Raw genomic sequence first — 72,089 nt, forward strand, 5'->3', positions numbered from 1 at the left:
ATATGAATTTTGTTGTTATTTTTTTCTAGGTCATTAAAACAGTTTCTTGGGAGTCTGATTGGTATAGCACTAAATAAATAGATTAGTTTAGGGAGTATTGTCATCTTTATTATTTCACTTGGCCTATCCAAGAACGCTTAATATTTTTCCAATTATTTAAATCTGACTTTGTGTGGAAAGTGTTTTGTAATTTTGCTCATATAATTCCTGACTTTCCTTTGGTAGATAGATTCCCAAATATTTTATGCTATCCACAGTTATTTTGAATGGAATTTCTCTTTGTATCTCTTACTATTGGATTTCATTGGTGATGTATAAAAATACTGAGGCTTTATGTGGTTTTATTTTGTATCCTGAAACTTTGCTAAAGTTGTGAATTATTTCTAGTAGCTTTTTAGTAGAATCTCTGAGGTTCTCTAAGTATACCATCATATCATCTGCAAAGAGTGATAATTTGATTTCCTCATTACCTACTCTAATTTTTTTAATCTCTTTCTCAACTCTTATTGCTGAGGCTAGCATTTTTAATACAATATTGAATGATAATGGTGATAGTGGGCAACCTTGTTTCACTCCTGATCTTACTGGGAATGATTCTAGTTCATCCCCATTACATATGATGCTTGCTGACAATTTTAAATATATGCTCCTGACTATTTTAAGGAAAAGTCCATTTATTCCTATACTCTCAAGTGTTTTTAGTAGGAATGGATGTTGGATTTTATCAAATGCTTTTTCTGCATCTATTGAGATGATCATATGGTTTTTGTTAATTTGGTTATTGATATAGTCAATTATGCTAATAGTGTTCCTAATATTGAACCAGCCCTGAATTCCTGATATAAATCCTACTTGGTCATAGTGTATTATCCTGGGGATGATTTTCTGTAATCTTTTTGCTAATATTTATTTAAGATTTTAGCATCAATATTCATTAGGGAGATTGGTCTATAATTTTCTTTCTCTGTTTTCAACCTACCTGGTTTAGGTATCAGTACCATGTCTGGGTCATAAAAGGAATTTGTAGGACTCTTTCAATTCCTATTTTTATAAATAGTTTATATATCATTGGAGTTAATTGTTCTTTAAATGTTTGGTAGAATTCACATGTAAATCTATCTGGTCCTGGTGATTTTTTCTTAGGGAGTTGATTAATAGCTTCTTCTATTTCTTTTTCTAAGATGGGACTGTTTAACCAATTTACTTTTTCCTCTGTTAACCTGGGCAAGCTATATTTTTGAAGGTATTCTTCCATTTCATTTAAGTCATAAAATTTATTGGCACAAAGTTGGGCAAAGTAACTCCTAATTATTGCTCTAATTTCCTCTTCATTAGTGCCGAGTTCTCCCTTTTCATTTTTAAGACTAACAATTCGATTTTCCTCTTTCCTTTTTTTAATCAGATTTACTAAGGGTTTATCTATTTCTTTGGCTTTTTCATAGAACCAACTCTTATTTTTATTAATTAATTCAATAGTTTTTTTACTTGCAATTTTATTAATCTCTCCTTTTATTTTTAGAATTTCAAGTTTAGTGTTGGACTGGGGGGTTTTATTTTGTTCCTTTTCTAACATTTTTAGTTGCAAGCCCAATTCATTGACTTTCTCTTTTTCTATTTTATGTAAGTAGGCCTCTAGAGATATAAAATTTCCCCTTATTACCTCTTTGGCTGCATCCTACACATTTTGGTATGACGTCTCATTATTGTCATTTTCTTGGGTGAAGTTATCAATTATGTCTATTATTTGCTGTTTCACCCAATCATTCTTTAGTATGAGATTATTTAGTTTCCAATTATTTTTTGGTCTATTTTCCCCTGGCTTTTTTTTAAATGTAATTTTCATTGCATTGTGGTCTGAAAAGGATGCATTTACTATTTCTGTCTTACTGCATTTGAATTTGAGGTTTTTATGTCATAATATATGGCCAGTTTTTGTATAGGTTCCATAAACTGCTGAGAAGAAAGTGTACTCCTTTCTGTCTCCATTCAGTTTTCTCCAAAGAACTATCATATCTAACTTTTCTAGTATTCTATTTACCTCTTTGACTTCTTTCTTATTTATTTGGTGGTTTGATTTATCTAATTCTGAGAGTGCAAGGTTGAAATCTCCCACTATTATAGTTTTTCTGTCTATTTCTTCTTGCAGCTCTCTTAATTTGTCTTTTAAGAATTTAGATGCCACACCACTTGGTGCATATATGTTTAATACTGATATTGCTTCATTATCTACGCTACCTTTTAGCAAGATTTAGTGCCCTTCCTTATCTCTTTTAATTAGATCAATTTTTGCTTTTGCTTGATCTGAGATCAGGATGGCTACCCCTGCTTTTTTTTTTTTATTTCACCTGAAGAATAGTAGATTCTGCTCCAACCATTTACCTGTACTCTGAATATATCATCCTGCTTCAAGTGTGTTTCCTCTTTTCCTCACAATTTCTGTATTCCCTTGCACTTAGCTTACTCCTTCGCTTTTCACTTTTCCCCTCACACTTTTCAATGAGGTGGGAGAAGTTTCACTATAAATCAAATATGTCTAATATTTTTCTTTTTGAGCCAATTCTGATAACAGTAAGATATACACTGTGTTCATCCCCTCCCTTCTTTCTCTCAGATGTAATAAGTTTCCTTTGCCTTTTTGTGAAATGCAGTACCCCCACTTTACCCTTTTTCTGGTACAATTTCATTTCCACCTCTAATTTTTAGAACAAATTATACATGTGTTCTTTATAGATCTTTATAATAGAAATATAGTTTCCAAGATTTCTTGTTACCTTTTTAGATTTCTCTTGAGTCTTATATTTGGAGATCAAACTTTTTGTTTAGTTTTGGTTTTTTCATCAGAAATAGATGAAATTCACTTCTTTCATTGAATGTCCATCTTCTTCCCAAGAAAAAAATGCTCATTTTGGCTGTGTAAGTTATTCTTGACTGCATACTAAGTTCCTTAGCCTTTCAGAATATCAGATTCCAGGCCCTTTAATCCTTTAATGTGGATGCTGCTAGATCCTGTGTAATCCTTATTGTGGTTCCATTATATTTGAATTGTTTTTTTCTAGCTGCTTGTAGTATTTTTTTCTTGGTCTGATAGTTCTGGAATTTAGCCACAATATTTCCTAGAGTTTTGATTTTAGGGTACCTTTCAGTAGGTGATTGATGAATTCTTTCAATGTCTATTTTACCCTCTGTTTCTGAAACATCTAGACAGTTTTCTTTGATAATTTCCTGAAAAATAGTGTTCAGGCTCTTTTTTTTCATCATATTTTTCAGGAAGTCCAATAATTCTCAGATTGTCTCTCCTGGATCTATTTTCCAGGTCTTTTGTTTTCCTAAGAAGGTATTTGAAACTTTTTTCCATTATTTAATTTTTTTGGTTTTGCTTAACTGATTCTTGGTGTCTCCTCAAGTCATTCAATTCCATTTGTTCAATTATGATTTTTAATGAATTATTTTCTTCACTTGCTTTTTTATATCTGTTTCTAATTATCCAATCGACTTTTTAAGTGAGTTATTTTGTTCTATGGAATTTTTTTCCATTTTGCCAATTTTATTTTTTAGAGAGCTATTTTCTTTTTCCAATTCACTAATTCTGTTTTTCAAGGATTTGATTTCTTTATCCACTCTATCTTTAAATGAGTGGGATGACTTCTCCAGACTCTCTTACCAAGCTTCCCTTTCCTTTTCCCATTTTTCTTCTAGCTCTCTTGTGAGAGCCTTTTTGATTTCTTCTATGAGAGTCTTGTGTGTTGAGGACCAGTTCATATCCCCCTTTGGGATTCATCTGGAGAGTCTGTTTTTAGTCTCCTCAGGGTTTAAAGTCTGCTCTCTATCCATATAGAAGTTATCAGTAGTTAGAGTCCGTTTTGATTTTTTGCTTATTTTGTCAAAGAAGAGTCAAAGAAAACAAACTAACAAAAAAAACCAAATGCAGTCTGCTTTTATTTAGGGGGGGTGGATGCTGGATGGTGTTACCAGGCTTTCCCTACAGACTGCAGGGAGCAGCAGTGAGGCACTAGCAGGACAGCAATGGTTGTGCTGCATCTGCACTCTGACACTCTGAGAATGTGCTGAGTCACTCTGGATGGGTGTGGCCAGGTCCCGACAGACCCTAGCTTTTCAGGGTTATAGTCTTTACCCCCTGTGTTTAGCTTCTCTGCTGATCTACTGGCTTGCTGCCAGGGCAAAGTAGCCACATTGTGGTAAAGTTCTCCCCACAGAAATGCCTGAGATCACACCCCACCCCTCTCAGGTCTGCTCAGTGTGAACTGCCTTCCATACTCTCACTGCCTGCTGTGCTGCCACTGCCTGCCTTCAGTCTATGCCCTATCTAACCGTCCCCATCCACACACCTTTTTTGGTGAATTTCGAGGATGTCTTCTCTTGGTAATTATTTGTGGGTTTTTTCAGTCAAGCACTAATTCTGGGGTCTTGTCATGAAATAAAGTATTCAGGGGAAGCTAGGTAGCATAGTGGATAGAGCACCAGCCTTGAATTCAGGAGGACCTGAGTTCAAATCTGATCTCAGACACTTAATATTTCCTAGCTGTGTGACCCTGGGCAAGTCACTTAACCCCAGCCTCAAAAAAGAAAAAAGAAAAAAAAATGAAATAAAGTATTCTGAGAGCAAAGACAGAGCTTAAATAGAGGTGTGTATCCTCTCCACCATCTTGGCCGGAAGTGTGAGATATCAGCTCCCCATTTTTCAAACCCAGCTTGACTTCTATCTTCTCCTCCATGGAATCTTTCTTCCTGACCTGTCTATTGTGACTTTTCTATTGTTTGAACTCTTCCCCTTCATTAAATGTACCACTCATTCAACAATCATCATAGATTAACTTACATGACAGCTCCTGTATAATTTTCTTTTTTATTTAACACTTTATGTGCTTATTATAAGTCTTAATTATGTCTTGTTCATATAAACACACACACAAGTTCCTTGAAATTAGGAATCATGTGGTATACTTAGAGAATCAACTAAAAACCATTAGAAACAATTAAAAACTTTAGCAAAATTGCAGGACACAAAATAATTTTGTATAAATCATCAGCATTCCTAAATGTTACCAACGAAGTCCAGCAGCAAGAAATACAAAGAGAAATTTTATCTAAAATAACTGTAGATAAGAAAAAATATTTGGGAGTCTATCTGCCAAGACAAGATCAGGAACTATATGAACACAATTACAAAACACTTTCCACTCAAATAAAGTCAGATCTAAACAATTGGAAGAATATCAAGTGCTCATGGGTAGGCTAAGCTAATATAATAAAAATGATAATTTTACCCAAATTAATCTACTTATTCAGTGACATACCAATCAAACTGCCAAGAAATTACTTTGCAGAGCTAGAAAAAAAATAATAACAAAGTTCATCTGGAAGAACAAAGGGTCAAGAATTTCAAGGGAACTAATGAAAAAATGCAAATGAAGGTATCCTAGCTATACCAGACCTAAAATTATATTATAAAGCAGTGGTCATCAAAAACCATTTGGTACTGCCTCAGAAATAGAATAGTTGATTAATGGAATAGCTTAGATTCACAAGACACAATAGTCAATGACAATATTAAACTTGTGTTTGATAAACTCAAAGATTCTACCTTCTAGGATAAGAACTCACTATTTGATAAAAATTGCTGGGAAAATTGGAAAATAGTATGGCAGAAACTAAGCACTGACCAATACCTAACACTGCATACCAAGATAAGATCAAAATAGGTTCATGATTTAGACATAAAGGATAATATTATAACCAAATTAGTTGAACAAGGGATTGCCTATCTGTAAGATCTGTGGAGAAGAAAGGAATTTATGGCCAAAAAAGAACTAGGGAACATTATGAAAAGCAAAATGGATATTTTGGGTTATATTAAATTAAAAAGATTTTGTAAAAACAAAATCAATGAAGCCAAGATTAGAAGGGAAGCAGAAAACTGGGGAGGGGGAGATTTACACCTAAGTATTCTGATAAAGACCTTATTTCTAAAATATAGAGAGAATTGACTCAAAATTATAAGAATATAAGCCATTATCCAAGTGATAAGTGGTCAAAGAAAAACAAATAGACAATTTTCAGATAAAGAAATTAAGATCATTTCTGTTCATATGAAAAAATGCTCTAAATCATTATTGATTGGAGAAATGCAAATTAAACACATCTCAGATTGACTAAGATGACAGGAAAAGATAATGATGAATGTTGGAAGGGATGTGGGAAAACTGGGACACATACATTGTTAGTGGAGTTGTGAATTGATTTAACCATTCTGTAGAATAATTTGGAAATATGCTCTAAAAGGCATACTCTTTGATCCAGCAGTGTCTCTACTGGGCCTGCATCTCAAAGAGATAATTAAAAAAAGGAAAAGGATCCACATGTGCAAAAATATTTGTGGCAGCTGTTTTTGTAATGCCAAGAAATTGAGTGGAGGCTCATCAGTTGAAGAATGTCTGAACAAGTTATGGTATATGAATGTTATGGAATATTATTGTTCTATAAGAAATGATCATCAAGTTGATTTCAGAAAGACCTGGAGAGACTTATATCAACTGATGCTGAGTAAAGTGAGTAGAACCAGGAGATCATTATACACAGCAAACAAGAAGATTATGCAATGATCAGTTTTGATGGATGTGTCTCTTTTCAACAATGAGGTGATTCAGACCAATTCCAATAGACTTGTGATAGAGAGAGCCATCTACATCCAGAAAGAGGACTATGGTGACTGAATGTGGATCACAGTATAATATTTTCACCATTTTTGTTGTTGTTTGCTTGTTTTTTTCCTTCTTCCATATTTTTTTCTTTTTTTGATCTGATTTTTCTTGTGTAGCATGATAATTGTGGAAATATGTATAAAAGAATTGCACATTTTTAACATAGATTACTTATTCCTCTAGGTGAGAGGAAGGGAGGAAGAAAAATTTGGAACACAAAATTTTGTAAGGGTGAATGTTGAAAAAAACTGTCTTTGCCTGTATTTTGAAAACAAAAAAGCTGTCATTAAAAAAATAAATTGTCCCTCTATTTTTGCCCACCTGAATTTTTATTTCCTTCACAGGCTAATTGTACACTATTTCAAAGTCTTATTCTTTTTGTACATATATTGTATTTAGTTTATACTTTAACATATTTAACATGTATTGGTCAACCTGCTATCCCTGGGAGGGGGTGGGGAGAAGGAGGGGAAAAATTGGAACAAAAGGTTTGGCAATTGTCAATGCTGTAAAATTAGCCATGCATATATTTGATAAATAAAAAGCCATATAAACATAAATAGATAGATAGATAGATAGATAGATAGATAGATAGATAGATAGACAGACAAATAAATAAATAAATAAATAAATAAATAGATTGTAATGTTCTGGTTAGCTTTCTGGAGGCCTTTGGACCAGCCTTTGTTTCCGCTGAATAATCACCACAAGAATAGCCAGGGATAAAGTCCAAATTATTTATTATCTTCTTCACAGTTTGTCTTCTTCACGTGGGGCCTGGCTAGCTTTCTGGAGGGTCTTCAAACCACCAGGAGCCTGATTAAAGAAGGAATGTCTCCTTTGTCCAGTCCTTGTTGGCTCTTATATACTCTATTATAATTACATCATCATAGGTATCAATCTTGTAGAATAGGTGTAGAATCTTGTAGAGTTTACAGAACTAAATAAGTACTAAGTACATGTACGGAACTAGAAAACTATTAATCACCATGCTAAACTAGATAACCATTGTCTCATCAATTCCATTGAGTTAACACCTTGTAAGAATCCTTGTTTCAAGTACAGAGTTCTGTCCCATTATAATAAATAAAAGGTATCATGAACAAAAAGAAAATTAGGAATCATGTTTTCTACCCTTTGGGTTCCCTCCCCTTTTGGTTCCCTTTTGTATGCCTTAACACCATGTCTCTCATATGCTCAAAACCTGTTTGTTGATTATTTGATTTTTGACATAGCCCTCTGCTTCCTCTCCAACCTATATAGAGGACATTCCTCACTAACACTAACTAAATAGTCAACTTTTAAACTATATATAAACTCCTTAGTGTACCTAGGGGGCACAGTGCTCCAGGCCTAATCTGGCCTCAGACACTTAACTAGCTATGTGACTCTGGGCAAGTCACTTCACCCTGTTTGCCTCAGTTTCCTCATTTATGAAGTAAGCTGGAGAAAGAAATGGCAAGTACCCTAGTCACTTTGCCAAGAAAACCCCAAAAGAGGTCCTGTAAAGTCAGAATGACTGAAGTATCTGAACAACAACAACATAAGTTCCTTGAGATCTTAAACTTTAATTTTTGTCTTTTTATCCGCAATGCCTAGAACAATATCTGGTACATAATAGGTACCAACATATTTATTGATTCATGAACTGGCATATAGCAGCATCTTTCAATGATACAGATGATATTAAAATAATTTTAATATGTTCCAGGAATGTGTAATGTTATTTGGTTCACAATAAATTTTCTCTTGTAATTACTTTTTGCTTCAGCTAATTTTAAAATTAATTTGCATTTCCTAAGTATACAAATGTGACATATGAAAGAAGTCCAGAAGTATCAGGAGTTATAAGAAAAAGCCACTAGGGAATTGTTCCTATTATATCAATTTAATTCAATTGGGCATTCATTTATTAAATTCCTTGCTAGTACAAGGTGTAACGTGCCCTCCTGGCAGTTACAATTACTAGTCTGTCCTAGACCCACCAGAGTACCTTTGACCACTGTCCTCTGCAGTGTGAACTCTACCCGGCTCGCCTCCTCTGAGGCCTTCAAAGGTCTCTGGCCACAATCTATTGAATCTATAGCTTAATAACCGGTAGCGCACTCAAGAACAACCACGTGTAATCTTAAAAGCCTTTATTATACCTAGTCACATAATGCCCTGACTGATGCCCTGACTTGTTGGTTCCCTAGTGAACACCTGGTCAGAAAACCCACGTGTTCACTACCAAAACCCTTACCTCTTTTGGCTATCCATCTTGGCTTGGCCACCCAGGCTAGGAAGCCAGGGTGAAGAGCGTCAGATTAAAGAGGGCGGTTGCTGCCTGCAGTGGGCTTACATAGGGCCTGTGAGGTCACACACACAGCCAACCAGCGAAAGAGTCACCCATTACGAAGCTATCTCAATATGGCCAGGATCCCGCCCAAGGGCAGTCCTAATATCCACAGAAATTACTTCCGGGCCTCAATCTCCCGATGCACTGTGGCGCCGCCCATTTAAAGGCCCCTTACAACAAGGCACTTGGTTACCTATAATTAATACAAAGATATAAAGAGATATGTACTAAATGAATTTATACAATAGTAGAGTATATATAAATGTTTATAAGAAAGGTAAAATAGAGCTGTTTCAGAGATTCAAAAAGGATAATTTCTAGTTGACAGTAGGAGAGAAGGTGTCATAAAGGAAGTATTCTCTTTATTATTAAAGCTTTTTATTTACAAAACATATGCATGGGTTATTGTTCAACATTGACTCTTGCAAAACCTTCTGTTCCAAATTTTCCCCTCCTACTTACTCCCCATCCCTTCCCCTAGATGGCAAGTAGTCCAAATATGTTAAAATCTATATTAAATCCAATATATAGGTGTACATATTTATACAGTTATCTTGCTGCACAAGAAAAATCAGATCAAAAAGAGAAACAAAATACAAGCAATAAACAAGAGAAAGAGTAAAAATGCTATGTTGTGGTCCACACTCAGTACCCACGGGCCCCTCTCTGAGTGTATATGGCTCTCTTCATCACTGAACAATTGGTTTGAATCATCTCATTGTTGATGAGAGCCATCCGACAGAATTGGTCACTGTATAGTCTTGTTGTTACAGTGTATAATGATCTCCTGGTTCTGCTCATTTCACTGAGCATCAGTTCATGTAAGTTTCTCCAGGCCTCGGAAATCATCCTGTTGGTCGTTTCTTATAGAACAATAATATTCCATAACATTCATATGCCGTAGTTTATTCAGCCATTCTTCAATTGATGGCCATCCATTCAGTTTCCAGTTTCTGGCCACTACAAAAAGGGCTGCCACAAACATTGTTGCACATGTGGGTCCCTTTCCCTCCTTTATGATCTTTTTAGGATATAAGCTCAATAGAAACACTGCTGGGTCAAAGGGTATGCACAGTTTGATAACTTTTTGAGCATAGTTCCAAATTGCTCTCCAGAATGATTGGATCTATTCACAGTTCCACCAAAAATGTATCAGTGTCCCAGTTTTCCCACATCCCCTCCAACATTTGTCATTATCTGTCATCTTAACTGACAGGTGTGTCAGAGTTGTCTTAATTTGTATTTCTCTCATCAATGGTGATTTAGAGTATCTTTTCAAGTGACTAAAATAGTTTCAATTTCATCATCTAAAAATTGTCTGTTCATATCCTTTGACCACTTATCAAATGGAGAATGGCTTGATTTCTTATAAGTTTGAGTTCTCTTTATATTTTAGAAATAAAGCCTTTATCAGAAGCTTGAATGTAAAAATGCTTTCCCTGTTTATTGCTTCCCTTCTTATTGTCTACATTAGTTTTATTTATAGTTGTGTTTTGTCTACATGTAGTTTTGTTTAAGTTTTTAACTTAATATAATCAAAATTATTTATTTTGTGATCAATAATGATCTCTAGTTCTTTGTTCACAAATTCCTTCCTCTTCCACAGATCTGAGAGGTAAACTATCCTATGTTCTTCTAATTTGTTTATAATATTATTTATGCCTAGATCATGAATCCATTTCAACCTTATCTTGGTATACAGTGTTATGTATACCAAGTTATGGTATTCATGCCAATGCCTAGTTTCTGGCATACGAGTTTCCAATTTTCTCAGCAGTTTTTGTCAAATAGTAAATTCTTATCCCAAAAGCTAGGGTCTTTGGGTTTGTCAAACACTCAATTGCTATAGTTATTTACTATTTTGTCCTGTGAACCTAATCTATTCCACTGATGCATTACTCTATTTCTTAGCCAAAACCAAATGGTTTTGACCACTGCTTTATAATATACTTTTAGATCTGATACAGCTAGGCCACCTTAGATTTTTTTTTTTTTTTCATTAGTTCCCTTGAAATTCTTGACCTGTTGTTCTTCCAGATGAATTTTGTTGTTATTTTTTTCTTGGGAGTTTGATTGGTATAGCACTAAATAAATAGATTAGTTTAGGTAGTATTGTCATCTTTATTATATTCGCTCGACCTATCCAAGAGCACTTAATATTTTTCCAATTGTTTAAATTTGACTTTATTTATGTGGAAAGTGTTTTATAGTTTTGCTCATATGGTTCCTGACTTTCCCTTGGCAGATAGATTCCAAATATCTTTTAAATGAAATTTCTCTTTGTATCTCTTGCTGTTGGATTTTGTTTGTGATGTATAAAAATGTTGAGGATTTATGTGGATTTATTTTGTATCCTGCAACTTTGTTAAAGTTGTGGATTATTTCTAATAGTTTTTTAGTAGAATCTCTGAGGTTCTCTAAGTATACCATCATATCATCTGCAAAGAGTAATAATTTGGTTTCCTCCTTATCTGCTCTAATTCCTTTAATCTCTTTTTCTTTTCTTGTTGCCAAAATAAGCATTTCTAATACAATATTGAATAATAATGGTGATAGTGGGCAATGTTGTTTCACCCCTGATCTTACTGGGAATGGTTCCAGTTTATCCCATTACATATGATGCTTGCTGATGGTTTAAAATAGATTCTACTATTTTAAGTAAAAGTTCATTTATTCCTATACTGTCTAGTGTTTCTAATAGGAATGGATGTTGGATTTTATCAAATGCTTTTTCTGTTTATATTGAGATAATCACATGGGTTTTGTTAATTTGGTTATTGATATAGCCAATTATGCTAATAGTTTTCCTAATATTGGACCAGCCCTGCATTCCTGGTATAAATCCTACTTGGTCATGGTGTATTATCTGGCAGATGATTTTCTGTAATCTCTTTACTAACATTTTATTTAAGATTTTTGCATCAATATTCAATAGGGAGATTGGTCTATAATTTTCTTTCTCTGTTTTTGTTTTACCTGGTTTAGATTTCAGTACTATATCTGTGTCACAAAAGGAATTCCCTATTTTTTAGTTTATATAATATTGGAGTTAATTGTTCTTTAAATGTTTGATAGAATTCACGTGTAAATTCATCTCATCCTGGGAATTTTTTCTTAGGGAGTAGATTAATTGCTTATTCTATTTCTTTTTATAAGATTAGACTATTTAAGTAATTTATTTCCATTTTAATCTGGGCAATCTATATTTTTGTAGGTATTCCTCCATTTCACTTAGGTTACCAAATTTATTGGCATAAAGTTGAGCAAAGTAACTCCTAATTATTAGTCTAATTTCCTCTTCATTGGTGGAAGGTCTCCCTTTTCATATTTGAGACTAACAATTTGATTTTCTTCTTTCCTTTTTCTAATCAAATTCACTAAATGTTTATCTACCTTGTTGTTTTTTCATAAAAGCAACTCTTAATTTTGTTTATTAATTCAATAGTTTTTTGTTTTTTGTTTTTTTTTTACTTTCAATTTTATTGGTCTCTTCTATTTTTAGAATTTCAAGTTTGGTTTTTGATTGAGGGGGGTTAATTTGCTCTTTTTTTAGCTTTTTAAATTGTAGGCTCAATTCACTGATTTTCTCTTTCTCTATTTTATGCAAGTAAGCATCTAGAGATATGAAATATCCCCTTATTACCGCCTTGGCTGTATCCCATGAACTTTGATATGTTGTGTCATTATTGTCGTTCTCTTGGATGATATTATTGATTGTGTCTATGATTTGCTGTTTCACCCATTCGTTCTTTAGGATGAGATTATTTAGTTTCCAATTACTTTTTGGTCTATTTTACCCTAGCCTTTTATTGAATATGATTTTTATTGCATTGTGATCTGCAAAAAATGCATTTATTATTTCTGCCTTTCTGCATTTGATTTTAAGGTCCTAATATATGGTCAATTTTTCTATAGGTTCCATGAACTGCCAAGAAGAAAGTGTATTTCTTTATGTTTCCATTCAATTTTCCCCAAAGACCTATCATACCTAACTTTTCTAGAATTCTATTGACTTCTTTAACTTCTTTCTTATTTATTTTGTGGTTTGATTTATCTAGTTCTGAGAGAGCAACGTTGAGATCTCTCAGTATTATAGTTTTGCTGCTATTTCTTCTTGTAGTTCTCTTAACTTCTCCTTTAGGAATTTCCATGCTATACTACTTGGTGCATAAATGTTTAGTATTGATATTGCTTCATTATCTATGGTACCCTTTAGCAAGATATAGTTTCCTTCCTTATCTCTTTTTAATTAGATCAATTTTTGCTTTTGTTTTGATCTGAGATCAGGATGGCTACCCCTGCTTTTTTTAAACTTCACCTGAAGCATAATAGATTCTTCTCCCGCCTTTTACCTTTACTCTGTATGTATCTCCCTGCTTTAAATGTGTTTCTTGTAAACAACATATTGTAGGATTCTAGCTTTTAATCCAGCCTGCTATCTCCTTATGCTTTATGGGAGAATTTATCCCATTCACATTTATGGTTAAAACTACTAATTCTGTATTTCCTGCCATCTTTTTAATCCCAAATTATACTTTTCTCTTTCCTTTTCCCCTTTCCCTCCTCCCCAGTTTTTTACTTATGAGCACCACTTGCCTCAAGCAGTCCTCCCCCTTTAGAGTCCCTTCCTCTTTCTTATATCTTTCCCCTACTATTTCTGTTTTCCAAGGAGGTACCTTCTTAAAGGAGAAGGTTTTAAAAAAAGATATTGAGGAGTAAAGAAAGAGTCTAATCCAGGTAGATGGTATGAGGTATCAATGTATAGAGGAAAAAGATTTCAGAATGAGATCAGGAGGAAAGTGAATAGTATAGTTTTCTGGCATTTAGAACATACATTAGAGTTATCATGAAATACATCTGGAAAGATGATTGGGACAAGACCATAGAGAGCTTTAACTATGAGAATAAAAATATACTTTTACTTGATAGGAAGTGGTGAGCCACAGAAGACTTTTGAGCAGGTGAATATAATATGGCAAGATGTGGACAATTGGAAGATGACTTTTGTGATGGGACAAAGAAAGGAATGGGATTTGGAAAAATTAGGAACAAGGAGACCAAATAGGAGGTAAGAGGTGATGGAGACCTAACCAGAATTGTGGAGGAGGAGGAGGAGGAGAAGAAGAAGAAGAAGAAGAAGAAGAAGAAGAAGAAGAAGAAGAAGAAGAAGAAGAAGAAGAAGAAGAAGGAGGAGGAGGAGGAGGAGGAGGAGGAGGAGGAGGAGGAGGAGGAGGAGGAGGAGGAGGAGGAGGAGGAGGAGGAGGAGGAGGAGGAGGAGGAGGAGGAGGAGGAGGAGGAGGAGGAGGAGGAGGGAGGAGGAGGAGGAGGAGGAGGAGGAGGAGGAGGAGGAGGAGGAGGAGGAGGAGGAGGAGGAGGAGAAGAAGAAGAAGAAGAAGAAGAAGAAGAAGAAGAAGAAGAAGAAGAAGAAGAAAGAAGAAGAAGAAGAAGAAGAAGAAGAAGAAGAAGAGAAGAAGAAGAAGAAGAAGAAGAAGAAGAAGAAGAAGAAGAAGAAGAAGAAGAAGAAGAAGAAGAAGAAGAAGAAGAAAGAAGAAGAAGAAGAAGAAGAAGAAGAAGAAGAAGAAGAAGAAGAAGAAAGAAGAAGAAGAAGAAGAAGGCAGAAGAAAGAAGAAGAAAGAAGAAGGCAGAAGAAAGAAGAAGAAAGAAGAAGAAGGAAAAGGAAGAAGAGGAAGAAAGAAGACAAGGAAACTTGATTTGAGAAACAGAAAGTAGAATTGGTAAGACTGGGTAACTGGGAAATGGTGGTGCCTGAAACATAATAAGTACTATATAAATTTTCTCTTTCTTTTGCTTTCCTTGGCTAACCTAGTTCAAACCAGCTCAAGAGAACTAATTGTTAAGTTTTCTCTGTGGGAATTTATGTTTTATAGAGTATCAAGATTTTAAAAAGTGATTCAGTTACTTAAATTTTCTATTTCTTCTTCAGTTTATCTGGGCCTCTTATATTTATACATATCCATCTATTTAATCTAAATTGTTAGTTTAATTGACATATAGTTTTCCAACAGAATTTTTAATAATTTTTTTTACTTTTGTTTGTCATGAATGCTCTCATTTCATAATAGCTTATTTTGTTTTTCTCCTCAAAATTAAACCCTTAGTTTATTTATTAATAACATATATATGTATATATATATATATATATTAATTTCAATTTCATTCATCTTTTTTTATCTTCAGAATTTCTATTTAGATATTTAATTGTGTTTTTTTTAATTTGTTATTTTGTAGTTTTTTCAGTTACATGCCCACTTCATTATTATGAATTTCATTTTGTTGATGAATGTATTTAGAGGTATAACTTTTCTATAAATAACTTCCTTGACCATATTCCAAATATCTTGGTAGGTTGTCTCATTGTCATTATTTTTAATAAAATTATCTGTTGTTTTTATGATTTGTTCTTTAGCTTCAATAATTTAGAATTAAATTGTTTTGTCAACAGTTAATTTTTAATCTTTCCTGACTGTATATTGCATAAATGTTATTGTGTTAGGGTCTGTAATGGCTGTTTTCATTATATATGTTTTTCCATATTTGTTTCTGCAGTTTTTATGCCCAATTTTTGTAGAAGGGCCATGTAGAGTGAGATTTTTGTATACTTCTTTTTTTTTTTTTTTTTTTTTTTTTTGAGGCTGGAGTTAAGTGACTTGCCCAGAGTCACACAGCTAGGAAGTATTAAGTATCTGAGACCAGATTTGAACTTGGGTCCTCCTGAATTCAGGGCTGGTGCTCTATCCACTGCGCCACCTAGCTGCCCCCCAGATTTTTGTATACTTCTTGCTATAACCATTCATGTCTTCCTTTTTTTCATTTTTAAAATTAGATTTTTTTCCCCTACTTTTGAAAGGTGTACATTGAGGTCCCCTATTATGGTTTTACTGTCTTTTTCTTTGCAATCTGTTTAAATTTCCCTTTAAAATTTTAGATGTATGGAATTTGGTGCATTTATGTTAAGTATTGATACTAATTCTTTGCCTCTGGTGCCTTTCAACAGATTATGATTTATCCATTTAATTCCTTTTATTCGAATCTATTTTTGCAATTGTTTTGCCTGAAATTATGATTGCTCTCTGCCATTTTTGTTTTAGCTGAACTATTATAGATTTTGCTCTTTTATTTTATTTTGACTCTATCTTAATGTTTCAAATGTGATTTTGCAGACAATATATTGTTGGATTCTGCTTTTTATTACATTTGGTCTCTGCTGTTTTATACTCTAAATGGTCTCTGAGATCCCTTTTAGCTCTAAATCTGTGGTACTATAATTCTAATGTGAAGCTTTCAGCACAAGAATTGTAAACACTGAAGATGGCTTCTTGTTTTGGTAAGATTTCTTTATATTCATGGATATGATTATTAAATGTATATTTCCCTCTATCCTTTTTAAAAATACTTTTTCTTCTCTTTGATCCTTTACAAAAAAGAAGAAAGTGATGAAAAAGAAGTAGTGTATTTTGAATAAATCGTGTAGGTATAAGTCTGCTCCCTACTCTCTTCTCTTTCCTTCATCCAGACTTATCACAGTTTATAAACTTCTTTTCACTTAGAGACAAAATCTTGTTTTGTTTATTACTATCACTTAGAGACAAAATCTTGTTTTGTTTATTACTAATTCTTCCTTAAATCAACCTCCCCTCTTATTTCCACCTTCTCTATTCTGTCTTACTTTTCTGTTGGGTTGAATTTATTTCTACACCAAAGTCTCCAGTAGATGCCTTTGAGGTCCCTTATCATTTCTCTTTGTTTGACTAATATTCTACACCCTGATTATGTGAGATAAGTTCCCCTATCCCCCCCACCCCTTTATTCTCTAGTTTATTCTTTTCTCCTTTTTTCTTTTTCTTCAAGATCATCAAAATATAACAAAATCACTCTCAAACTTTTTGACTCATTTAACTCTCTCTAGAACCTCTGACCTTTATATTTAGACACTTGAGATTTTCCCCTATTAGAATATAAACACTTCATCTTTTTTTTTTTTCCCCTGAGGCTGGGGTTAAGTGACTTGCCCAGGGTCACACAGCTAGGAAGTATTAAGTGTCTGAGACCAGATTTAAACTCGGGTCCTCCTGAATTCAGGGCTGGTGCTCTACCCACTGTGCCACCTAGCTGCCCCCACATTTCATCTTTTTATAGACCTTTCTATTTTTCCTGATTTCTGTGTTTGCATTTCAAAGTTTCTATTCAACTTTATTATTTTTATCAGAAATACTTGGAAGGTTTTTATTTTATTAAAGGTGTATATTTTTTTCTTTCTATAGGATCACACACAATTTTGCTAGGGAAGTTACTTTTGATTGTAAAGTTTTATCCTTTGCTTTGTGCAATGCTGCATTCCAAGTTTTCTGCTAATTTTAGGGTGGTAAATTCTGAATCTTGTGTGATTCTGATCCCTTAATCCTTAAACTTTTTTTTTTTTCTTTGCCCTGAAAGTTCTGGATTTTGACCATGACATTTTTTTTTTTTTCATTTGGGGATTTCTTTTAGGAAATAACTGATGGATTCTTTTTAATCTCACCTTTCACTCTAAGAGATCTGGAAAGTTTTGGGTTTGTTTTTTTGTTGTTTTTTTTTACAATTCCTTGAAATATAAAATTTAAGCTCTTTTATTTTATTTATTATTATCTTTAAGTTATGATTTTCTAATGATCCTTAAATTATCTCTTCATAATTTGTTGTCTGGACCAATTTTTAATGATTCTTTTGTCTTTATTTTTTTTTCTCATTGTTTTATGAAGTCATTACCTTTTGTATGGTTTGTTTTAATATTCAAAAAATCCATTATTTTGATGCTTCTTGTGAAAAAACTTATCATTTACAAAGCTTTTCTCTAACTCTCTCATTTCTTTTCTAATTCTTTTGTCTAGTTCCTTCATTTCATTTGTACTATTATTTTAACTCTTTAAAAAATCACTTTACTTCTCATAGGAACTCTAGTTAACTTTGTAGCCAAGCCATGTGTTTCTTCAAAGCTTTGCTTGTAGAGACTTTTTTTTTTCTTTCTTTTCAGCCAGTATCTTGGGCATTCTTGCCCCCTGGTTAAGTCTTTATTTTGGGATTTTTTTTTAATTGTTTATTCTTTCAGCTTTACTTTCTTAACTAGAACTTTATACTAGGGTCAGGCTCTGTGCGCTTCTAGAGGAAATGTCAGGTCCTTGTTTCATTCTGATTTGTATTCTCTGAAGTCTTGCTTCTGCTTTCTTTGGGTATTGAATACTGTGTTCAAGAATGTTAGAGATAGCTCTGACCAGAGACTAGCCAGCTTTCCCTGTTCTAAATGTAATGCTGGAGAAACTGAGCAAGATAGAGATTAGAGAGTATTCAATACAGAATTTATTAAATGGAGAAATTTACTGGGACTAAATGGATCCATGGTTTGGTCCAAGGGCTGAACGAGATTATCATCTCAAAGAATCCAGCCCTGAACGTCGGATACAAAATTCTTTAATAAGGTAATAAGAATAATGACATAACGGGGGAGGTACCTGGATAGGGATGACCTAATGGGGGGAGGAACCTAGGATGACATAATGGGAGGTACTGGAGAAGCTTCTGATATTCTAATGATGTCTAAAATGGATAAAGACCTTTATCCCATCAAACATTAAGAGGGAATAAGTATAGCCTAAGGTCTAAGATATAAGATCTTTATCCTAACATTAAAAGGGAATGGTTTTAACCTGAGGCAGAGTAACTGAATAGGACAATTAGGGAAACTGGGTCAGGACATTAAAAGAGAATTGTGGCACAACATAAGTATAGTGTTAAAAAGGCACCAAAATATTATACTGTAACTATGGTTAACCAACTCCTTCCTGTTCTTATTGCATGAAACCTTTTTTGCAAAATATGTCTTTCATTAAACATGTCTATATGGACTTACTACAGGACTTAAAGGATAAAAAAAAAAAAAAAAAACATATTCTGAACATGGTTATTTTATTAACTATTCATTTTTATCACATGCAGCTAGATGACACAATGGATAGAATTCTGGATCTGGACTCAGGAAGAATCTTTTTTTGCAAATTCAAATCTGACCTCAGATATTTACTACTTGTATAACTCTAAGAAAGTCATAATCCTGTCTACTTCAGTTTCCTTGTCTATAAAACAAACTAGAAAAGGAAATGGCAAACCATTCCAATATCTTTGCCAAGAATATCCCAAATGACAATACAAAAAAGAACAATTTTTATCATAAGAATTAGACTTTAAAATGAGTGATGGAACTAGGCCATAATGGGTTGCTACTACTACAACTGAACAATATGATGAGGTTTGTATTATTAAGGTCCAAAGTACATAGAGGTAAATATAGTATCATGATGTTGAATCACTGTGGAATGTTTCTCCTAAGGCAACTTGACAAAACAGGAGATCCCTTTAAAAAAAATTATGTCCAGAGCTATTCAGCACCATTGTTTCATCTAAATCTCCTGAAGACATACCAGGGCCACAAATTCAGAAAAGTGACTTCCTAGCCTACTTCAGTGGAATCACATGGAATTTCTTTATTCATTAATTGGACCCAAAACAGTCTTCTGAAAAGGTGCTGCTCCCTTATTGGTTAAAAGATTGTGCTTTCTCAAGGACAAGAAAGCAAAAGGCTTGATTTTATGGCTATATGACCCAGAACTAGTCATCTTTCAATGCCCCATGCAACCCTCTGAGAACATATTGTACAAAATTGGCCAATCAGCAACAATATATGGAGTTTCCTCATTAACAGATGGACAAAGGTCTGGATAAATATAAAGATACACACCTTATATGTCTTTCTATCTAAACTTTGCATCTATCTACCTCTCTCTCTCTCTTTACTTATATATATACACACACCTATCTCTATAGATAGATGATAGCTAGCTAGCTAGATATAAAGTTTTAGAGATAGAAATAAATATATTTACAAAATAGAGATCAGAGATGACTAGAGTACACACACACACACACACACACACACACACACACACACACACACACACATATATATATATATATATATACACACATATAAATATACCTATATAACATCTAGGGCATTCCTCACCTATGGACCCCCAGAACATTACTCTAGATTCAAGGAATTTTGTAGATCAATACCTATTCAAAACCATAGTTCATGAAAACCCACTAATGTATTTATCATTACCAGCCATCCAAAAGGTACCAGAAGAAAATCTATTTAATTAAATTGCATGGTGAAGTAAGATAATAAGAAAAAAATCTTCTTGTAAGTTATCATTATGTTATCATTTGTCTTCTTTCAAAACAAAGGACAAACAACAAGCAGAATATAAGTTCAGAGTGATTCAAAAATGTAAAAAGATGAAGGCTGAAGTGAGTGCAGTTTCCTCTTGCCTTTTTAAATCTCACAGAAGACTGATCAATCCTGGTGACATCCTGGCAACACATATGGGAGAGACATTCTTGCCAGACTAGTTTTCATATAGCAGACAGTTAATTTATGGGCCCAAACTTAACATTTATACTGCCAGCATAACCTTCATGAATTCAAGGTCACAATGAGGCACTGGAGAAGGACTTTTGTAGATATACTAAAGGGTACAGCATATTCTGTACCTTTGGTCAAGATTTGGCTCAAACCAAAGCATCTTACAAGGACCACATAGTAGAGATATTACAGATCTCATTCAGAAGGAGCTCACAAGGGGAGAAGCTACTATAGTTTCTAATAAACAGAACCTTGGGAGAGATAATGCATTGCTGTTGTATTCTGCCCACTATTTTTGCTGTGTTAGCCATAAGTTCTCCTCTCATTATTCTCTTGAGCCACTCAAGAACAAAATATTGTGACTCTCTGTTCTTACATTCCCTAGGGATCTCTAAAAAAGTACCAGATCATTTTCCTTTGGTTTGTAGTATTTATTCGTAGATATTGAACTAATTTACTAGATTAAAAAGCTGTATTAACTTCTGTTGTTAATGTTTTCCCTGCTGATCTCTTATGTATATTTAAGGTGTTTCAGTTTTCCTCTTCCTGAGATTGTTGGTAACTCCATTCTTTTTTTTTTTTTTTCTTTTCTGATTTTCCTTTATTCACTGATTTTATCTCTTCTGATGATAATTTCCTTAGTTGGTGAATCTCAAAGCCTCTAAATCTCCAAACTGAGCAAATAGGTCTTTGCACCAAATCAGAACTGGCCATAGCTACATGCTGTGCTCTTTCCCTCGCTAGCTTAATGGAGTACTGCATAGTCACTTCTACCCTGCTAGTTGGAAATATCAGGCAATCATTAGAGAGAGACAGAGACAGGACACAGAGAGACAGAGAAAGAGAAGAGACAGAGACAGAGAGAAAGAGAGAGAGACAGAGAAAGAGACAGAGACAGAGAGAGAGAGAGAAAAGGAGGGAGAGGGAGAGAGGGAAGAGAAGAAGCGAGAGAGAGAGAGAGAGAGAGAGAGAGAGAGAGAGAGAGAGAGAGAGAGAGAGAGAGAGAGAGAGAGAGAGAGAGAGAGAGAGAGAGAGAGGAAGGGAAAGGAAGGAGAAACAGAGACAGAAATAGAGGAAGGAGAGGGAGAGACAGACAAACAGAGACAAAGAGAGGAAGGAAAGAAAGAGAGATTAGGATTGATAATACTGATTAGGAAATGATTAGAGGAGAGTTATGAAAATAGGGAGTATGCAGAGAAATAAAAACTCAGCGTTATGAGTGAGGAATGTCTGCCGAAAGAAAAGCAGAATAAATTACCACCGTTGAGGGGCAAGAGTGGGGCAGGAAAATGAAAGATTCCAGAAAAGGAGATGGGAGATTGTTTCATCTGAAAAATGAGGGAGTGAAACTCCATTGCCTCTAAAATCCCTTCTAATATACCTCCTAGGAGGATCTCAGAGGCTATAGTATTTAAAAGTTTTTAGAAGAAAGGTCAGTATTAAATGTAAAAAAAAAGACCAAGCAATCAGTGAACTAAGAAAAAGCCACAGAATCTGGTGATTAAAAGTTCCTTAAGGTCATTTGAGAGAACATTTTCAGAAGAAAGAAGCCGGAAGGAGAAACTATCAAGTAAGGGATTAAGGAGTTAAAGTAGGCAATAAGGAAATGCAGGTAGTTGGGAGTAGGTCCAAGTTGAAATTTGGCAGTGATTAGAAGGAACTTGAGAGTTTATAAAGATTTGTTTATTTTTTTATTTATTCATTTGCCCTGGGAAGATATAAACAAAGAAAACAAAAGATTGAATATTTCCCTTGGCTGAAAAGCTGACCTTCTCTTAGCAAATAAATGCAAACTCTAGGCTTCTAAATCCTTTTGGGTCTGGTTTGGAGCCCGGTACCCAGATTAGATTAAAAGTCAGATATATGCCCTGAAGGTTTGCTCATAGGAACCCATCAGTAAAAAAAAAAAGTATAATTTTTTGAAAAACAGGTGACTTCTTTCTTGCTGAGTATTTGAAAATGGTTATCACTATTGAAGTAGGTCAGAACTTCCCAGAAGGGATATAAGTCCTTATATATACAAGGTTCAGAACTTGTATATGTATAAGAAAACTTACATTACAAATCTTCTTAAAGAGTACTTTCTACTGAAACAGCCCCAGCTGAGTGAGTTGTCTCATGAAATTGCTAACCATCTTGGACCAACACACTAGTCTTTCTCTGACCTCCCACACACATCCAGTTCACTCTTACTCCATGGTCCTGTCTGCTTATGTTTGCGGTGCTGGTCTGTGATCCCTATTGAAGAAAGAGAAGAGTGATAGGGTTTAGAACTCACACATGCTACTCAGTGATGAGGTCTCCGGAGATCATGGGAAAGTACTGTTACAAAATCAGACTTCAAAACTCCCATTACCGTTTCTAGAGAGAACTGGTTTGTGATAGTAAATTGGGGGCAGTTCTAGGTACAATGAAGTAAATATGTGCATTATAATTGGGGTGAGAGAAATGACTTTTCCAATCTGTTTTGCTCCAAACCTACTTAATATGAATTGACAAGATCACCATGATAGTGTTACACCATCAAATGTTAGGGAGAAGATGTTAGAGACCCCAAAAGCATATTGGGGTGACTGAATGGCATTGTGAAATATCTCAAAAGAACTTGTAGGCTCCAACTTTCTCCAATATAAAGAACAAAGATTTTATTATGCTGCTAAACTTGGAGTAAGTCCATAAGGGTTTTCAGCAAGGAAAAGGGTTATTGCTATTGTTGTTGTTATTTGCAAGGGGAAAGTGAAACTCCCTAGTGGAATTCACCATTAACCAGAGGGAAGACATCATTCAGAAAGAAGATGCTGTTAAAATGTGGTAACTTCCTAATGAATCCTAGACTCCATAAGGCAGACTAATTGTAAAAAGGATTCAGGGAGTTAGCAATAAAAGGGATATAGGTGTTAGATGGTGCTGGTCTTAAAACGGAGTTAGGATCCTAGTAGACATTAATGACCTAGTAAGGTACATTTAGTTTCTTTTATAGGGAGATGGGGGAGGGGCATGGAGGTAGTTGTTATTATATTTTGGCTTTCTTTTTTTTTCTTTTTTTTTTAATTTATAATTTTTTTCCACAGTATATACGCATGAGTAATTTTTTTTTTTAATAATATTATCCCTTGTATTCATTTATCCCTTCCCTCCCTCTACTCCCTCCCCTTGATGACAGGCAATCCCATACATTTTACATGTGTTACAATATAACCTAGATACAATATATGTGTGTAAATCCCATTTTCTTGTTGCACGTTAAGTATTAGATTCCGAAGGTGTAAGTAACCTGGGTAGGTAGACAGTAGTGCTAATATTTTACATTCACTTCCCAGTGTTCCTTCTCTGGGTGTAGTTGTTTCTGTCCATCATTGATCAACTGGAAGTGAGTTGGATTTTCTTTATGTTGAAGATATCCACTTCCATCAGAATACATCTTCATATAGCATTGAAGAGTGCAGCGATCTTCTGGTTCTGCTCATTTCACTCAGCATCAGTTGATGTAAGTCTCTCCAAGCCTCTCTGTATTCCTCCTGCTGGTCATTTCTTACAGAGCAATAATATTCCATAACCTTCATATACCATAATTTACCCAACCATTCTCCAATTGATGGGCATCCATTCATCTTCCAGTTTCTAGCCACTACAAAAAGAGCTGCCACAAACATTTTGGCACATACAGGTCCCTTTCCACTCTTTGGGATTATTTCTTTGGGATATAAACCCAATAGCAGCACTGCTGGATCAAAGGGTATGCACAGTTTGATAACTTTTTGGGCATAGTTCCAAATTGCTCTCCAGAATGGATGGATTCTTTCACAACTCCACCAACAATGTATTAGTGTCCCAGTTTTCCCATATCCCTTCCAGCATTCATCATTACTTGTTCCTGTCATCTTAGCCAATCTGACAAGTGTGTGGTGGTATCTCAGAGTTGTCTTAATTTGCATTTCTCTGATCAGTAGTGATTTGGAACACTCTTTCATATGAGTGGAAATAATTTCAATATCATCATCTGAGAATTGTCTGTTCATATCCTTTGACCATTTATCAATTGGAGAATGGTTTGATTTCTTATAAATTAGGGTCAGTTCTCTATATATTTTGGAAATGAGACCTTTGTTAGAACCTTTAACTTTAAAAATATTTTCCCAATTTGTTACTTCCCTTCTAATCTTGTTTGCATTAGTATTGTTTGTACAGAAACTTTTTAGTTTGATGTAATCAAACTCTTCTATTTTGTGATCAATAATGATCTCTAGTTCTCCTCTGGTCATAAATTCCTTCCTCCTCCACAGGTCTGAGAGGTAGACTATCCTCTGTTCCTCTAATCTATTTATTATCTCCCTCTTTATGCCTAAATCATGGACCCATTTTGATCTTATCTTGGTATATGGTGTTAAGTGTGGATCCATATCTAATTTCTGCCATACTAATTTCCAGTTTTCCCAACAGTTTTTTCCAAATAATGAATTTTTATCCCTAATGTTGGTATCTTTGGGTTTGTCAAAGATTAGGTTGCTATAGATGTATCCTTTTTTGTCCTTTGTATCTAATCTGTTCCACTGATCTACCGGTCTATTTCTTAGCCAATACCAAATGGTTTTGGTGACTGCTGCTATATAATATAGCTTTAGATCAAGTACACCTAAACCACCTTCCTCTGACTTTTTTTTCATTAGTTCCCTTGCAATTCTCGACCTTTTATTCTACCATATGAACGTTGTTGTTATTTTTTCTAGATCATTAAAATAGTTTCTTGGGAGTCTGATTGGTATAGCACTAAATAAATAGATTAGCTTGGGGAGTATTGTCATCTTTATTATATTTGCTCGGCCTATCCATGAGCACCGAATGTCTTTCCAATTATTTAAATCTGACTTTATTTTTGTGGCAAGTGTTTTGTAATTTTTCTCATATAATTCCTGACTATTCTTTGGTAGATGGATTCCCAAATACTTTATACTCTCAACATTTGTTTGGAATGGAATTTCTCTTTGTATCTCTTGCTGTTGCATTTTGTTGGTGATATATAAGAATGCTGAGGACTTATGTGGATTTATTTTGTATCCTGCCACTTTGCTAAAATTCTGAATTATTTCTAATAGCTTTTTAGCAGAGTCTTTGGGGTTCTCTAAGTATACCATCATGTCATCATATCTTGGCTTTCTGATTGAATACAGTAACTATGGATTTCTGATGACTTTGTCAAGGCAAAGAATTAAGCTATGAATTCTACCGGAATACACAAAAATAATATAGTCAATGACTATAATAATTTACTTTTGATAAACCCAAAAATTCCAGTTTCCGGGGTAAGAACTTGCTTTTTGACAAAAATTGCTAGGAATATTGGAAGAGTACAGTGGAAGCTATGCAAAAACCAACATCTCACACCCCCTACCATGATAAGGTAGAAATAAGTATGTGATTTAGGCATAGAGGGTGATACTACAAGCAAATTAGGAGAGCAAGAGATAGTTTACCTGTCAGATCTTTGGAGAAAGGTAGAATTCATGACTAAATAAGAGATAGAGAACATTATGAAATGCAAAATGAATAATTTGATTACATTAAAGAAATTTTACATAAATAAAACCAATTCCACCATGATTAGAAAGGAAGCAGAAAGCTAGGAAGCAATTTTTACAGCCTATGTGAATGAAAAGGCTTCACTTCTAAAATATATGAAGAACTGAGTCAAATTCAGAAGAATACATCAATCTGAATTGATAAATAGTCAAAGGATTTGAATAGCCAATTTTCAGATGAAGAAATTAAAACTATCTATAGTCATATGAAAAAATGCCCCAAATCAGTATTGATTAAAGAAATACAAATTAAAATAACTCTGAGCTACCACCTTAAAGCTATCAGATTGATTAAGATGACAGGAAAAGATGATGATAAATGTTGGAAGGGATGTGAGAAAACTGGGACACTTATGCTTTATTGGTGGAGTTGTGAATTGATTTAGCCATTGTGAAGAGCAAATTGGAACTATGCTCAAAGTGCTATAATACTACTGGATTTTTATCCCAAAGAGATCATAAAAGAGGGAAAAGAACCCACATATGCAAAAAATATTTGTAGCAGTTCTTTTTGGTGGTGGCAAAGAATTGTAAAATGAAGGACTGCCCATCCAGTGGGGAATGGCTGAATATATTATGGTGTATTGATGTGATGGAATATTATTATACTATGATAAATAATAAAAAGGCTAATTTCAGAAAAGCCTGGAAAGATTCACATATTGTGCCACAGTTCCCTTTTAATGTCCTTATCCAGTCTCCCTAATTGTCCTATTCAGTTCCTCTGCCTCAGGTTATAATCATTTTTTCTTAATGTTTGATGGAATAAAGGTCTTATATCTTAGACATCATTAGAATATCAGGAGCCTCTCTGGTACCTCCCTCCATTATGTCATCCTAGGTGCATCCCCCCAATAGATCATCTCCATCCAGGTACCTCCCCCATTATGTCACTGTTTTTGTTACCCTATAAAAGAATCTTGTATATGACATTAAGTGCTGGATTCTTGGAGACGATAGTATCATTCAGCCTTCAGAGCAAACCATAGATCCATTTGGTCCCAGTAAATCTCTCCTTTTCAAATAAAATATTAATCTCAATTCTCTAATCTCTATCCTGCCTCTGTTTCTCCAGCATTACACACATGAGCTAATGCTGAGTAAAGCTGAAGTGGTAAAATTGGTACCAAGAAGGATAATATGAAATAGATTCAGGAGAGCAATAGATTTGGGAAAACATAATTGTTAAAGAATATTATCTACAAATATATATATATATATAATAGAGATTCAGTTACAGTTCAATCAACCTAGGAGACCCCTAAGAAGTCAGGGATGGAACTTTTACAAAAAGACATATAAGAATCTGGATGGGGTTTTTATAGGAGACAAATTAGAGCAACAGATAAGAAGTTTTATTGTTCCATATTCCTTATCTAGATATGCAGTTTTGAGCAGACCTTGAACCCTAACACATCATCTATATGTGTTCTTTTTTTCTTTTATTTTTAAAATGAGGAAATTTCTTTTGCTTGACTTCATTTATTTGTAGCAAGAGTTTTTTCTTTTGGTCTCTCCTGGGGAGAAATGGTATGGGGCAGATTTTTGCTGACTGGAATATATGTATATTTATACATTTTATATATATATTATATATAACATGTGTATATGTGTTTATGTGTGTATGCATATATATATATATATATTTTTTTTTAATTGTTTGAATTACTTTAGAACTCTGATCAGTGCAATGACTAACCATAATTCTAGACGACTGATGACAAAATCTGTTACTTATCTCCAGACAGAGAGGAGAGGAGACTTAGGATAAACTCAAGATCATAAAAATTTGTAGTGAGGAGGAAATCTCAAATGCTATATATATCTCTTTGTAACAAAGGTAGAGTGAAGATGGGAGCCAAAGCTCATTTCAATGTTTATAGATTACATTAACATGAATACTGAAGTGCTCAAGAGATTGTAGTTAGTCAGCTATCTTGGAGAACAATCAGACCAGAAGGTTAAATGTTCTTTCCTCATTTGATACAATTATTCTTTCTTAAGGAAATAACATTGATTATAGCTGAAAGTTTTGATTAAAACCTATTAGAATCAATAGCTTTCCCTCTAAAATTATCTGACATCTTTTTGGGCTACTTAGCTCTAGCCATGTCAAATTTTTCAGTTTCTTCACCAATTATCACCTTACTTTTCATCTCAAGTAAGCATTGATCACAAAGTAAATGGCTTTCTTATGTTGCCTCTGAGAAGATAACCAATTCTCAATTATTGCTGGTAATGGGGTTCATGGCTATAGCAGTACATGGCTAGAGCATGAATAATTGAAATCCACAAATGATCTAGTTGATATTTTTTTCCTTTCTCCTTGGCTTCTTCACCATGTCCCAGAAACCCTTTCATTTTAGAAATATTCTTTATCACTTATTCCCACCATTCCAAGAAGACATTTATTCAAATCCTGCTTCATACTTACTGGTTTTGTAACCCTAGCCAAGTACTTTAACTTCTCTTTGCCTCACCTACAATTCAGGATATTGTGAAGATCAAATGTGAAAATAATTGTAAAGCACTTAGGGCAGTGCCTGTCTCATCACAGTAAAAACTATATAAATGTTGTGGTTATTATAATGTTTTGGTCCAGCTATTCTTTCCAATATAATCTTCTCAAATATTATTTCTACTTTCCTCTATACCATACCAGATACTGAAGGATTAGAATCTATATTTGTTGGATTCAATGTTCTTGATGATAAATTAAATTATTATAGAAACCATGAGAAGTTTTTTGTTTTCCTTACATTTGGTACCTTTGAGAAAGCTTCATTCTTGGCATGAGATAGCTAATGGGATCTCACACTAAATTTTCTTCAGATTTGTTCTCATCTCCATTCTTTTGCTATTTTAACCTGTACTACTTGTAATTCATCCTTAAATTTGTATTTTAAATTATAAAAAAAAACTATAAATTTTTTTATTCTCCTGGATTCAAGGAATTTAAAGAAAAAGTAAAAGTTATTATTTGCACCATTAATTTAAATGAAAACTTTAAAAAAGCAGGCATTGATTCTTGGTGTACCCAGCACTTGACACAATGCCCAGCATACAGTAATTGTTTAATAGTTTGATAATTTTTGATAATGTTTGATAATAATTGATTAGTCAATTAATCCACTCTGGGTTCTGCTGATGAAACTTAAAGGAGTTTTGCAATAGAATTAGAAAAGCCTATTAAAGCAGAAAGATAAAATTTCAAATTTCAAATTTAGGTATTTTCAGGGTTTTCAGATTTCCTCAATAAAACATGCAGAACATTGCCACAAAATGAACATAGAGCAAATACCTAAATTGTGGGTAATGGTGTTATTTTCTGAATTAGGTTAAAGCAAAAAAAAAAAAAAAAAAAAAAGTTTAACTAATAATATCCAGGAGAATATGGAGGGGGAAGCAGGAGCAACAGGAGAAAGATGCTAAGAATTCACATCCCCCCAATTAGGGGCACATTCCTATAGTTAGGAATGTGACCTCCAAATGAGACAAGAAGAGAGAGATGACATAAACAGGAATGTCACCAGGAAAGGAGTAGAAAGTCCATATTCATCACATGAGAGTCTGTTCTCAGGACATGGAACATTGTTATATCAAGCTCTCTCTGAGACTCCCATGTCCAGCTTCATTCCATGCATCAAGAAACATGTGAGACAATCTCAATTATTTTGTTAGGAAGAGTTGGGTCCCATTCAAGTAATCCCCATTGGTATTTTAAGGTAATTCCACCTTGGAAGTAACTGACAGATGGTACCAATTATTAATGAAATTGGAATTTTCTTTTCTGGAAACTTCTAACCATAGAAGCTTCAGATATAGAGAGTCTCAGAAAAAGAGACAAAGCAGGAGGGAGGACCCCAGTATTTTGACTCCAAATCCAGTAGAGAGTCTAGAAGAATTATAACTCTTTGCAGATTACACAAAGTGCAGTTACACTTTGCATATGAATTCTTCCCATGCCTTCTATAGTTCAGAGGCTCATAAAAAGGGAACAAAAAGAACAAACAATTTTGTGGGCTAAGGAAAAACAAAAAATTTTAAGTGAAGTTATTACAGATGAGGAATGAGAAAACAAATAAGTGGCATGAAAAACATGAAGCAATTCCAAAATGGTATGCCTATCTGGCACTAGGAGAAGAATTAAGAGCATTTAAAACATTTGAAAACCATATATGTTTATTGTTATTGTGACAAAGTTTATGTATGCCTGCTCAAACTTTGCTTGGATCAATATTGTCAATTAAGTATTTTGCAGCCAACTCTCACAGAACAAATAACATGATTGAATATCATTGAAGAAAACACAAATTTAAAAATTATAAAATTGAATATAAATGGATTAAATTTCCCTATAATGAGAAAAGGAATCACAGAATGGATTAAAAGACCATGATCTAACAATATTTACTACAAAAAATATTCCAACAACATAAGAACACACACAAATTTAGTATGAGTTGAAAAAATATATACTATGCTTAACAGAATTCAGAGAATCAATATTTATAATGTTTTAAAATAATGCCAAATTCATAGTAGAAACCATTAAGAGAGATAAGTACAAAAACTTTCTGAAGTTTAAATACTTCATATAAAATGAAAAAATATCAAGATTAAATATTTATGTGTGTATATAATGTGTGTGTATATTCTGATAGAAGTGGCTCTCTTCAGCAATGAGAGAATCTAAATCAGTTCCAATTGATCTGTAATGAACAGAACCAACTACACCCAGAGAAAGAACACTGAGAAATGAGTATGGACTACAACATAGAATTTACATGCTTTCTGTTATTGTTTGCTTGCATTTTTGTTTTTTCTTCTCAGGTTGTTTTTACCTTCTTTCTAAATCCGATCTTTCTTGTGCAGCAAGATAACTGTATAAATATATATATACATATATTGTATTTAATATATACTTTAACATATTTAACATGTATGGGACTAACTGCCATCTAGGGGAGAGGGTGGAAGGAAGAAGAGGAAAAGTTGAAACAGAAGTTTTTGCAAGGATGAATGTTGAAAAATTACCCATGCATATGTTTTGTATTTAGATTCTCTCATTGCTGAAGAGAGCCACTTCTATCAGAATTGATCATCATATAGTATTGTTGTTGAAGTATATAATGATCTGGTTCTGCTCATTTCACTTAACATCAGTTCATGTAAATCTCTCCAAGCCTCTCTGTATTCATCATGCTGGTCATTTCTTATAGAACATATTATTTTCTCTTTAAACAGGAAAATTTCCCACCTGGTTAATCCTGAGCCTAAATGTGATATCCTGTGAATAAGGTAGAACTTTGCTATATAATTTGTCTTTTCCAAATAGTAACTACAACTATTTCCTAAAATCAAACAGAACTAAGGATACTTTATCCTATTATATCCATGTCCAGTCATTCTGTGCCTTTGGGTTTAAGCCTGGAGGACTAGTCTTGATGCTGTTACAACCATGTCATTGCTTCTTCCTTTCATACCAAATCTCTCTTACCATGACAGGTAAAGTTGTATTTTTTTTAGGAGGGCAGATATTATGAATTTTGTTGCTACAATACTTTAGCACCTTTGCACCACTGTAATAGGATGCAAGTATGAAAGATCTTTCTGTTTTCAATGTGGATTGGTAGGCAATTTCATATCTTTATAACAACTAAGTGGATGAGTTCTTGGGTTTGCCATCCCCCTATTAATAATTATGATATAGAAATAACATCCTCCTAGGTGAGTGGGGTGGATTAAGACAAAAGATGCAAAAATATTCCAAAAAGACAAAGATGTGGTACAATTTTTAAATGCAATTTTTAAATCTAAAAATGACAAGAATCAGAATATTTTCTAGCTAACTAACTATCTGTATATATTTATGTAATGTTTATTTGGCTTTCAAATGTTTCTAATAGGATAGTAAAGTTAGGAAATTAGATTAAGGATTCTACACATACAATTAATTGATAATTGTGTTGAGGGTGAAATTATTTTTCAAATTAAAGTGTCAGGTAATTTTCAGAGTTAGAGTGGTGTAATTTAGACCCTCAGATTAAAAAAGAAATTAAATTCTTCCTTCAGCTTGTAATAGCACTTTCCATATCAGATATAGGATTTTGATAAAGGTAGAAGTACCAAGTGGTATGTAATAGGTAAAACTCTCTGAATTTTAAGGCAAATTATGAGTTCTTAATTTGGTATTCTTCTTATATCTCTGTTTTTAATAAGATCAAATTATAAGATCTGAACTGGCTTTCACCACATGAACTACTTATTGGAAAAGCAAAGTTAGGAAGCTGTACTATATAGTATTGGGTCTTGTTATTGTCAGATTTTAGAAGAATTTCCTGGGAATCTCTACAAGGGACTTAGAAACCAGAGAAGCAAATCTATTTAAGATGATTCCCCTTCAGAGTTGCCCAGAGAAAGAGACTTATTCCAGAATCTCCAAAAGAAGATGCTTCCAGGGACCACATAATTACAGAGAATATCTGGAGATCCAAGATGAAATGTCCTGAGTAAATGGGTACTGGGAGTGGTTAGTGAACTACAAGTAGACTTAATATTAATTAATATTAATGGTCATTATTATATTACTTTGACTTTTTTTTCATGGTATCTTTATTTGCTAAATTTTCTTGTTTATTCTAGAGACATGTAAATCTCCCCTTTAAAATTAGTCTATGGTTTTAAATATTCTTATTATGGCTTGTGCTATGATTACTCAATATTTTTGTTCTTTCATTAGCTGTTCAGGACAAATTATGATGAGCCTACATAAGATCCAAGGAATTCATTTGATTAAAGGGAAATAAACTATTACCTAATCTTGATACACGAGCCCTTATTGCCCTCTATCTTATTATTCTTTTCAGATTTTGCCTTAGTTTCTGTTTAAAGCCTGGTTTAAACTTGCACCAGAAAGGCTTATATTGGTTTTATGTTGGACATACTACCAATAATGACTGTCTTAAAATTTTTTAAGAACTAGCTCATTGATAAGTGGTCCTTGGGAGACAAGTCTTCCATTGATCAAACAAAAGAATTGAAAATTGGGAAAATAGGGGCAGCTAGGTGGCACAGTGGACAGAGTACCAGCCTTGAATTCAGGAGGACCCAAGTTCAAATCTGATCTCAGACACTTAGCATTTCCTAACTGTGTGACCCTGGGCAAGTCACTTAACCCCATCCTGAGGGGGGGGGAAAGAAAAGAAAATTGGAAAATAAAATTAATTCTTTTCTGTAATTAATTTAATTTTGTGTTACTACTGACATTTTGTATAACTGTCATTTTGCTTGTTTCTAAGTTAAGTTTGGAAGTTCAGATTTCCTGTAAAGCATTCATTGTCCTGAGTTAAGTTTAGAAGTTCAGTTCTATTTAGAAGTTTATTATTCTATTCTTGTGTCAAGGAAATTTGTTGTCCTTGAAGGATCCAGTGGATGTCAAAAAGTATGGTCTGTTATTACTGTGATACTACTTAGCCATAAAAATGGACAGTACTAGTGGTCTTTCCATAGTGACAAGATAGAAGGAAGGGTTGTTATTAGCTCCACATTTCAAATTTCTATCCAATTGTATTATTCCCTCACATCTATGATGCTTCTGAATTTGTAACCAATCAGATGATTTTTCCTATGATTCTACCTTCTACCTTTGAGATAATCCTTCTCTTCTCCATAATATAATCTATCAGCCCTCATTCAGGACTTTAGCTTGAAAAGGAGCTCCTTTTTATTATTAATTGCTAACTTTACCAATAAATTGAACATGCTCAAAAGTTGTTGTTTCAGTTTATCTTAATTTCAACCACAACACTGTATTGCATTCCTGCATTACCATATCTTTAGTGTATCTCTACTTGAATATACTGCCTAGACATACATAAGACACATGCAGCCCATACTCTGTTATACCTATGAGGTCCTATTAATAGGTCCAAAATAGAATTCAATATAATTTGCTTCAGATCTATTTGTATTCCCTGTTCCTATTGATGGTATCAAGATGCTTCTAATCATTCAGATTCACAATCATTGCTGTCATTAATTTTCCCTCCTCCTTTAAGGAGAAGAGACAAAGAATGATGAAGTTAGCAAAGTGGCACATAAGACACCTCTACAACATCTCTCTCACTGGTCTCCTTTACTGGTTTTTTGTTATTGAGAATTTTGGGGGGGGTTGTTTGTATTAAGTTTTATAGAACATTTTAAAATATTCCCTCTTTTATAAATCTTATTTGACATTTTATTTTTCCCAATTACATGTAAAAACAATTTTAACATCCTTTTTTGAAAAATTTTGAGTTCTAAATTCTCTCCCTTCCTTTTCCTCCTCATTGAGATTTAACAAAGCAGTTATACAAAACATATTTCCATGTAAGTCATTTTATGAAAGAAACCATAGACAAAGAAAACCCAATAAAATAAAGAAAATAAAGAAAAAGCATTTTTGATCTGCATTAGGCTCTATCAGTTCTTTTTTGGAGATGGCCAACATCTTTCATCATAAATCATATCAAATTGTCTTAAATCCTTGTATTTGAGAATAGCCAAATTACTCATAGTAGATAATCATATAATATTGCCATTATTGTATAAAATATTCTCCTGGTTCTGCTCATTTTACTTTGTTTTGGATCATGTAAGTCTTTTCTTGGTTTTTTTTTTTTTTGTTTTTTTTTTTTTGCTTTTTTTCTGAAATCAGTCTGCTCATCATTTCTTATAGAGCAATATTATATTCATATACCATAACTTATTCAATCATTTCCCAGTTGGTGGGCATCCACTCAATTTCCAATTCCTTGCCACCACAAAAAGAGCTGCTACAAACATTTTTATACATTTTTATGTTCTCTTTGGGATACAAACCTAAAATAGCAGTATTGTAGATCAAAGAATGTACAGATTTATAGCATTTTGGACATAGTTTCAAATTGCTCTCCAGAATAGGTGGATCAGTTTATAATTTCACCAAGAATGCATTAGTGTAACAATTTTTTTCACATCCATTCTAACATTTGTCATTTTCCTTTTCTGTAATATTTGCCAATCTGAGAGGTATGGTGTGCTCCTTTGGAGTTGCTTTAATTTATATCCATAGTGATTTAGAGAATTTTTTCATATGACCATAAATATCTTTGATATCTCCTGAAATATCTTTGTCTCTTTACATCCTTTAACCATTGATTGATTGGGGAATGATTTATATAAATTTGACTCCGTTTTCTATATATATAGGAGAAATGAGATATTTGCTGTAAAATTTCCCCTAGTTTTCAGCTTTTCTTCTAACCTTAACTGCATTGAGTTTGTGCAAAACCTTTTTATTTTATTGTAACCAAAATTCTCCATTTTATATCCCATAATGTTCTTTATTTCTTGTTTGGTCACAATTTTTTTCTTTATCCATATATTACAGCTAAAATACTACATGCTATAAGGAATTCTAGTGAGTAAAGATCCTTAAGTAGGTTTCAGCCATGACTTTTGTGTAACTTTTTGCTGAGAACATGAGAATGTGCTTACAGTTATCTATCTGACAGAATGCCAGAAAAGCACAGGAAGGATTGGCTGCCCTTCTGGTGCCTTAATGAGGATTCTTTATGGTAGGCCTATGTTTGTCCCTGAAACCTAGCCAGTTCCTAGAGTAAACATAATCCTCCTAAAGAAATGAACAAATAAATATTCTCCTTGGTGGGCCTCTTGTGATAGAACACCCTATATACCTGGGAGGCTACTTTAGTATCTCAAGAATCATGAATCAAATGAGAATACTTAGCATAGTACCTTCTTTGTTTTCAGACTATAAAAATTCCTTAGTGGAAAGAGACTTTGAGGAGTTGGGCTAGGAAGTCATGTACAAACTTGTCTAGCAATGGCTCCTATTCAAGACTCTGAATAGCTGTGACTACGAGTCCTCTCAGCCAAGGAATTCAGATGTTGACGCTTCCTCAGAGTAATGATGACACACATTGTATGTTCTTTGTTATAGTGGCCACTGTATTGTTAATTGTGTATTACTTTTGTGCTGACTTTTGTGCTGACTTTTGTGTCTTATTCAAATCAAAGTTCTGAGCAGTAATAAACTTGTACCTATACTTTTTAAGATTATGCCTATTGAAATGTGAATTCTGAACCTAAATTAGTCTTATACATGCTCCACTAATTTGCTTATAGCATTATCTTGTATTTTTAAGTCATCTACCCATTTTGACCTTATCTGGGTATATAGTATGAGACAGTAGTCTATGCCTAGTTTCTATCAAACTGACTTCCCAGCAATTTTCGTCAAATAGTGATTACTTCTCCCAAAATCTTGTATCTTTGAGTTTTCAAACACTAGATTCCTAATATGGACCACTGATGGACTACTTTATTTCTAAACCAATACCAGATTGTTGTGATGACTACCATTTTACAATACTGTTTGAGATCTAGATTTAGTAGGCCATCTTCTTTCACATTGTTTTCCCATTGAGTGATTTCCTTGATATTTTTGACCTTTTGTTCTTCCAGATCAATTTTATTACTATTTTTCTAGCTTTATAAAATATTTTTGACAGTTTTATTTCTATAGCACTGAATAAATAAATTAATTTAAATAGAATTACCATTTTGCTGTATTGGTTTAGCCTACCAAGAACAATTCATGTTTCCAATTATTTAGCTCTAACTTTATCTGTGGAGAAAATGTTTTGTAATTGTGTTCATATAGTTATATAGTACCTTGGTATTGTCTTCATTTACTTTAAATGGAATTTCTCTTTCTATCTTTTGCTGCTGGGATTTATTAACAATAGAAATGATGATAATTTTATATGGGTCTATTTTAAATTCTGCAACTTTGTTAAAGGTGCTAATTTATTTTAGTAATTTTCAGTTGATTTTCTAAATATACCATCATATAATCTGCAAAGAGTGATTGTTTTGTTTCCTTGTTGTCTATATTAATTTCTTCAATTTCTTTTTCTTGTCTTATTGTTATGACTAGCATTTCTAGTACTATGTTGAATAATAGTAGTGTTAATGGGCTTCCTTGCTTCACCCTGATCTTATTGGAAAGACTTCTAACTTATCAAATAATGTTTGCTTATGGTTTTAGATACTATTTATAATTTTAAAATAAATTCCATTTATTCCCATGCTTTCTGTTATTTTTAATAGAAATGAATATTATATTTTGTCAAAACCTTTTTCTGTACTTAATAGAGATAATTACATGATTTTTGTTGGTTTTGCTATTGATAGGGTGGAAAATGTTGATAAGTTTCATAATATTGAAACAGCCTTGCATTCCCTATATAAATTCTTCTTGATCACAAATGTTATCTTTGTGATATATTGTTGTAATCTTCTTTTTAATATTTTATTTAAATTTTTTGCATCAGTACTTATTAGGGAAATTGATCTATAGTTTTCTTTTTCTATTTTTGCTCTTTCTGGTTTCAGCACCATATTTGTGCCATAAAACAAATTTGATGAAATTCTGCCTTTGCTTGTTTTCCCAAATAGTACTGGAAGTAATCATCTATAAACATCTGATAAAATTCAATTGTGAATCCATCTAACTCTAAGAATTTTTCCTAGGAAACTCATTTATGGTTTGTCCAATTTCCTTTTTTAACATAGGGTTATTAAGTATTCTATTTGCTCTTCTGTTAACATGGACAATTTATGTTTTTGCAAATATTTCTCCATTTAACTTAGATTGTTAAATTTATTGACATACAATTGGACAAAATACCTTCTAATAATTGCTTTAATTTCATCTTCATTGGTGATAAACTCATTCATTTCATTTTTAATAATGTAATTTAATTTTTTCTTTCATTTTAAAGATCAAATTAATCAGTGGTTTATTTGATTTGATTTTTTTCTTCACAAAATCAGCTTCTAGTTTTGTTTACCAATTCAATGTTATTTTTGTTTTCAATTTTTTGAATGCTTCCTTTGATTTTCAAGATTTCCAATTCAATGTTTAATTGGGTTTTTAATTTTTTTTCTTTTTCTAGTTATTTTTAATTGCATGTTTAATTCATTGATCTGTTATTCTATTTTATTGTTGTAAGCATTTAATAATATAAAATTTCCTTTTAGTATTGCTTTGTATCCTATAAATTTTAGTATGTTGTCTAATTGTTGTCATTCTTTCTAATGAAATTATTGATTGTTTCCACAGCACATTCTTTGACCTACTCATTTTTAAAATTTAGATTATTTAATTTCCTATAAATTTTTATCTATGTTTCCATTTATCAAATATAATTTTATTGTATTATATGAAAATGAAGCATTTAACATTTCTATTTTTCTGTAATTGATTTTGAAGTTTTTGTGCCCTAACACATAGCCAGTTTTCATGTAGATATTATTTACCACTGAGGAAAAAAAAAAAGTGTATTTCTTTTTCTTCCCAATCAGTTTTCTTCAGAGGTTTATCAATTCTAACTTTTCTAATATTCTATTCATCTCTTTATTTTCTTTCTTGTTCTTTTTTTTTTTTGGTTAGATTTATCTAATTGTGAAAGGGAAAAGTTGAGGTCCCCCACTAGCATAGTTTTGCTATCTATTTCCTCTTATACTTCATTTAACTGTTACTTTAAGAATTTGGATACTATGCCATTTGTTGCAAAGATGTTTACTATTGATATTAATTGTCTATGATACTTTTTAGCAAAATGCAGTTTCTTGTTTATTTTTCAAAATTATATTTGTTTTAGAGGGTGGATTCTGGGAAGGTGGTAGAATAGGTCAGTAAATTTCAAGCTCTCCAGATTTCCCTTACAAATAGAACAAATTTTCATCACAGGGCCAAAATAGACTGGAGAAAAATCAAGAAGACTTCGGGAAGGACAAGGGTCCTCCTGGTATAATCCAAGAGGATCCCTGGAGCTAGCTGGGGGTGACTAGAGCCTCAGCAGGAACCACAGAAACTTTCACCTCTAGGTGAAGAGTTGGGGTTTGGAGTCCAAGAAGACTGAGGGAACCTTGGCTGGATTAGGAATACCAGCCCCAGCTGTGGTGCAGAGAAAAAAATCAGCCCCTCTGGTGAGTGCGAAAGCAGGGGGATGGGGATATTATTAGCTATGATCACTTGTAGGAGTGTGGACCTCTTGGTTTGGGTTCTAGGTCAGAGTGATGAGGGAGAAAAGCAGACAGCTCAGTATGTAAATGATCAACAAAACTTTACATCCTCTGGAGAAAAATTCCTTTCTTATACAAACGTCAAAAGACTCTGGAGAAACTTCTTTGATATACAAACTTCTCCATATCCTCTGGAAGCAGAAAAGTCTTATCAGATATAAATCTTGTTCTATTATCCTGTTGTATATAAAATAAGGATCTCAAGCTATTCTTCTTGCAATATGGCTTCTTTCTGAAAGCAGATATTGCCCACTAAGACATCTTGGTGTTCTTTTTTAATCAATAAAGCCTTTCTTGTCACAGCTTTGAGTAGGCTAATTCTTTCACCATGGATTTGTCCTTAGCACTTTGGAGAGAAAAGAGAGAGACAGACAGAAAGAGAACCACAGACCCATCTCTGCCTGGTATACCACCCTCTTCAAGAGAGGAGAGCTGAAGTGAAGGAAAAGGCATTATCTCCCCACCCCACAATTAGAGGTAATTACATTAATACTTCTCATTTTTTAAAAAAAGAACTCGCAAAGAAGAACCCAACCATACAAACACAGTGGAAATAGAGAAAGTGAGGGCTCCTCTTCAGAGGATCTTAAAGTTAAAAAAAAGATCCTTTTACCCCAAAGAATAACATTAAATGGTTCCCTGCCCAGAAAGAATTTATAGAAGAACTCAAGAAAGAAGTTAAAAATAAAATGAGACATTGAAGAAAAGCTATAAATAAAAATAAAAACCATCCAAGAAAAATAAGATTTTTTTAAAGTTAGCTAACTAAAAAAGGAGATACAAAGTCTTAAAGATGAAAATAACTTTAAAAATTGGAATTGAGGGAATGCAAAATGCATCATTTTGATTATATTAAATTAAAAAGCTTTTGTAAAAACAAAACCAAGGGAGACAAGATTAGAAGGGAAGCAGAAAAATGGGAGAAAAAATTTACATCTAAGGGTTCTGATAAAGCCCTAATTTTTTAAAAATAGTTTTTATTTACCAGATATATGCATGGGTAATTTTACAGTATTGACAACTGCCGAGCCTTTTGTTCTAATTTTTCCCCTCCTCCCCACTCCAAACCAGGTGGCAGGTTGACCAATACATGTTACATATGTTAAAGTATAAATTAAACACAATATATGTATACATGTCCAAACAATTGTTTTGCTGTACAAAAAGAATCAGACTTTGAAAAAGTGTACAATTAGCCTGTGAAGGAAATCAAAAATGCAGGCGGAAAAAAATAGAGGGATTGGGAATTCTATGTAGTGGTTCATAGTCATCTCCCAGAGTTCTTTCACTGGGTGTAGCTAGTTCAGTTCATTACTGCTCTATTGGAATTGTTTTGGTTCATCTCATTGTTGATAAGAGGGCCACATCCATCAGAACTGATCATCATACAGTACTGTTGTTGAAGTGTATAATGATCTCCTGGTTCTGCTCATTTCACTCAGCATCAGTTCATGTAAGTCTCTCTAGAGGTTAAAGGCCTCATTTCCAAAATAAATAGAGAATTGACTCAAGTGTATAAGAATACAAGCCATTCTCCAATTGATAAATGGTCAAAGGATATGAAAAGACAGTTTTCAGATGAAGAAATTAAAACCATTTCTAGTCATATGAAAAAATGCTTAACTCACTATTGACGAGAGAAATGCAAATTAAACCAACTCTGAAGTACCATTACACACCTCTCGGATTGGCTAAAATGACAGGAAAATTCCTGCTACTTATCATTATGTTGGAAGTTTGAAAGGAATGATGAATGTTGGAAGGGATGCAGGAAAACTGGGACACTAACACATTGTTTGTGGTGTTGTGAACTGATCCAACCATTCTGGAGAGCAATATGGATTTATGCAATATGGACTTAGCAGCAGCTACAATAAAAGACCACAGGTCTTGGAATCATATCTACCAACAATCAAAAGAACTAGATCTGCAGCCAAAACTTAAAAATTTAATTAAGAAAAAAATCTACATTATATATCAGCCATACTAACATTGTTTTAGATGCATGTTTACATATGAGCAAATATGTATGTGTGTATGCATATATTTATGTGTGTTTCTGAGTATACTTAGATATATAAGTATGTTGTTCCGCAGTGTATGGTGTTTATATGTTTATATAAATTTAAATATATATATATATATATGAATATATATATAGGAGTGGATGTATATGTACATATATATATATGTATATACAGCTATATATATGTATATATCTGTATTTAACTATTGCCTACTTAGGGAAGGTAGGAGGGTCAAAAGGGGAAAAAGAATAAATTTTTAAAAGTATGCAACAAACAAGAAAATGGTATTTACACACATATATTGTATCTAGATTATATTGTAACACATGTAAAATATATGGGATTGCCTGTCATCTAGGGGAGGGAGTAGAGGGAGGGAGGGTATAATTTGGAAAAATGAATACAAGGGATAATGTTATAAAAAATTACTCATGCATATATAATATCAAAAAATTTTTATAAATAAAATTTTTTTAAAAAGTATGCAGCAAAGAACAAAAAAACAACCTACAAGGAAACAAAGAAAAAAATGGGCACTCATATATATGTCTTTTTACCATTATATGTCCTTTCTTAAACTCATAATTTACTGTTATATATTTTGAATCTTCTATGATGTTCTGCTGGGCACATGGCAACGTTCTATTCAGTCTTGTTCTGTTTTTCATTTTTAAATTCTGTTTTGCATAAATAAAAAAATAAATTCAGAAAAAAAGATATTTTAACTTTTGCTTTGTTTGCTACCCTTAATTTGTTTGTTTTAATTTATGTGATGCATAATAGCTTCTGTTCCAGCCTCTTTTTACTTTGTGTCTATCTCCCTGTTTCATATGTTTCTTGTAAATAACATATTGTAAGATTCTTGTTTTTAATCTACTGTCCGCTGCTGTTTTGGGATGAGTTTGTTGCATTCATATTCATAATTATTTCTTATTTCCCCCTCTTCTGTCCCTCCTCAAGTGTTTTGTTTCTGTCCACAATTTACCCTATCAGCCTTTATCAGCCCCTGTTTTCTGTAATTCTCCCCTTCCTTCCTACTTCCCTATAGGACAAGATAGATTTCTATACCCAGCTGAGTATGTGTTATTTCATCTTTGAGTCTCTTAGTCATGTATGATCCTTCACACTTTCTCCACTTTCTCCTCCACTGTAAAATCTCTTTCAGCCCTTTTTTATGTCAGGTAATTTATCCCATTCTACCTCTCCTTTTCCCCTTCTCCCATTGCATGCTTCTTTCTCATCCTTAAATTTTATTTTTTTAGATAATCATATCATCACATTCAACACACACTGCTGCTTTCTGTCTATGTATATACATATATATATATATATATATATGTATATATACATATATATATACATATATATATACATATATATATATATATATATATATATATATATACTCTTTCTAATTGCCCTAATGATGACAGAGATGAAGAGAAAGTTAGGAGTTATAAATACCATTTTTTCTATGGAGGAATATAAAGTATTTAACCTTATCAAATCCCTTATGATTTCTTTTTCCTGTTTACCTTTTTATCCTTCTTTTGTATCTTATATTTGAAAGTCAAATTTTCCATTTAATTCTGATCTTTTTATAGGAATGCTTGAAGTCCTCTATTTAATTAAATATTCTTTTTTCCTCCCTGAAGGATTATATTCACTTTTGCTGGGTAGGTTATTCTTAGTTGTAGTCCTAGTTCCCTCATCCTTCTGCAATATTACATTTCAAGTCCTTCATTCCCTTAATGTAGAAGTTGTTAGAATTTATGTGATCTTGACTATGGTTCCATATTTAAATTCTTTCCTTCAGGCTGCTTGCATTATTTTCTCCTTAACCTGAGAGTTCTGGAATTTTGCAGCTCTCCTTTTTGGTTCTGTGACAATTTATAATTTTCTTCAAAGATTTGCATATAACTGCTTTGATTTTGTGGTCTTTTTCTGAGATTGTATCTTGATCTTCCCTGTCACCATAGTAATTTTGGTGTTATTTTGTTGTTTTTTTCTGATGTTTCCTCATTTTCAGCCTATTTCTTCACCTTTAACTTCATGTTAAAGTTGGAGTTTGCTCTTGTTGTGGAGGGGACATGGTCCCAAGGTTCAGGTTTTTTGTGATGCTGTTTTCAGAGCAAGTTCTAGTGCTTTCCAGGTTTTCACTTCTTGGTATGAACTAAGGATAGTGTGGGTATTGCTCTCCTGTGCTCTAATCTGTGAGTGACCAAAAACATTATTTTCCACCCTAGAACTATGACAGCGTCCTTACCCTCCTGTGGCTGCAAACCTCTTGTGTGCTAGTTCTCCTCCTTACCCTGGGACTGGAACTCAGAGCCACATATGAATAATACAACTAAATCTTGTACCCAATACGATCTGTAAGCTCCTTCTGACCAGTTGTCCAAACCCCAGCAATGCATGTATCCCCAAGACCTGAGGCTGGCTTCCCAGACCTCTACTGACTTGTGCTGAACTGTGAATCCCAATGTGACAGATCTTTTATGATAAAGTTCTAAGCTATCTTGGGCTAAAAAAATTGTTTCATTCTGTCTTTTTGTTAGTTCTTTGGTTCTAGATTTCATTCTGAGGTGTTATTTTGCAGCTGTTGGAGGGGAATTTGAGAAAGCTCAATTCTTCCCTTTACTCCACATATTGGCTCTGCCCTTTTAGGAAATAGAAATAAACTTATAAAAGCTATTTTTCAATAGATGAGTGATCCAGGTAGGTAATGAAATTCCTGAAAGATGAAACATACTTAAGAGTTATAAGCTATTACTAATTAGAAAATTGCAAATTAAAACAGCTCTGACATGTCACCTTGCAACTATTAAAGTGGAAAAGATGATAAATAATTTTAAAACACAGAAAAAATTTATTGCTAAGACAATATTGGTAGAGTTGAAGTTTTAGCTAGTTTTAACTAGTGTGGGGCAATCAGAGATATACATCAGTGGGTGCAAAATCTTAAAATATTAATTTTTAAAAGATTATGCAATTTTGCATTTCAATATATTTACATTTTGTCAGCATTTTTGTTCCTTTAGCAGAATTGATATAATGAGCTTAGCACTTTGCAAGAAATAAGTTAAACTAAGCAGCTTCTATTGTGCTTCTCTTTCTTTCTCTAGCAAAGGCACACTAAGTTAAGTCTTCTTTTCCCCAGACAAACCTAGATTCTTGGGCAATAGTATCCCTATAAACAGTCTCACAGCGTCGGTCCCTACTCAGTAAGAGGTGAATTTCTTGATTAATATAAGCTCCCCATTTGAATTTTTCTGACTTTCTTCTCATATGCTTTTTGTATTACAAATTACAAGTTAATAAGAGAGATCATTTAATACTGCTTATCCCAAGCACCAAAACTGCTAGTTTTGGTTTCAGTAGGGTTAGGAACAGATTTAATCTTTCTAGTAAGCAATATATAATTGTATAACATACATTTTGTATAATTGTATTACATAATATATAATTATATAATGAATTACAAAAATTGTCATACTCTTTAATTCAATTATCCCACTACCATAGTTATATTGTGAGGATAGTGCAGATAGGGAAAAGAAAACCAATCTAAACAATATTTTTTGAAAGCATTATATATGATAAAAAACTAGAAAAAATTTTTGAGTCCATTGATTGAATAAATTATAATAATTATACCATAAAATTATGAATAAGAAAGAATCAAATAAATATAAGGCTCATATGAAGCAATGGAGAATAAAAGAAAAAACAACAACAACAAAACCCAGTACACCTGTTGACTATAGCTATACTACTGTTAAAGCATAATTAAGATTGATATATAGGTTGATTTTATTACTAGCTTCTTAAATTTATTATATGAAGTTTTTGTTTCTTTTAACAATAGGTAAATATTAAAAGTATTATACACACACACATATATACACACATGATCATTTATGATAGGAACAGATTAGGTACCCATTGTGATTGAATGAATAGAGCTGCCATTCAGTGGAAGATGCTCTATATATCACAGTTCCAGGAGACCTATATCTAGCAAGAAATTACATCAGGAGGTACAAACTTAGAAAAGATTGGGGAGAAACATGAAAAAACAGGAAATAAAAAAGATATTTGTGGAGCCACAAAAGTGAGATGAGATACTGAAGATGGGGTGCTGTGATTAGAGCAGGAAGATGGAAGAAGTAATATGTGTAACTTCACTACCAAGGCATCCATGAAGTAGGAATTCCAGAAGAATCCCGGTAGTATTGGAATAAAAGTAAGAGGCTTCAACAGATTCTACCACACCCCTAAGAAACATCTATAGAAATCCATGATACAAATATGGTGCATTGAACCACAAGCTTTTTCCATGGAACATGAGATCTGAAATAATAGTTTTCCTCTCCCAATTAACTGAGGTAATCAGTGAAAATATCTATATGTGGCCTACAATGGAGTTATGTCTTTTTATCCATGGAAGCAAAGAATGATACTACTAATGAGGGAAAGGAAAGGGGGAGCCCCATTTCTCTGCACATAGATAATCCCATGAGGCGCAATGTCTCCTGTAAAATGAATTTACAGGCCCGAAAATTTAGATTGATAAATAAAAGGTTTATTGTAGAAATTTGGAAGTAAAGCTCAGTTACAAAGACGCCAGAGGTGGCTGCTGGGTGGGCAGGGACCCTTACATGGTTGAAAGAATACCATGTGTTGGCTGGGAGGGCTCCTGCCAAGAGGGCGTTCTGGCTCATTTCTTTTATGCCCAAAAGACTGTGGGCAGTTCCAAGTTCTCCACGGGCTTTTCAGATAGCGCAGATCAGGTGAGGGCTGGGGGAAGCTGAGCTGAGGATGGGGGCTGGGCCCGGATATTCAAAGGGTGCCTTTGACCAGGATTTGTGAATCAAGGTCAGCCATGGATTGGGCAATTAGAAAGGAATCTTAAAGGGGCCTAACCCCCATCACTACTACTTGACTAACAACTGCTATTTACAATATTTTATGTTTCAATTAAATGTTTTTGCTATTGAACTTAAGACTAAAATGATCTATTAATAAATGCTATTGCATTGGTAGGGCCTTGGGTTATTATTTGCAAAACTAAAAACCTTAAAACTACTGGAGACATTTACAGACACTTGTTTGTTTTATTTTTTTTGTTTGGTTTTGTTTTCTGTATTTTCTTTTGTTCTTATTCTTGCATTTGAATATGTATATGCAATGGTGAGATATAAAACAAAATTTATTTATTAATAAAAAAATCAAATTGAACTGAATTGAATTTTTGATTCTTAAAATATATTTGTAAAAGAAAATGGATAGGAGTAGATATTATGAAAAGCATTGTGCAAATTGAAAGGCATGATTCATGGAAAAACATCTTTTGTATAATTGTTAAAGTTTATTTTGACATCTCTATAGAGAAGTTAGGGTTAAAGCAGAAATGACATTCCACTTTTAATAAAGAACAAAACATCTTATATGCACTGTAACTAATAAAGGGATTTTTTTCTAAATTTGTGTTTTGTGTGTGTGTGTGTGTGTGTGTGTGTGTGTGTGTGTGTGTGTGTGTGTGTGTGTGTGTGTGTGTGTGTGTGTAAAAAGAAAGCAAAATAGACCATCTGGGAATGTGTTGGATTGTATTGATGGGTCACTTGGACAGAAAACACCTTATCTTGTGGACCTCCAGTTCCATTGGTTTATGAAGGGTGTTTTTAGAAGTGAATTCAGCTCAGAACAAAACAATAGCTCTCTTTATTCTTGATCTTTTAAAGTGACAAACAGTTGGCAGTGCTCAGAGGCCTTTGTGTACCATTGTATGAGTCCTTGGAGACTTGGTAGCAGCTGTTCTATATTGATGAAAACAAAGCAACAGAGTTAAAAGGACCAAAAGGTTAACATACCTCTCTCTCTCAAGACTGGGAAGCTTTGAGCCTGATTAGCATTTGGTCCCCACCAGGGACATTTGACATCTCTCTTCAAGATAAAGAAAGAGGTCATCTACTTTCTAGTGACCAAAATTGTCATTAATACTTTTTCTGTGGGAAAGGGATTAATCCTGAACATATTATCCCAAAACAAAACAAAACTATGAGGAGTTTCACAGTGCACCACTGATTGAAGAGTCAGGAGACCTTGAGTTCGATTCCCAGCTCTGCCAATAACTCATGATGTGTGAAATTTGGAAGAAATTATTTAACTCTTCTCAGTATTAGCTTCCTGACTTATAAAATGAGCACATTGGAGTAGATAATTTTTAAGTCTATCCAGCTTTAATAATCTTGGAGGCCATATCCAGTGGGACACTGGAAAGAGCAGTGACTATGCAATCTGAGGACCTGTATTCAAATTCAGTGACTCATATGGCTTTGGGGAATCATATGCTCTTTAGGTTTTAGTTTCATCTGTAAAATAAAGGGGATGGATTATTGTGTATTTAGCACAGTGACTAGCAGATAACCCGTTTTTAATAATGTTTAATAATCATATGTCAATAATGATTGACATAGCCTTTGATATTTTTTTCCAGATTTATAAGACTAAGGGTTTTTAATCTTGATTTTTATTTTATTTTGAATTTAGATTTATTGGTTTACATGATTCCTGATGAGGAATCTCCTTCCATTGATGCAAATCAGCAACTATTTTGTAAATTACATACTTAGGTAGAAAACCAGCAGGAAAATCTGTGGTAAAATCCACATATTGATTATTGGAACCTGAGCAAGTTACTCAGCCCCATGCAACTCATAACACTACAAATTGCAGAACAATTGCTGGTTTACAAGGGGAATTCATTTTCTATATGTTCCTTACACTGCAAAAATACGTATTCAGACCAAAGTAAATAAACAATTTTCTCTCCCCCACCCATAAATTATAATTTTAACTGTCTGGAATATAGAGAGGTTAAGTGATTTGCTCAGTGTCCTTCAGCTAGTAGAACCAGAACTCACACTATCTCTCCTGATTCAAATTAGGTGACTTAAATTTGAAAAGTTGAACAAGTTTAACAAATATAAAATAATACTGCTGGTTTTTTAATAAGCTGAAAACACTTCATATAGCATGCTATTAATTCTGATCTTGTCTCAATGAGACAAGAGAAAGTTCTCATGTCCCTTGAATAGGGCCAATAGGGAACTGAGACATGGAAATTCAGTAATTCACCCAAAATCACAAGATGTGTCAGTTACAGAGCTGGTATTGGAATCAAAGTTTCCTAAGCTTATATCTACTGTATACTTTCCATTAGATTGTGCTGCTTTCTTTAAATAAGAAATATCCCATAGAAAAGCAATTGGGAAGCAATTGTAAGGCATCAGCAACTTCTGATAGGGAGAATTCTTAAGGATATTTATACCCTCCCATTGAATTCTAAGTTTGGTAGACAGAGCATCAGCTCTGAAGTCAAGAGGTCCTTGGTTCAAATCTGGCCTCAGACACAACACTTCCTAGCTGTGACCCTGGGCAAGTCACTTAAGAGAAGGAAGGGAGGAAGGGAGGAAGGGAGGAAGGGAGAAAGGGAGGAGAAGAAGACGATGAAGATGAAGATTCTACGCTTGGTCAAAGGTAACCTTTTGTCCAAAACTTTTTGGGGAGCTGTATTCTTCTCAGAAATATTTATTCTGTTTCCAAACCAACAACTCATAACAAGTTATCCTCTAGAGCTTAACAAAATTTCTGTCATTGGGATATCCAAAGGGACACTGCTCTAATACTAACCATAATATCAAGGTCATTTAATACATGCTTGCTCTTTGCTTTTTAGATGACAATATTTTAACATGGATTAGAAGAACTGAACTAATTTCATAAAAAGATCAAGAGCATCTGTCCCTAAATAACATTTTTTCATCAGGCATCTTATTCCAATTAAATACTTATAAACATCAGATGTCTCTTCTCCTTTCACAATTGCCTAGGAAAGAGGCAGTGAAATCAGGTGAATGGGGTTTGCAGTTGTTAACTGGTCAAATAATTGAGATGAATACTGCATGTTTTTAACAGCATCAAAAAATGTTTTGGCATCAAACATAGGAGCGGCAGCAGGCTTGACTCTTCCATCAAGAATAAAGCAAGATTTGGTTGGTTGAATAGCTGATACAGTACAGGCTTGTAGTGAAAAACATAATGGGAAGGAATGATGGGCAGGGAGGGTCCCTCTCAGCTAGGGTTTTTATAGCTTCTGCCTGTCAGAATGCTTCAATTCTGACCCTGATAGATTACATTGATCAAATAAACAGGAAAAAGCTCATAAAGAGTTGTTAAAGATATAGCTGAACTTGAGACATTCATTCATTACTTGATCAACTTTTCTAGGATTCTTGGTGCCCAAGACTCTGAGCACTTCATAACATCACTGACAGAACACAGAGACACATAGGTCAAAACTCTACCACGAAAAAATATCACCAAGCTAATTCTCTGTCTCTCTCTTTCTCTCTGTCCCTCTGTCTCAGTCTCTGTCTCTGTCTCTCTGATTTTGATTTATGTCATCATATGAAGTTGTATTTGGTATATTTATTTTAGAGAAGACTCAGGAGGGACATGATGACTGTTTTGGAGAATTTAGAGAATTGTCATACAGAAAAAGGAATTAAACTCAATTCTATTTGCCCCATAGGACAGAAATAGGAATAATGGGCACAAATAACAGAGAAAAATTTAGGCTTGACTAAACTGTCTAACAATTAGAGCTGTTTCAAAGTAGAATTAACTGCTTCCAGACATCATGGGTTTCACTTCCTTGAAAGTTTTCAGAAGCTGGATGATCATTTGTTGAGATCCTTATAGTGGGAATTCTTGCCTGTTTGGATTGGATTAAATGGTCACTGAATCCCCTTCAGCTCTCAAATTCCTTAGCTCCCCAGCAGTTGAAAGGGCTAGCCTAACAAACACCCTTTGAGAACTCTCTCTCCTTGATTTTACTTAATGTCTGTAAGCAACCTCTCTATAGCTAAGACTGTAAATGATAAGAGAAATCTAGATCTGCATTATAGAAGTAATGTCCTTTTTTGTTGTCTATGCCAATAGCATCCCATGTCCAGATACCACTTCCTTTTCCCCAACACATACTTAGGCACAGTTCTCAGGGCTACTATTGCTGCTTCCTATTCCCACTGTTCAGCTGTCTTTCTTTTGGTAATTTATCCCTTCTCAGTTTCACACCAATATTCCTAGCAAACACCACTTAAATATTCTCCAGAAAAAGTTCCATTGGCCTGAACTTGTATCAGACAGCTGTTAAAGACTATCTGGCCCTTCTCAGAAAAATATTTTTAAATGCAAAATAAAATAAGATTACCCCCAAAAGCTGATAACTATACTTGGATAGGTGTGTGTGTATGTGTGTGTGTGTGTGTGTGTGTGTGGGTGTGTGTGTTTATACATACATATTTTAAATGCACAGACCCCAGTTTAAGGAGCCTGTTTGAAGATTGTAGCCTGAATTCAATAGATGTGATGAAACGAACATCCACATTCAGAGAAAGGATTATGGAAACTGAATGTGGATCACAGCATAATATTTTTCACCTTTTTTCATTGTTGTTTGTTTTTTCTTTCTCATTTTTTCCCCTTTCGATTTGATTTTTTTTTTTTTTTTTTTTTGCAAATCATGCTAAATGTGACTATGTTTGAAAGAATTGCACACATTTAAATCAAATTGCTGTCTAGGGAAGGAAAGAAGTGGGGAAGGAGGAAGGGAAATTTGGAGCACAAGGTTTTGCAAGGGTGAATGCTGAAAATTATCTTTACATGTATTTTGAAAAATAAAAAACTATTATTAGAAAGAGAGAGAGGGAGAGAGTAGCCTGAAGCATTGACAGGTTAACTCATTGTCCAGGGTCACACAGACAGTGTAGAGCAAAAATACCTCATTGCTATTTACTCTTTTTACTTTCACCATATTATCATCTACTTCTCAGTCTCTCATAATTTGCCTTCTGCTTCCATGATTCTCCGCCTTGGTCTCTTTGCAGCATTTAATTCTATTGACTTCTCACTCCTTCTTGAGATCCTCTCTCCTACCTTGGCTTCTGTGGCCAAACATTAATCTACCTAATAACTATAGGAGATTGTTCAGAATGGCTTGCTATATATTCCTTTGTTTTGAATGTCACAGAAAAAGCAATTTCTACAGTTTGCTTCAGTAGCTTACCCTTTGTAGATTTTACCTCTTCACACTCTTGAAAAGTTATTTTGCCTTCTCTTATTTTTAAATCCCTGTTTAAAACTATACTCTATCTTAATGAACAGAGATGTTGGGAACCACTTTGTTGTTCTAAAAATGGAAGCAAAATCATTGTTCAAAGCCATTGGTCTGAACAGCATTTTGCTGTGACTTCCATTGTCCTTGAGGATTTCTTCTTGCATGAAAAATTGCTCAAGAATTTAGGCAACGGTACTTCATTCGTCTACTAGTACTACCTTTAAAAATTAAAAATTATAAAGAACCTTGGCTCTTATTGTGCTAGCAACTTGTTTTTCATCTCTGACTATTTTTGCCATAAAAAGTCAAAGACATTTTTATCACTTATTCATTTTCTGATTCACAGCTACCTCACTTCCTTTACAGACAAAAACTCTAATGAAGATACTGTATTCTTGAAAGCTAAGACTATCTTGTTTTGTTGTGATCCTAGCCAGCACAGTGCCTGTAACAAGGTAGGTGCTGCCTATTGTTTGGTTGATTGATTACATTGCCTTGTATATAAGTATAAACTTAATATTCTCATAATCTAGTTGCCTTCTATAAATTTTAGATAATTATATTTAGTCATTGTGATGTAGTGCTTTATTATTGATTGAAGACAAGGGATTTAGAAGAGAAAGGAAAAATTGGAATTGAACAGCTATTTATGAGAATGCTACCTGAGAGCAAAATTTGGATTGTTGAATCATCATTTAAAATAAAGGAATGATGGGCTTTAGAGACAAAACTCTAAAAGGTCAGTTTAAAAAATTGCTTAGAGTTTTGAAAATCTAATCATAAAGACTTTTAAAATGAAGAGGAAGGGAAAATGAAAAAATTGCTCACATGGATCAAACTAGCCTGGCCACATAGAGAATAATAGGTACAATGTAGGAGGAAAAATACAAGAAGTCAGGACCAATAAGTCATAGGAGCTGACATTCAAGAAAGGAGTCAACAATAAAACCTTTCCTTTGCAGGCAAATGTACAAATCATAGGTATTAAACATGGTAAATTAGAGTCTAGTGAAAGGGAACACATTTAACCTTATAGATATCACTGAGATCTTGCACCTATGGCTACAATTTGGCTATGAAAGGGTATACTTTATCCAAATAGACTATGAAAGGTGGAGGCTAATGCATTGTCTATTAATTGTATATTAAGAACATACATACATTTCAGAAAATCTAGGAATCTGAGGAGAAAAACATGGTAGAGAATATTTGGATGAAAATCAGCAAAATGAAAAGAGAAGCTATGTTGCTGTTAGGACATACTATAGTCTATTTAGACAGAAAGATGTATTAGGTGAGAAGCTTGGCAAATAGATTCTCAAATCTGGCATAGACACAAGATATTGTAATATTGGAAGATTTCACCAACCTGCTATCAACTAGAGCTCTCCTTTTTAGAGCAGCTAATAACTCTGTGATAATGATAATCTCATTCTTTAAGGCAAATTGTGCTATTCTGGACCTCATTCTGAGCAACAAAAAGGAACTTATTGCTAAAGTAAAAATGACAAGAACCATGAAAGCAAGTGACCATTATATCAAGTCTGGCCATGTTCCCTAGATTTTGCATAGCATCTTTCATAGGATTCATAGAAAAGAAAAAGAAGAGCCAGTGATCTAATGATGGGAAAGTCAGCCATCAAAAACTATAATTTGAATACATAAGCAAAATGATTCAAAAGAGGAAAAGGGATAGATTGTCTGAAGAGGTACACATGGAAATTCATCAATAAATTAATATGCACATTTTAACAACATATGTGTAGATGAACAATATGGGAATTAGTTTATTATGAGAGTTTTGTTTTTACTTTTCTTTTTCAATGGTGGAATGAGGTAGCAGGGATGATGACAGATTTTCATTAAATGAAAAAAATTACTTTTTAAAAGATACATATAGAAGATTCTTAAGAATAGAGTACTGAAGATAAGTACAAATGAAGTATACAGTCCTGTTAAGATTGTTTCAGGAGCATTAAAGCTTAGAATCTACTTAGACTGAAGGTTAGTGCTATCGATGACAAAAATGTTTGTGATTTTTTAAAAAGCTATGATGTGAAGAAGTGGGTTATCAATGGAGAAAGAGAGATGCTAATTATAATGGATTGGATGACAAAAGATGTCAATGAGAAGGATAAACAATATTCAATTGTTTCTTTTCTCTTCCCATAAGAATGATTTTTGCACATAAAAAAACAGAATAAAAATGATTATCAAAGAGTAGAACCCCAAGATATGCAAAAAGATGATTCAAGAGCACTTAGTTAATGTGGTGAGTATAAATCACCAAAACCCAATGAACTACATCTCAAAACACAAAAAGAACTGAGAGAAATGATTACTAATCTCTGAAGGATAATGATGAACAGAAAGGCCCCAAATTAGAAAGGACAAATATCTTAATTTCTAAAGAAGGGAAGATAATAGAATCTGCAAACTATATTTCACAAGATTGATTTCAATCTCTGGAAAAATTCTTCAATAAATACATTAAAGGAATACTTTATATATACTTAGAAAAAGGAGTACTAAGTCAGTTTTGCCTCAATAAAAATGATTCACAACAGATTAATCTGCACTTTTTTTTTAAGGTTAACTGTTTCTCTAACTCCAAATCTAACATACAGCACCATGTTGCCTTCCAGTTATTTACATAATACTACTAATACCATGTTTTTGAAATTCAGTGATGTCACACTAGTAATAGCCAACCTTCATTAAGCAAAAAAAAAAAAAAAAAAAAAAAAAAAAAACCCAAACCTTCTCTACATTCACTATCTCAATTTCTTCTCCTATCACTTGCTTTTCAACACTTTTTAAAAACTACTTCTAAAATGTCACAACTGAGGGTCACTTTTCAGTCCTTATCCTTCTCAACCTCTCTGTTGCATTTGATATTACTAACCACAGTTTCCTCTTGGATATTCTGTCCTCCCTTAGTTTTTGAACACCACTCTGTCCTGGCTCCCTCCCTGGCTCCTGTCTGTCTGCTCACATTTCTGTGTTGATTCATTATACATAGCACACTCCCTAATTATGTGTACTCACAAAGTTCTGACCTAAGTTCTATTGTCTTCTTCCTCTGTGTTATCTGTTAGTCACCTCTTCATCTCCAGTGGGTTTAACTATCATTTCTCTACAGATGACTAAAATAAATCTCTATATAGATGTAGTTCATCCTTCATTTTTGAAGAGGACCAATGACATTGTGGAGCAGTATTTTAACTCACATATGAATTGAAATGAGGCAGAGTTGGGTTTAACTATCATTTTCATGTAAATGACCATAGTCCTACATTGTCTGTTGGACATTTTAAACTGAATGTTCTAGAGATATTTTAAATTCAATAAAATCAAATTCATTATCTTTCCCTTCCCAAACCTTCCTCTCTTCCATACTTTGATATTTCTGTCAAAAGCACCATCATCCTTCCAATCTTCTAGGTTCACAACCTCAGCAACATCCTCAACTTGCATTTTCTCACCTATATGTCCAATAAACAACAAAACTTGTTGTTTATTCTCCATTGCATTAATCTCATCCAAACTCTTTCCAGTATTCAAACAACTACCTTGATCATCCCTCACTTCTATTACTGCAGCAGCTTTTTAATTTGATTCTCTTTCTCCAAATCTCTTTCCTTCTAATCCATCCTACACACTACTGTCAAACTAATGTTTCTGAAGTGCAGGTCTGCCAATGCCATAATATTTCTAAAATAAAATATGTTACTCCACTTATCTTAAAAAGTCCTTCATAATCTGACCCTAATCAATCTTTTCAGCTTCATTGACCATTACTCTTCCTCCCAAATTTGACAATCAGCCAATTTGAATTCCTTTCTTTTCTTCACAGGGGACATTATATCTCCTCTCTGTGACTTTTGCACTGGCTGTCCAACATGTCTGGAATGCACTCCCTCTCCTCTTCTTCCTTGGGGAGGTTCTCTCATCTTTTAATATGAAGTTCAAGCACCTTTTTTTTTTTAATAAATTTTTATTGATAGAACAAATGCATGAGTAATTTTTTTACAACATTATCCCTTATACTCACTTCTGTTCCAACTTTTCCCTTCCCTCCCTCCACCCCTTCCCCTAGATAGCAGGTAGTCTTATACATATTAAATATGTTATAGTATATCCTAGATACAATATATGTGTGCAGAACCATACAATTCTCTTGTTGCACAAGAAGAGTTGGATTCAGAAGGTAAAAATAACCTGGAAAGAAAAACAAAACTGCAAATAGTCCACTTTCATTTCCTAGTGTTTCTTCCCTGAGTATAGCTGATTCTGTCCATCATTGATCAATTGGAACTGAATTAGATCTTCTCTTTGTCAAAAATATACATTTCCATCAGAATACATCTTCATACAGTGTTGTTGTTGAAGTTCTGTTCATTTCACTCAGTATCAGTTGATGTAAGTCTTTCCAAGCCTCTCTGTATTTACCCATCCATTCTTCAATTGATGGGCATCCATTCATTTTCCAATTTCTGGCCACTACAAAAAGGGCTGCCCAAACATTTTGGCACATACAGGTCCCTTTCCCTTCTTTAGTGTCTCTTTGGGATATAAGCCCCGTAGTAGCACTGCTGGATCAAAGGGTATGCACAGTTTGATAACTTTTTGGGCATAATTCCAGATTGTTCTCCAGAATGGTTGGATTCGTTCACAACTCCACCAACAATGCATCAATGTCCCAGTTTTCCCACAGACCCTCCAACATTCATTATTAATTTTTTCTTGTCATCTTAGTCAGGTACCTTCTAAATGAAGCTTTCCTGATCTCCCAAATTGCTAATGCCTTTAACCCCCAATTACCCCAAATTTTTATATAATTATTCTGTATATGTGAGTCATGTTTTTTAATTCTCTAAGTATTTATCTTTCAATTTCAAAGGGCTCATGATGAAAAATGCTATTCACTTCCAGAAAAAAAAGTACTGATGAAGTCTGAACACAAATCAAAGCATACTATTTCCCCCCCCCCCCACTTTTTCTTGGTGTATTTTCTTTCATAACATGACTAATATGGAAATACTAATAAGGGACTAGGAATATTGAGCCTAATGGAGTAAACTCCTAATTAAGACTCCATGTTTTCTTCTTTGTGTCTGAAAGGCATTTTTCAGTGGAAGAGATAATAGGCTGATGCTCGATCCTAGAGGACAGAACTAGGAAGCTAAGGTGTAATAAGGGCAGTATAGTGTGACAACAGGAAAAACTTCCTTACAGTAATGGGTTGCTTCAGAAAGAAAATGACTGTTCCTCTTTGAATCATAGCTGTAAAGCTGGGAGAGATCTTAAATGTCATCTAATCCAATGCTCTCATTTTACAAATTGGAAACTGAGGTACATTACTTGGTCAAGCTTACATAGGCAGTAAGTGGTAATTAGAATTCAAACTCAGGTCCCATGACTGTCATTTCAGCACTCTAAACTCAGTAACTTTCTGCTACTCCATTCTGTACCCACAAAGACTGGAAATCACTATTTAAGGGTGTTAGAGTAGAGATTCTTGTCTGGGGAATAGATACAATCTGAGGATCTTTGAGGCTCAGGACTCTATTCTTATCTATGAGATTGGAGAGATGACCTATAAGGACTCTTCAAGCTCTGAATCTAAGATCTAATGAAAACATCAAGAGAAAAAGAAAGAGAAGTAGATCACTAAGATATTAAAAAACAGAGAGAAAAAAGAGAACAGGAGGTATTTTAGAGAAGGACATAAACAGGACAATGTTGAAACTAACATATATTTATTATAAGCCCATTTAAATAGCAAGCTGCTTTTTTTAAAAAAATAAATTCCTAGCTTCATATATAATTCTCTGTTCTTCACATGGAAATCTTCATGTTAATTATTATCTAACAAATACAGAATAACCAAAAATAAACATTATTTTAAAAAATTAAAGATTCAGAGAGCTGAGTTCAAATCCAAAATTCAGTAGCTGTAGTACCATGAGTGAGAGTCACATTCCTTTTGTAAGCTTCAGTTTCCTTAATTGTTAAACAGGGTTAATAAGACTATAGGCCCTGCCTACCATACATAATTGTTTTGAGGAAAGGCTTCTGTAAACCTCATCTAGTACCACTTATGCCTATATTCTAAAAAAAAAAAAAATTATACAACCTTATTTAAAAATCTCAAATAGTGGAAATTTACTATCTTTAGATACATCCCATTATATTTTTGTATGTTTCCACATAAACCCTAAATCTCTGTCTCTGTTTCTTTTATTTTCTCTCTCCAATTTCTATCCCAGTGGTCCTTGTTCTGTCTTTTGGGACCAGGTAGAACAAGCCTAATCCTTGACCCATATGTCAACCCTCCAAAAACTTGGATACCATTATCATGCCTTCCCTAAGTCTTCTCTTCTCCAAGTTCTTTCAGTCACCTTTCATATGCTGAACTCAAAGCTCCTTAGTACCCTCGATGCTTTCTGAGATGCTTTTCCAATTTATCAATGTCCTTCCTAAAATATGGTGCCCAGAATTGAAAACAATATTATACATGTGGACTGACCAGGGCAGAGAACAATGGGACGACCAACTCCTTTAATCCTCACTCTTTGCCCCTTTTAATTCATTCACGTATCATAGGACTTTTTTTTTCATTGTTGCATCACAATATTTTTTCATTTTTATATCACAATCAGGCAACCTAGCCCCCCCAGATCTTTTACAGATTCCTATTTTACCCACATATCCATTAACTCATTACTGTAGCGAGAGAAAAAAATATATACCCAAAATAAAAAGTTAGAAAGAGACATAAAAGGGGAGCTAAGCTGAACAAGTCCACTGGCCAAGTCCCTCTTGCTTAATTACTTTTTGTTTTTCCATTTACTTTTTCATTTACCTTTCCCATTACTTTTTGTTTTTCCCCCTTCTGCTATCTGAATTAATAATCATTTTCACTGGCATTGCTACCTCTGGACAGGGTTCAACATACTCTCCTCTACTGTAATTATTTGTCTTTCCAACAATAATTCCAGTTATTTATTTTGCAGGTATTCTTTATTTCAAAGAAATGAGTTATCTGAGAATCTTATACCTGGAAAGACACTTAGAAATCCCCTACTCCAATATCTTTATATAGTTGTTAAGCACCATACTTATTTTTTTTTATTTTATTATTTTTTTAAATTTTATAATTATAAAATTTTTTGACAGTACATATGCATGAGTAATTTTTTATAACATTATCCCTTGTATTCATTTTTCTAAATTTTCCCCTCCCTCCCTCCCTCTACTCCCTCCCCTAGATGACAGGCAATCCCATACATTTTACATGTGTTACAGTATAACCTAGATACAATATATGTGTGTAAATCCAATTTTCTTGTTGCACGTTAAGTATTAGATTCTGAAGGTGTAAGTAACCTGGGTAGATAGACAGTAGTGCTAACAATTTACATTGCCTTCCCAGTGTTCCTTCAATTGGAAGTGAGTTGGATCTTCTTTATGTTGAAGATATCCACTTCCATCAGAATACATCTTCATACAGCATTGAAGTGTACAGCGATCTTCTGGTTCTATTCATTTCACTCAGCATCAGTTGATGTAAGTCTCTCCAAGCCTCTCTGTATTCCTGCTGCTGGTCATTTCTTACAGAGCAATAATATTCCATAACCTTCATATACCATAATTTACCCAACCATTCTCCAATTGATGGACATCCATTCATCTTCCAGTTTCTAGCCACTACAAAAAGAGCTGCCACAAACATTTTGGCACATACAGGTCCCTTTCCACTCCTCAGTATTTCTTTGGGATATAAGCCCAGTAAGTAACACTACTGGATCAAAGAGTATGGACAGTTTGATAACTTTTGGGGCATAGTTCCAAACTGCTCTCCAGAATGGCCAGATTCTTTCACAACTCCACCAACAATGTATTAATGTCCCAGTTTTCCCACATCCCCTCCAACATTCATCATTATTTGTTTCTGTCATCTTAGCCAATCTGACAGGTGTGTAGTGGTATCTCAGAGTTGTCTTAATTTGCATTTCTCTGATCAGTAGTGATTTGGAACACTTTCATATGAGTGGGTATAGTTTCAATTTCATCATCTGAGAATTGTCTGTTCTTTGACCTTTGACCATTTATCAATTGGAGAATGGTTTGATTTCTTATAAATTAGGATCAGTTCTCTATATATTTTGGAAATGAGACCTTTGTCAGAACCTTTAACTGTAAAAATATTTTCCCAATTTGTTACTTCCCTTCTAATCTTGTTTGCATTAGTATTGTTTGTACAGAAACTTTTTAGTTTGATGTAATCAAAATTTCCTATTCTGTGATCAATAATGATCTCTAGTTCTCCTCTGGTCATAAATTCTTTCCTCCTCCACAAGTCTGAGAGGTAGACGATTCTCTGTTCCTCTAATCTATTTATTATCTCCCTCTTTATGCCTAAATCATGGACCCATTTTGATCTTATCTTGGTATATGGTGTTAAGTGTGGATCCATATCTAATTTCTGCCATACTAATTTCCAGTTTTCCCAACAGTTTTTTCCAAATAATGAATTTTTATCCCTAATGTTGGTATCTTTGGGTTTGTCAAAGACTAGATTGCTATAGATGTACCCTTTTTTGTCCTTTGTATCTAATCTGTTCCACTGATCTACCGGTCTATTTCTTAGCCAGTACCAAATGGTCTTGGTGACTGCTGCTTTATAATATAGTTCTAGATCAGGTACACCTATACCACCTTCATCTGACTTTTTTTCATTAGTTCCCTTGCAATTCTCAACCTTTTATTCTTCCATATGAATTTTGTTGTTATTTTTTCTAGGTCATTAAAATAGTTTCTTGGGAGTCTGGTTGGTATAGCACTAAATAAATAGATTAGTTTGGGGAGTATTGTCCTCTTTATTATATTCGTTTGGCCTATCCAAGAGCACTGAATGTCTTTCCAATTATTTAACTCTGACTTTATTTTTGTGGCAAGTGTTTCGTAATCTTTCTCATATAATTCCTGACTTTTCTTTGGTAGATGGATTCCCAAAAATTTTATACTCTCAACATTTGTTTGGAATGGAATTTCTCTTTGTATCTCTTGCTGTTGCATTTTGTTGGTGATATATAAAAATGCTGAGGATTTATGTGGATTTATTTTGTATCCAGCAACTTTGCTAAAGTTGTGAATTATTTCTAATAACTTTTTATTAGAATCTCTGGGGTTTTCTAAGTATACCATCATATCATCTGCAAAGAGTGACAGTTTGATTTCCTCATTACATATTCTTATTCCTTTAATCTCTTTCTCGACTCTTATTGCCGAGGCTAACATTTCTAATACAATATTGAATAGTAATGGTGATAGTGGACAACCTTGTTTCACTCCTGATCTTACTGGGAAAGGTTCCAGTTTATCTCCATTGCATATTATGCTTACTGATGGTCTTAAATATATGCTCCTCATTATTCTAAGGAATAGTCCATTTATTCTTATACTCTCAAGCGTTTTTAGTAGGAATGGATGTTGAATTTTATCAAATGCTTTTTCTGCATCTATTGAGATGATCATATGGTTTTTATTAACTTGATTATTAATATGGTCAATTATACTAATAGTTTTCCTAATATTAAACCAGCCCTGCATTCCTGGTATAAATCCTACTTGATCATAGTGTATTATCCTGGGGATGATTTTCTGAAGAAGGACCATACTTAAATGTGAAGTTGTTAAGGACCACACGTAAGTGTGAAAGGGCAGGTCAATTCTCCGAAAACTCCCACAGCTGTGAATCATAACACATTTGAAGGAGTTGCAAATCAGCCTTTACTAACACAGATGTTGCTTGTGAATTGGGAATAAAATAAATTGGAGGCAAAAGGGAAGAGGAGAGAGGTCAGAGAACACAACTGCCTCTCAGTCTTCTTGTGTTGTTATCATCCCCTCACGTGAAGGAATCTATTCTGCTGGTCAGAATTAGATCCTTAGCAGCCATTAGTAGGTTGCTCCTGTAACATATAGTATAGAATCAGAAATGGAGATAAACATTGACTTTGGTAGTCATCATCAAATATTCATCAATTTCTGGATAATATGGCAGTATGTAAGGTCCTCAAGGAGCCTAGCTGTCCCCAAAATACCCCAACAATGATCTAAAGGGAAGAAGACCAAAGAGAAAGACCAGTAAGTTCCTTTATCCATCTCAAGACTTTGCAAAATTATAGTCAGAATCCTATAGTAACTTGGAGAGAATACACATTGGCAGGGGGTAGAAGCCAGAAGGGACTATGGTGAATAGGACTTAAAGCCAGTGGGACCTGGGACCTTGACTTTTGGGATATTAGTGCCAGGCCCAGAAAGGTTATTAAGCAGGGAGTCAGAATTGGACAATTCATTCAGGGCACTCCATAAAGACTGAGACCAGAGCTCTAACCAGAGCCATGGCAGGTAGCAAGGCCAGCAGAGTTTTTAGGAAGCCAGGAAACTTAAGATCAGTAAGATGTCCAATATGCAATTAATTAAGGCCTATTATGATCAAAGCAAGACATGAAGTCAAGGCCCACTTGGAAACATTGAAAGGAAGAGATAAAGATAGTACCAAGACTAACATCAGCACTGGGCCATGAGGAGAAGAAACACAAGCAAGAAATTTCAGCACACAGCAGGTTCTAATTCCAATCATTCTATTTAGCAGCAGAGGCATCCAGACTCGATGGGGAGCAAACAAGGACTGCCTGCCCTATCTAAGAGTCTGGCAAAGGCCAGAGACTGACCCTAGGTCAACGTCCCTATTCTGGCATTGAGACTGAAGATATAAATAAAGAGAAAAACATTTCAAATATAGTGAAAATATATTATAGATTAAAAGGTACCCAGGAGATAAACCAAGGAGAAAAGAATAACTCCATAATAAATATAAGTAGATCCTCAGCAAAAATAATAACTTAGGCAAAAGAATTCCAAGTGACAGGAAGAAATAAAAAATAAGAAAAGGGAAATTAGAAATGAAATCAGTGTTCTTGAGAAACAAATTGGAAAGAGAACAAGTAGCTTAAAATAGAAGGTAAAAATCCAAGGAGTAAATTTAAAAAAACAAAACCAACAACAACACATAATGGAGCAATCAGACATGTGTAAGACCATGAGACAACAAGAAATATTAACACAAAGTCAAAAGTCTAAAAAGTCAGAGCAAGTAAGTTAATCCACTATCAAAAAATACATGATCAGGAAAGTAGCTCAAGGGGAAAATCATCAGACTCTCTAAAAACCATGACCAAATAAAAACCTGGATGCTATATTCCAAAAAAAAAAAAAAAAAAAAAAAAATCATAAAAGAAAACTGTCCGATTTTTTGGAAGCAGAAAGCAAAGTAAAAATAGAAAGAATTCATCATTCATTGCCTGAAAACTAAAAATATTCAGAAATATTGTGACCAAAATTTAGACCTTTAAATGCTATAAGCATACAGGGGGGAGGCGGGGAGGGGGGGAGAAAGAGTTCAACTATAAAAGAATCCCAAAACTATGCTTCAAATAGTTATAGACTTACCATAAACTTACAGGAGAGAAAATAAGCCTTTAAAATAATGAAGAATTTTTGAGACATTCAAGATAAAAAGACCAGACCTGAAGAAACTCTTTAAAAAACAAATAGAGAAAACCTAGATATATATAAATATTCAACCAATTGGAAGGAAATAAATTCAATGGCATGATCAAATTTGAAAAGGGGGAGAAGAAACAAAGGCCCCATTGAATTCTACTATTTTTGTAAACTGGGCTTAACACTGTTTTTGTTTCATCCTGTTGGTTTTAAAAGAAGGGATTTTTTAAAAATCAACTAGATGTCACAATTGGAGAGAGTGACAGTCTTGAAGTCAGGAAGACTCATTTTCCTGAATTCAAATCCAGCTTCAGATACTTACTAGCTAAATGGAGTCACTTAACCTTGTTTTCTTCTATTTCCTCATCTAAAGAATGAGCTGGAGAAAGAAATGGCAAAACATTCCAATATCTTTGCCAATAAAACCCCAAATGAGGTCATGAAGAATCAGATATGATTGAAATAACTGCACAAAAAACAAAAGAGGGAGAGGGGAATTCAGTAAGGGAGAAGGGGAAAGAACATATTTTTTTTCCCATAATTGAGGTATGTGACAACAATAATATACAAACATGAAAAAGGGCATGAAGGAAGGAACATAACTTTTTTTCTGATCTAGACAAACAGTATTAGATATATCTAAAGAATTCATAATACAAATACATTTAATTCAAAAGGGATATAAGTGGAGGCAGGAGAAAGAAAAAGATGAGGCAGATTTAAGGAGGATAGAATTGCACAGGGAATAATCAGGATCAAAACAAATTTTAGCTTTAGAGAGTAGACCATAAAGGGGATATTAAAAGGAGAGTATAGAAAACAGTAATGAGATTTGGGCTAGGGAAAGAAAAAAGGAATAGAAGCATAGGATAAGACCACTTCATTTATTTCTAAAACTGATTATATTTCTTTTCTGTCCCCAATTTTTTCTTTATACAAAGATACTATACTACACAGTATAAAATAGTAAAGTAAAATATAAAATTATAAAAGAACATGATGGAAAGAAAAACATAATTTCCAATCATGAGTCTAAAAGACTAATGATGAACCAAGCTTCCTTATATTTTGGCAAGAGTGATCGACCAGAGGCATAAAATGAGACCTACATAATCAGAGTAGGTCAATGTATTAATTTGTCCTGTTCAACTAGCTTATTTGTTACAAAGTAAAACTTTTATAGGGGAAGAGCTATGTGGTGGAAGCTTAGGGGAGGGAAGATGAAAAGTGGATAGAGTTATTTTTTTTAAAGGAATAAGAGAAAGAAAATTTGTCAATGAAACATTAAAAAGAAACAGAAGAAAGTAGGAATTCAAAAAAGGATACAAATGTTCAAGGAAAAGCTAGCAGTACTATGTTAAATGTGTGTGTGTGGTTTTTTTTTTTAATACCCAACCCAAATAAAAGACAGACTCATAGTTTCATATGTGATTCTCTTTTTTATTATTTGCAAATGGAAATGATTCTTTTTGTTACTGTTTAAATTCATAACAAAAATAACTTAAAGAAAAAAATAAAAACAAACACCTCAAGTATTTATTGAGCTGTATGCCTGGCATTGTACTAAATGCTGAAAATACAGAAAAAAAAAAAATCAGTCTTCTGTCCTCAAGTAGCTTACATTCTAATAATGATGACATGAACATATTTAAGACTACATAAAATAAGCCACAAGATTACATTTCTAAAGTTGAAAAGCACTTCAGAGGCCATGTCGTCCAATTCCTTCATTGTACAGACAAATTTTTTGAAATACAAAGGATAAAATATAAACTCCTCTGCTTGACTCTTAGCCCTTCATAACTTGGCCCTAAACGAACATTACCATCCCTCCAGCTTCTCCTTCTTGCACTCTTTAATCTAGCCAATTTAACTTTCTGTCCATTCTTCACAAAGACATTTATTCCCCATCTTTTCTTGCCAGTGCCTGGAATGATGCATTCCTTCCACACTCAAATAGAACCTAGCACAGGTGGGATAGTGATAGCTACCCAATCTGTGATGTCATTGATAATAGGAACTCCCAGGTGAAAAAAACTCCCTCTACTAATTCAGGTAAAGCACTTTATCTCTCTTTATAATCTTGGAATGCTGTCTATAACAGAGGTGCCAAACATGAGGCTTTGGGTCACTTTGTAGAACAAAGTGCAACCTGAACTAGATTAAAATGTAATTGGAGAATGATTAACAAAATAAATAAAAATATAATGGAATATACATAATGTTAAGGAAGGTTTTGACCTCAAAAGTAGCTGGGGTTTGGGCCTGATGTCACGAAGTGTCTCAAAAGAATTTGTAAGCTTAGATCTTCTCCAAATCAGAAGTAAAAAATTACACCATTGCCTGGCTGCTAAGTTCCAAAAAGGAGTTAATTATTTATCAGGGGAAAGACTCTGATGCTAATTTCCCTAGCAGAACTCACATTTAATCAGGGTGAACATGCCATTAAAGGGGAAGACTCTATTATGCAGGCAAAATTAACTTGCTTTCATAAGATAGTTATAGGCAGTTCCTAAAAATCTGTAAAGAATTACACCATCAACTGGTAAGTTAATGAGTTACCTGAGGATTGAGGTACAGGTAGGCTTTTTTATAGTAAAGAAATAATCTTGGGAGTTGCTATCATAACTTGGCCTTCTGACTGGATACAATAAGGATAGAGTTTGTCAATACAAGGAAATGAATTAAAAATTCAAGCAGGGCCTATTGCAAAAAAAAGTTCTACTTAGGATAACAAACGACCTAATCAAAAAGTATCAGTGCTCCTCCCTTTTTGCCCCTATTGTAGCTTGGCTTCCAGACTGCTTACAGGCTCTCTCTGTTAATACCTGTCATTATGACCTACTTAGCTATCAAAGACCTGGTTTCTGTTGGGGTCTTATTCACACCATCAGTCCAAGTAAAACAGTGAATTAGGCAAAATTTTCTTCATTGTCTTTTCATTTTTGTCCAAGTATTGCATTATCCCACACATGCCCTCATTCAGTCTTCCCCATGCCAACTCTGATCCTATTAAAGCTTAATTGCCATGCATCTCATTTCCTTTAGAATAAAGTGTTAAACATAAAGAAATCAAGATGAAATCAGATAAAAGTTTTAATCTAATCTTCTAGAGACACTGCTAACCATTGTTATTTAAAAATTTTTAATTTATCAATGATCCAAAAAGGGACTTTTGCAGATGATAGAAGGCATTGTGGAAACACTTTAAGTGGTTATTATGGAAGAGGTATTTTAAGTATTGATGAGGGTTGGGGTCCCTTTAAGATTCCTTTCTAATTGCCCAAGCCATGGCTGACCTTGATTCACAAATTCTGGTCAAAGGCACCCTTTGAATATCCAGGCCCAGCCACCACCATCATCAGCACAGCTTCCCCCAGCCCTCACCTGATCTGAGCTAACTGAAAAGCCCGCCAAGAACTTAAGGGTACAGCCCGTCATCTTTTGGGTATAAAAGAGGTGAGCTGGAACGCCCTCATTGCAGGAGTACTCCCAGCCAACACATGGTATCCTTCCAGCCATGTAAGGGTCCCTTCCCGCCAGCGGCCATCTTTGGCCCTGGCGTCTTTCTAACTGAGCTTTACTTCCAAATTTCTACAATAAACCTTTTATTTATCAATCTAGGTTTTTGGGCCTGTAAATTCATTTTATAGGGGACACTGAGCCTCATAGGATTATTTATGTGCCAAGAAATGGAGTTCCCCCTTTCTTTTCCCTCATTAGTTGGCCCTTCCTTCACCCATTCCAAGAATGGCTCAAATCATGGTTGTCTTTGTTTTGTTTGTTTGTTTGTTTGTTTGTTTGTTTGTTTGTTTTTAAGGAAATAACAAAAAAAATTTTTTTTTCTTTAAAAAAAAAAATCATTAAGCTATATGCCATTCAAGTGTTCCAGGAAAAAAAAAAAAGGAAAAGGAGAAGGCCTCCTACTAATGTTTCCAGGCTCATATCTGTGACTTTTAAAACAGGCAAAGATTTGCTTCCTCTAGCCATCAAAGAAACCAGTGTAGGGAATGATATACAACTGTTCATGGTCAGGATTGGCTTCACTAGTTCTCAAAGGTGATCAGGAACAATAGGAAAAAATTAAAAAGAACAATGACAGAAAGTCTGTGCCCTCGAAACGGAGAGAAAAGTTGAGGGTGGGAAGAGGTAGTCCAAGAGCCTAAAGGTGGCAGATAAAAATGGAGGTGAGACAAGGAACTCAGCTGAAGGACATGTTTTTAAGCCATTGAAAACTTTTCCTTGAGCCTAGGCCCTGAGACAGGTCTAGTATTGAAGGAAAGGAAGAAAAAGGTAATTAATTACTGAAGAGAAACTTCTTACCAATTCACAATTTTGCTCTGGACCAGGTGTAAGTAATAACAATAATAGCTATTATTTACCCAACTAAATGTTTTCTGTATAGGAAAAGGAATGGAAGAAGCATTTATTAAGCACCTACTACATGCCAGACACTGTATTAAAAACTTTACAAATATATCAATTCTGTGATCCTGGTGCTGTTCTTACCTCCATTTTATAGTCAAGAAAACTGAGGCAGATGGAAATCAAATGACTTGACCATGGTCACATAGCTAATAAGGTCTGAGGTCACATTTGAACTCATTATTTTTGTCTCCAGGACCAACTCTTTCTTATTGCCCTATCTTATTGCTTTCTATATATTATTTCATTTAATAACTTGTAAACATCTTGTAAAGTAGATGCTAATTTTATACCTGTGTAAGCCTGAGTCCTGAAAAAGGTAAATTATTAAAGAAAAGGGAAAGGAAAGTAAACACTGAAGAAAAATTTATACCAGTTCACAGCTTAGCCCTGGACCGGGGACAGGTAATGCTGATGGTGGTGATGGGATGGTGATGGTGATGATGATCATGGTAATGGTGATAGTGGTGATGATGATGGTGATGATGGTAGTGATGGTGATGATGTGATGGTGGTGGTGATGATGGTAAAAGTGATGATGATGGTGGTGATAGTGGTGATGATGATGATGGTGATGATGGTAGTGATGGTGATGATGTGATGGTGGTGGTGATGATGGTAAAGGTGATGATGATGGTGGTGATAGTGATGATGATGATGGTGATGATGGTAGTGATGGTGATGATGGTAAAGGTGATGATGGTGGTGATAGTGATGATGGTGGTAATGCTGCTGCTGATGATGGTGATGGTGATGATAGCATGACAGTGCTGATTAATCTCTAGAAGAGATTGTAATTTTAAAACTAAACATGCTATTTCTCTCTGCATTAAAGTACCCTATTTTATTTGTATGTGAACACATTTCCAATACATAAAATTCATTTTTATATGCTACTATAGTATTACCCTTTTCATATTAAAGTAACTATTACCAAGTGGAGTTATTCAACTTCTGATCTCAGAATTTCCTTCTAATAGCTATTAAGAAAACAGCAATTATTCGCAGCACCTTAAGTTTTGGTTGCCCCTTTGGAGTTATTGGGCTATTTGAAGTTGAATAGGCATATGCTGATAATAAAAGGATAATATAAGGTATTTCATTCTGTCCTCTGCAGCAATGAAGCAATGAATCAAGTTTCTTGGGTATTTTTAAAACCAGATTTATTATTTTATTTGTCCAGAGAATTTACTCTCCCCATTGCTGGTGAATGCCCTTTTTTTTTTTTTTTTTTTTTTTTTTTTTTTTTTTTTTTTTGCAATTTAGGACCATAGTGAATTTTGTTTGGGAGTACTAAGAAGTAAAGGGACTTGCTCAGGGTCGCATAATCAGTATGTATCAGAGTCTAGATTTAAACCTGTCTTTCTGGCTTCAGACCAGTTCTCTGTCCATTGTACCATGAGGTTTCTCCTGAACATTTTAGCATATAAATTTAAAGATACCAATCTGTAGCCTTAAGGTGCTATTTTTTTTTCCTGGAAAAAGAGGACTTCAGCTGATTTGAATAAGCAATTTACATTTGATTAAACCTGTTTTTCAAGTTGCATTTTTAAATAAGAATATGTAAAATAAAATCAAATAAACAATGAGGTTACCTGTTCAGGATCTTTATAATTAGCAGCTCTAGGACTAGGGTTGGGCAAAGTAGGAGGCTACCTTAGGTTGTGACAAATTGGTGGGAGGACATGTAGATAATTTGAAAATATTGCTCCTTGTAAATGCAGGAATTTGTAATACCAGATTGTTCTATTTTCCATTTCATTTAAGCACTTATTAAATCAAATAATATGAGTTATCACGAAGGCCCAAAGCCTCCCTGACCCAACAAAAAGGGTATGCAATTTTCAAATCTTGCTTAAGGTTCCCAAGATTCCAAGTGCCACATGAATTGGAATAGATCTATTAGGAAGTCATACTATTTAAGAAGAAACCATTGTGTTGGAAGGGGATAAGAAAGATTTCCTTAAGGTTACAGGACCAGGAGGGAAGGATAGAGCAGACTTCCAAATAGCTTTAGGTTCTATATAATGCAAGACCTTGTTGGCATATTGCCAGATAATACCTCAAAGCTTCAAAAATGAGTTGCCTTGGCCAAAAAGAAAAAAAAAAAATTAACCAGTTAACTTTGTAGTGATGACCTGGCCTTCAGATGACAATTGATTAGGGACTACTCTCAAAAGCCTTTTTTAAACCAGATATCCGGAGTTGCACTGGTAAAGCCATTGGGAACCAAAAGTCCTGTCCTTACAAGTATAAAGTATGCAATTAAAACTTCAGTAGAAGTGGTTTTGCATTATTAAAGCTTAAAACACTTTGAATTAAGGGAGAAAAATGAAATTAAAATTGCTTATTGCTACCCCTCTCTTCTAAAAAACATAGAGGTTGGTCTGAATGATCTCCATTTCCATTTTGGATCTTTGTCAATATTTCAAATAAATAATTGAAAAAAATTAATCATTACTCTTTTTAATCTATACCTTTCCTTGTTCTTTTTCTAGGTTTTATGGGATTGTAGATATGCTATGATTGTTGTGCTTTTGAGGGATACTCAGATAAACACATAATGTCTACCATTCTCCACTAATGATTCATCTTTTTATTAATTCTCTTTCTTAACAAGTTCAAAGGCAGTCCAATGGATTGCTTGGGGATAATCTCAAGAAAGAATATTTCCAGAATATTTTTCTAAGAGAAAATACAAATTCCTCATCTTGATATCTAAAGCCTTTCCCAACCTATCTTCCTAGTCTTATTTCAGATCATTTCCTTTCATATACTTGGAATTCAAACCAAAGTGGTATATTAAGTCTTTTAACATGCCATCTTCCACTTCTGTCCCTTTACTATACTCCATTCCCAAAATGTGCTCTTTTCTTCCTTGGCCTCTAAAAATCCAGAGTCTTTCAAGGATCAGTTCAAACAATACTTTTTTTACAAAGCCTTCCCTTTTCCCTCCATTTGTTACTGCTATTTAGTGTCCTGAAATTACCTTGAACTAATGAATCTGTGTACATGCTGTATTCTCCCAGTAGAACATGTGCTCCTTTAGGTCAGGGAATGTCATGTTTTTGTCTTTCTGGCATGGTGCCTTAACATAATGGATACTTAATAAAGATTTATTGGCTTTAACTTAATTTAGCCAAAACTTCCAAACATAACTTTTTTTTTTTTTCTTTTTGGGATGATTATACAAAGGGTTGCCAAAAACTTTAATTTTGGTTTAGTTTCAAGTAGTATAAACATGGCATCTCTGTCTTGATTCAAATCAGTTTTGGAAATGTACAATACATGTTTCCAAACACTGAACCCTGCAGCACTTCATTAGAGAACTCCTTCCCAAGCTGATGTTAAACTACTAATGTCTAACTATTCTATGAATTTAGCAATTCAAACAGTACAGAATCCATCTAACCATACTATTGTGGGGCTTTACCCTCCCATCTTGTCTGCAAAAAGAAAATGAAAGACTTTAACAAATGCTTTGCTAAGATCCAGGCAAATTATATCTACAGTATACTTCTATTCTACCAGAGAAATAACACTGAAAAAAAAAAGAAATTATTAGTCTGACCTGTTTTTCATGAAACCATTTGAGCTCTTTGTTATCACTACTTCCTAAACAATCTTTTTAATAATGTTTTCTAGAATTTCAGTAGGATAAGTCAAGTTCACTAGGACTCCTTGACTTGATTTCATGAGAATTTCATAGATCAAAAAGCATAAGGACTTTTATTCTAGACCTGATTTTTATCACACAAAAAGAAACATTGTCAAGGGTGGAAAGGATGGGAACATTGTGGGAAATTGACTACTCTATCTTAGATAAGATATAGAAAAAAAGAAAAAATCCTGAATATGTGACTTTAGATTTAATCTGGGACATAAATTTCATTGTCCAACTTTTACAGTGACATGATCTATTTCAGGACATTGGAGCAACATGACATCATAGTCATAGATAAACCAAAGGGTCAGACACCATTCCTGCTTTTAGCTTTTTCTTCCAGAGGAATCTCAATCTCTTTCTATCTCTGTCTCTCTCTGTTTCTTTCTGCTTTTCTCTGTTTCTCTCTTTCTGCTTCTCTTTCTCTCTCGGTTTCTCTCCCACTTTCTGTTTCTCTCTCTCCTTCTCCCTCTCTCTCTTTTATATACAGTCCCAAAGACACACACTTCATAAACATATATTAGACACAAAAAATACAATTATATTTCATTTTGTTATACTTCTTTTATTGTGTTTTGTAGATCTTACTTTTTTTTTTTTAACAAACTTTTAACAAACAGGGTTTGTGGCAACTCTGCTCACATAGCATCACTATGTCACATTTGGTAATTCTTGTAAAAATTTCAATTTTTCATTATTATTATTATTTTATCAGTTACGGTGATCTATCATCAGTGATCTATGATTTATGATTTATGGCAAGGACAAGTCTCTCCCTAATAACCTCAGAGTTAATCAGCAGTACAAAGGCTCCCTGTTGCTAACATGCCAGGTCCTCTGCAGTTTCAGGGTATCTAAGCCAGAGAATCCAGTTTGAGATGGACAATTCACTGTGATTTAGGTGGTCTGCAGTCATTTGTAAACTTAACTCATCCTCTGCTTATAGAGGACCAGGACTCAAGGC

The 72,089-nt window shown here is 34.0% G+C and overlaps 1 long non-coding RNA gene across 1 annotated transcript; it reads left to right on the top strand.

Annotated features, from left to right (window-relative positions):
- Nucleotides 1-14,699: 14,699 nt before the first annotated feature.
- On the top strand, nucleotides 14,700-39,875 carry LOC141566292 (uncharacterized). Its single transcript, XR_012489274.1, has 3 exons — nucleotides 14,700-14,792; nucleotides 38,915-39,153; nucleotides 39,594-39,875. It is a non-coding gene; the product is annotated as an uncharacterized LOC141566292 (long non-coding RNA).
- The last annotated feature ends 32,214 nt before the right edge of the window (nucleotides 39,876-72,089 follow it).

The sequence above is a fragment of the Sminthopsis crassicaudata genome, chromosome 4 (assembly GCF_048593235.1).
Source record: "Sminthopsis crassicaudata isolate SCR6 chromosome 4, ASM4859323v1, whole genome shotgun sequence".
Taxonomy (NCBI): Eukaryota; Metazoa; Chordata; class Mammalia; order Dasyuromorphia; family Dasyuridae; genus Sminthopsis; species Sminthopsis crassicaudata.